The sequence below is a fragment of the Talpa europaea genome, assembly GCF_964194135.1.
Source record: "Talpa europaea genome assembly, chromosome: 1".
NCBI lineage: Eukaryota > Metazoa > Chordata > Mammalia > Eulipotyphla > Talpidae > Talpa > Talpa europaea.
Window position 1 is genome coordinate 75,151,016 of NC_140073.1, and position 72,089 is coordinate 75,223,104.

Genomic DNA, 72,089 nt, shown 5'->3' on the forward strand with positions numbered 1-72,089 from the left:
CAGTGAAATGCAACCTTTATACACTGAACACTGTTTTACAAAATGTCTCATGTGAACTTAAAAGAAGATTTTCATGCAAGACAACTTTAAAAATCATTTAAACATTTCAAACAACTCTATTGCTTTGTATTTTTTACAGTGCTTACAATTCCACCATTCCTATCTTAACCTGTACTCATTACTCAAAACACAGCATTAGAAAAGTAGATGGGCTAAACTTTTGATTTTTATAATTTATTCTTCATCACTATACATTAATGATAACTGTGTCCTTATTATACTTCTAGGATTCATTCATCTGCTTTATCTTCATGGCCCAGATCTTCTTGCTGTGTTCAAAATAGATTTAGGTATAAGTCAAAGTTTAGAAATCCAGTATAGAAGTAATTCAGTCAGTCATGATAGCCTCTCCCCTCTACCTCAACAAAGGCAGATATTAATAGAACTCATTTTATATGTGAGACTTTATTCTTAGTACTGTATAGAATTCAAATATGTAGGATTTATAACACCTGACGTTAAGAACTTTAGAGCAATATCTTGCATGTTTAATGTTGCCTTAATAATAATTGCAAAAGGAAAGATGAGAGGGATTCTGTGGACAGCAAAATTCTACTCTAAATAGGTATGAAATCCAACATTTAGAATCAACAATATAGATGCTTGGGGCCCAAGAATTCTGATATTTACATTTCTGATCTTTGAGTTTATTTCAATGAAATGGCTATTAAAAGTATAAAAATCATTATCCATGTCATTATAAAAAAATGTCATTAATCACTTGGCCCTAGAAAATCTTACACAAATGGTCATAAGCAATAATGAGAAATAATGATAGATTTAGTTACAGGATGCTTACAAAGAAAAACGGAGTGGAGGGCCTCCCCGGTGGCGCAGCGGTTGAGTGCTGGGTTGCGAAGCTGCCCGCAGCCTCTGCAGCGCCAGTTCAATCCCTGGCTGCTCCCCAGCCCGGCCACTGGAGGAGGGTCCCACATGGAGGGTCCCACATGACACGCAGACCTATCCTGCCACCCGCTGCTCCCCTCAGCAGTGTACTTCGGTCCTTCTGCCTGCTCTGCTCCCCTCTCTGGCTCTGGTGAATTCTCTCACCCTCCCGCACTTCTGACTGTACCCAGTGCTTGTATAAATAAATAAATAAATAAATAAATAAATAAATAAATAAATAAATCTTTAAAAAAAGAAAAAGAAAAAAAAAAGAAAAACGGAGTGGAAATGAGTCACAAACAAACATTTTCCTACATTTTTACATACATTGGAGTTTTGTCCCATTCTCTTTTCCCACAACTCAAAACTATGTTCATGGCATTTACATAAATGTTAAGACTGAGGAGTCTCAAACTTAGACACTATGTATGTGAGTAGTTTTCTCTAGCACCCTAACTTCAGGAAAGGTACCCCAAAGTTGTCATTTAGAGTGAGGTAAAGCTAAAGAAGTAGTCTTCAGTTTTCTTCTCCCCAGGTCTACCTCACACAGTTTCAATCAGAGGCACTCCATGTTTATATGATTGTTCTTTAAATAACTGCTGAGGGGCCTTCCTGATGGCACAAAAAGGTTAAGCATAGCACTAGGAAGCAATCCACAGACTCTGCAGCAGGAGTTCGATCCCAGGCCAGGGAGCTACCCTGGCCTGGGTCTACCCATGGCACAGTAGACCTCTCCTGTTGTGCCGGCTGTTCCCCTCAGCAGTATACTTCAGTCAGTCTGCCTGTTCTCTTCCCCTCTGTCTCTGGTGAATCCTCTCACTCTCTCTCACCTCTGGCCTGTACCCCAGCTCTTGTATGCATAAACATTTATTGATGTATTCCAATCCTCTCATTTTAAAAATGAATATATGAAAATTCATAGAGATGAAGGAACTTCACAAGGTCGCAGATAAAGATTTGTAAAAAAAAAAATCAGGATGGTGGGCCTCCCATGGTGGTGCAGCGGTAAAGCTCAGGGTTGCAAAGCTGCCCACAGGCTCTGCAGCGCTGGTCACCGGCGAGGGTCCCACATGGCGCACAGACCTCTCCTGCCATGCCCGCTGCTCCCCTCACCAATGTATTTTGTCAGTCTGCCTGTTCTGTTTCCCGCTCTGGCTCTGGTGAATTCTCTCACCCTCCCGCGCTTCTCTCACCTTCCCGTGCCTAGTGCTTATATAAATAAATAAATCTTAAAAAAAAAAAAAAGACTGAAAAAAAATCAGGATGGAATTAAATTTAATTTTCATGGTATAAAAGTCATTTTACATGTTTCCTGTTAGGTTTACATTTTATTTTTCTTCTTATTAATCCTCTGAACACTAATATTTAAATTCCTATTTAAACAAATTTGATACAATTCAGCAAACCATGGGACCCAATATATTTTACATTTCCCAAAGAAATGGTGTTTTTCCCTCAGATAAAACAGAGTGGAAGTTGTTCCAGAAGTTATTTAGAAGTGTACATGGGCATCTCCATGAATACATTCTCCAGCCTGACTTATTTTCTGTTGTATGGTTTCCAAATAACCTGTTTGTTACTGGAATAGCTGATTGCTTTTGCTTGAGATCAACAACCAGAACATCAAAAGAAGTATGAAAATAGTCTTCTTGCTTTGCAGCTCGATTATTCATAAGTACAATTTCACATATAAGAACAAGAATCCGAGATGGGTATAAGATGATACAAGAAACCCCAACTAAAACAAATTGTTATAATCAGCTATTTAGCTATTATCTAAGCCAAATATTTTTAGGAAACAAATTTATGAACTATTTCCAAAATAATATCTGCCAAAATAATTATGATGAGTATTCTGTTAAAATCTACAATGTGTGGAAAAACATGTTTCTTTTGTACTTTGATATAAGAGTGTTCTGCTTATCAGTAACCAGAATATTCAGGCAAGTTAAAATGTAACTCCACCTTACATTTTATTTTATATTTCTGTTGTGCAAAATTCCAGCAGCAAATACATTTTCAGTTTGATGTAGTGCAAGTAAAATACAAAAAGATAATGCCATTATGTAGACAGCACTAATAAGCATGGGGAAATCCTGGACCAAAAGATAACCTTCATTATTTTGCAAACGATGCCTTTTAGCATGCCACAAATCTGCAAACTAACAAAACTGAGAACAGAACTTGCTGGTAACTACAAAGTTGCTCTAGCATAATAGAACGACTAGACTATGTTCTTTGCAGTCAGATAAATTGAAGCGCAACTCCAAGCTCTGAAAGATATCCTTCTGAATCTCAATTTCCTCTTATGTTGAATGGAGAAAGTAATGCTTGTAAAGATGAGGTGACAATTAAATGAAATGATGAAATATATAAAACTCATAAGGTTCTTGCCACAAGAGATGGTAAAGAAATAACAGAGATCAATTACATGCCAGTTGTATTCAAACTAAAAGTAGTAGTAGTCACAATAGTGATGAAAAAGTTGTACATTTCTACAAGCAAACAGATAAAAGCCACCATATAATCTCTTCTCTCCCTCACTAGTCCATAAAAAGGTAATAAAGAAATTTATCAAATAGTATAATCTATAACAAGGAGAGTGGGAACAGAATGATCCATGAATAGAAACAATTATTAGAAGATAGAATAAAATCTTTAGGGAATCAGTGTCAAGCCTGACCATGTACTAAGCAGGCATAGTCTATTGGCAGAGCTTCAGAGGCATTTTAATTAAGAAATCAGGAAACAATGTGGGCCAGAGTGAGCCTTCAGGCTTAAATTATATACAGTCAAGTTGGTGGGAGTAGTTCATTCCATGTGTGGGCACAGAATACACCTTGTGGTCTGGTATCTATGACTAGAAAATGTTCGCACAGACATATATTTAATGTCTGGGGAAAGCAAAGTCTCCCAAGCAAAGCTCTCAAGCTGATGTTAAAAATCTCCCAGCATAGTAGTTAACTTTACCCTGACCCTACCTGGAAAGTCTATCTAGAAAGAATGAGAAAGAATCCCAAGTGAGGGGTCCGTGGATTTTGAATGACTCTAGAATATGAAAGAAAGCACTAAGTAAACAGAATGAATGAAATAGAGACACAGGCCTGAAATGGTATAAGATTCAGTTCACATTGTTGGTGAAGGTGTGGAGAATAAGGAATCCCAGCACACTGTAGAACTCTGACCTGTTTTTACCTTCAGGATTATGAGAGAAAAGTATTTTCAACCTAGAATAGAATGTTCTGGCATGCTGTAAAAAGGTGAGAAGACAGGATAAAGACACTTTTTGTCACAAAAAGATTCAAAAATTACCTTCTATGCACAATTAGGAAGTTACTGGAAGATAAATTATACTCACATAAGAAATCTAATTAAAAGGAAGACTTAGACTCAAGAGAGAAAGAAAAGTTAGTTCTATCTGACAGCTTTATAACAGGCTTAGAAAGTCTTAATTGGAGCATATGAGAGTTGGAATGGATTTCTCTTGAAAAAAGGGGGATTTAACAAATAGAAGTCTTGAAAGTTTTTAAAAGTCAGAGATATGGCATCTTAAGTTAATGTCTCCATGATAGATTTCCCATAGGAAACTCAGAGACATGTTTTCATGCACAAATGCTATGTAAAGAAGGGTTCTAGAAATAAACCACTAACAGTTATCCAAACCTGAGGAGGAAAAAGAGCCAAACAATGGGGTGATTTCAAGTGAAAATCTCAACCTCAGACTGATTCTTAAAATGCTGTCCTGACAATGAAATAAGACAAAACCACAGTGAGATACCACTTCATTCTGTTGAGAATGGTCCATATCAAATAAAAAAAAAAAACTAAAACCAAAACCAAAAACAGTAAATGCTGGTGAGTGAGAGTGTCAAGAAAAAGGATCCTTTATACACTGTTGGTGGCAATGTAGACTGATCCAGTCCCTTGGGAAAACAGTATGGATGGTCCTCAAAATATTAAAAATACATCCACTATATAACCCATCAACTCCACCCCTAGCTATCTATCTGTGCAAAAAATAATAATTTAAAATAATAATTTAAAAAGATAATAATAAAAATAATAATTTAAAAAGTGCAAAAAATAATAATTTAAAAAGATAGATAGATGCACTTACGTAGTGCTATTTACAATAGCTCAATCAATAAATAACCTAAGTATCCAATAACAGAGGAATGGATTAAGTGTACACAAAGGGATACTACTTGGCTATAAAAAGGTGCAGTCTTGCCATTTGCAACAATATGGATGGAACTGGAGGGGATTATGCTAAGTGAAATACATCAGAAGGAGAAGACAAATACTAGAAGATTTCACTCATATGTCCAAAATAACAAAAACAATGCAGAGGAAATAACAAAACTAAACCAAAACAACCCTAGAAATCTGACCATAGACTGACATTACTGTTGGGAGTGGGACAAAAGGGGAGATTAATGCCAATGACCTAGATAAAAGACTATGGGTGTTCTAGTGGTAGATCTGGTGCAGTGACATGCAAACGAGTCAGATTTCCCCTCTGCACAGCTCACCTACACTATTGTAAACCTCAACAATGAAAAAATAAATTAAATTAAATTAAATTAAATTAAATTAAAATAAAATAAAAATGTAAATGATTTCTGTACACTGATTTTTTTTTTGTTATTCAACCTTGCTTGACTTCCTTATTAAGGGTTTGCATATAGTTAAGAGAAATGTCTGCCAGCGATTAAAAGTTTATTTTTGTATTTTTTGTCAAACCATTTTACATTCTTTTAATTATTTTTTATATCATTGTTTATTTTTAAACAATATTTGCTTCCCCTCACCCCCTCAAGTGTAGTCCCCATAGAGTTTCCTTCACCAAGGCACCATGCGCATTATTGGCAATGACCTCAGTCCCCTGTGCTCCTCCCTCCCTCCCTCTGATCCCTCTCCCTCCCCCTCCCCTGCAGGATGGCTCTGATTTATAATTGTTCATTTTTGCTTTGTTGTGTTTTGTACTGTTATTATTATTTTTACACTGATGTCTTATTGGGTTCCCCTATATTCCTGCTATAAGTGAAACCATCTGTCAGTACCAGGCTTACACCAGCAGGGGGACCTGGGGTGGTGGTCGCTTCCGCCCAAAGATGAGGCTGATGCAACAGTAACCGGATGTTGCAAATCCACGTAAAGTGCATGCGCAGGCTTTCTGAGATATAGCCCCTCCCCTAAAATAAAGAGAGTTCCTGCAGCCATCCATGTGAGTGCACGTGTCTTTTCATCCCCAGCCCCTCCGCCGTGTTCCTGAACCCCGTCGGCCTGCAGGCAGGACCGGCAACCATCCAGTATTTTTCTTTTTCCTTCTGGCTTATTTCACTGAGCATAATTCCTTCTAGTTCCATCCACATTGCTGCGAATGGCATGAGTTTCTCTTTTTTGATTGCTGAGTAATACTCCATTATGTATATGTACCACATCTTCTAGATCCAGTCATCTATTTTTGGGCATTTGTGTTGTTTCTAGGTTTTACCTATTGTTTAATTGCACTCTATAAAAACATAGTAAATTTAAATAAAGACAGTGAGAACTAAAACAAAACAAAAGAAGACCTTGTCCTGACAAAAGGCAATGGTGTGGGCTTACCCACTCCACTCCAAGCTCCAGTCTTTCTCTACAAAGGGCAATACTAGAGGAAGATCCAGGCAATTGACCCACTGTGGACTTTTGCAGGCAGAGTGGACATAGCAACCCTTGGACAATCATCTGAAGAGGGATCACTAAATGCCTTTACAAACACAAGAACAGTAACCTGGGGTTGGGCGGGGTTTGGTGTGTATAATACAGAAATGGAAAACAGAGCTGAAGAGATCTGAGTAGAACACTGACAGTGTACTCCTGCTGGCTAGTCTTTGCCACTTTCAGTGGTAATTAATCATTCTCTCATCCTCCCCAAACACATTTTAATTAGCATCTATTGAGCTCCTACACCCCTGTCCTCTGACAGCACAATCTGTTAAATTATACATAATATATTAAAGCTATCATAAAAATATGCCTTGAGAAAAGCACTGGATCCAGTTAACATGATTATATGTTGGTTTGGGAAGTAGGGGTGGGGTGTTTCTAACAGGAGTTGATGCTGGTATTAAAGTATAAATATGTCTTGTTTAAACAAATAAGGAAGAAAAGTTTTTTCTAAGGAGAAGTCACAGATGGGAGCTGTGCAGAGAGGGAGATCTGACTGAGTTTGCACATTCTGGGAACTGCAAGTACTTCAGTGAAGAGAAGCGCATAATTGATGTCAGTTTGGAGAGGTGTTGGGTTCAGAGTAGGGTCCTTGGGTTACCTCTGATAAAAGATTCATCAGAGCTCCCCTTTAAGTGGCACATGGCTAGTTTCCCCAGGTGAGTTTCCCCATGAGGCAGACATTTAATTATATTCAAAGGGGCAGATTTATATTATAAAAGGGAAGGGAAGGAAAGGATGTTTTCACAGACTCAAGGGGACAGAAAGAGCTGACCCTGAAAGGGACAGGTTTGTTGAAAGAGAGGCCTGCATAGTCACAGGTGGGCAGGCTTGGGAGGAGAGCTGCCTCTGCTGCTCTGCAAAGGGAGAAGATTGGTGAAGAGAAGCAGCCCCATAGTCACAGGTAGGCAGGAGAGCTGCCTGTTGCCAGTGCAGAAATTGATATGGTCTTCTTTTGGCAGGGGTTTATTCCTTTGTGGGATATTTTTTTTTAAGATTTATTTATTCATGCATACAAGAATTGGGGTATAGGCCAGATGTGCGGGAGGGTGAGAGGATTCACCAGAGACAGAGCGGGAAACAGAACAGAATGATCTGTTCCACAGAACAGGCAAAGTGAACGAATTATACTGCTAGGAGAGCAGTGGGTGAGACAGGAGTGTGCAGCGCCATGTGGGATTCTCGCAGGCCGGCCAGGATCGAACCCCCACTGCAGAGGCTGCAGACAGCTTTACAGCACTGTGCTCAACCCACTGTGCCACCAGGGAGGCCCTTTTGTGGGATTTTTAACTGCTTTTTAATTATTTCTAGGTTTGGTGACTACAGACCTTTTTTTATTCCTACATTTGGTTTGACCAGGTCAATTTGGAAGGACTGGTGATTTTTTTTTTTTTTACAATGGCCCCAATTCCCATATCCCCACCCTCCAGTCTGTGCCTCCAGATACTTTACTTTTCCATAGCTTGATCATCAACTGTGTTAAACAATTCTGCCCCCACCTCCAGTTTCTCTGGTAGTGTTACAGGGCAGCAAGGGGCATAAAAACTGGCCAAGGTGACTGCCCAAATAGTTTACTGGTCACTGAGTTTTTCACCCATGTGCACAATTGCAAGACTACTCAGGCTCAGGGAACAGTAATGGGATTTATTTAACAAACCAGGGGGAAAACAAGAGTTACTGGGGCCAAAAATGGCCTTTGCCTTACCCGAAGAAGTGTCCAGTGTTTCAGTCCTAAACAGAAGCAGCTAAGATCACGTCTTTCCACCACGGAGATGCAGAGCTCCTCTCCTCTCCTGAACAATAGGCCACATGTCTAAGATGGCATCTTCCTGCCTCTGCTGACCTAGAGCACATGGCTGCCAGACTCTAGGCCAGGTTCCCACTAACGAAGACAGCAGAAGACTCAACAGGAGAGGCTCCCGGATATGCCAGGACACCCCAGTGCAGCACCAGATAAGCAATACTCAAGACAGCAGCTGCAGCGGCTGAAAGACCTGACAAATGGCCCCACTCATTCAGCTCAGTGAGGCACCCGCCTGTGGCTTGGGTGCTAGTGCTCTGCTACTACCACAGCCTCAAAACTTTTCCACTTTGAAGTTGGCTGATGGAGGCCCACATCTTCAGAGGCTTGCAACTGCCTTCTGGAAGATCTCTGCAGTTGGGGCTGCAATCCTGACCTCAAATGCAGAAACTGAAAACTCTGAAACCCAAAGACTGAATCACTGTGCACCCCCTTCTGCAGTCCCTTATCAGTTGCCCCACCCCAAAATGTGATACTTTTTAGCTTTTTCCCTGGGGCTATCTATTCTCACCAGCAACCCCTCCAGCACACACCACCTGTAACAGTCTTTAGGCTTCAGCCATGTGTTACAGTCTCATGATGCTTCTTTCCCAAATTTTCTATTCTTAGCCTCCACCACTGCCACCAACTTCTCAAAAGCTATTTGCTAAAAACAAAAGAGCTCATCATAAAAATGGATCCAGTACTATCTCCAAGAGTAACAGAGTAATCCCCAGGGTAACAGGAGGATCCAGGTTCCCTGCCCACCCTAAGTAAAGGTGAAGCTGAGCAAGAAGGATAAGCCAGAGAAATCAGAAGGAAGGGAAGGAGGGAGATCAAGGAGACCTGGCAGAGACAGGAGCAGATAGATATGTGGAAAAGCTGTACTTGCTTCTTGGCCTTGGTCTTGTACCAGGTACTTGGGGGACACTTGAAACAGACGTGAGTGAGACAACCATGGGGAGGCTGACAATGGCAGCTTTTCTCTTAATTTCCATTTTGTTCTTTTCCTTCCAGACTTACGAGTGCCTAAGACTTGTGCAAGCTTTGAGGCCTCAGTGGCGATGTTGCTCCAACCTTGTTTGGTTGGGCATTTACCCACAAGGGGATGGGTAACTTTGGGTGTTTCAATGGGAAACTATTTTATCTATTCTTTCCCCTTTCTTCTCTTTATTGCATGTTAATTATATATATGTATTTATAGAGGCATGTTTATTTATTTATTGTTTGTTTGTTTGTTTGTTTGTTCTGTTTACACATGCACTGGGTACAGTCAGAAGCACGGGAGGGTGAGAGAATTCACCAGAGCCAGAGTGGGGAGCAGAGCAGGCAGAAGGACCGAAGTACATTGCTGAGGGGAGCAGCGGGCGGCAGGAGAGGTCTGCTCGCCATGTGGGACCCTCCTCTGGTGGCCAGGAAGCAGCTGGGGATCGAACCAGTGCCGCAGAGGCCGCGGGCAGCTTCGCAACCCAGTGCTCAACCGCTGCGCCACCGGGGAGGCCCTGCATGTTAATTATATTAAAGTTATTTTCCATGAATGTCTTGTGCACCAGAGTGTGTTTTGTCTTGATGCGGTAGCTGGCAGAATCCACTTAGAACAGGGAGATTTGGGGTCCCAGGGTGCTCCTCACCCTGCCCTGCAACTCAATGATCTTTTCATGCTATTTTGATTTTTTGTATGTATTTAAAAGTAACATAATTTCATAAAAAATCAATCAATTGATCATCTTCTTAAACTCACAAGCAAGTTGCCCTTTGAAATCTCAGTCTTCTTATGGAAAACACACACTGCAAAAACAGTTCACCTTATACATTAGGGAAGAAAGAGATAAGAAAACACACGTCAACCTAGCATTTGACATTTAATTCTTAGGCATTTAATTCTTATTAATGATTTTGTCGCTAGTTCTATAATTTTCCCATTCTTGCTACTTATAAATCAAATCACACTGGGCAAGTTGTTATCTGAATTGAAAAAACAATGAAATGATACACACAATACAAATAACCAAGATCATGATTCATACTATGTGCTAAATAGATTAGTTTCTTTTCTTTTCCTAATTGTATTCCTTATTTACCTACTATAACCTCTGGAAAGTACCATTTATTTTATTTTATTTTATTTTATTTTTCTTGTGGGACCCTCACCGGTGGCCCAGGATCGAACTGGCGCTGCAGATGCTGCGGGCAGCCTTGCAACCCAGCGCTCAACCGCTGCGCCACAAGGGGAGGCCCTGGAAAGTGCCATTTATTAATTGAGTTCCAGACAGCCAAAAATCTGAAAGCCAGAAACTCTGGTTGCGTTATTTGCCTTACTCATTCACAGAGCAAAAATTTAAGGTAAATATTACAATAATTCCATTTAATTTTGAGGAAATTTAAAAAAAAACAACAAGAAAGTAAGTAAGTTTTCTAGCATCACATGCTGGGGGAAAAAATCATAGGGTTCTCAACCTTGGTGATACTGACTAAAAATCTGATGTCTACCTACTACAACAAAAGTTATCTTAGCATCTCAGGTAACTCAGAATGAACCATAAATAATGCTTGGATGTGCTAATTTATTTTAAATGTTCTCAAGAAGTATTTTCAAAGGATGGAGAAGAAAACATCAGCATCTATACAGCTATTGTCAGCTAGCAAATGTGATCCTTTTGTATTTTTATTAGGTAGTTAGCATACATAAACATTACACCCTGGACACTTAAAAGGAACTTAACATGTTTCTATGCTGATGCAACGGGAGTCATGCTAAACTGTAAAAGTTTTCAGGAGTATTTTACAGTTATGTTAAATTGTTGACAAGCTAAGCCAAGACATCAGGCATCATGTGTCATCTTCTAATAGGAACTACAATTTCCTGGGCTCCCACAGATGATCTTGACTGTCCCTGTCCTATAACAGATGCTCTACCTTCTGATCTAGACCTGCTGATCAGGTTTAAAGGTCTGCTAAGATGGTGAATCCTTTTCTGGCCTAATGGTCTCCAGATTTAGGAATCTACACTGCTATGTGGTTGTTATAACTATCAGTTCAATAGGATGCTTATTGAGCCCACTGGCAAGAGACATCTCCCTTCTGTGGATCAGGATCTTTAATCCAAAAGAATGAAGAGTTAAGGGGATGAGAAGTACAAGTGATATCATTATAACTGGAAATGGTAGTGATATGGGCCACTCCTGCTTCTACACCTTGACTCCAAGAACTTTGTATTCTTCCTTTTGGAATCACAATGCCAGATACAGCTTCTAATTCCTGGAATGTGTTGCCCTAGGCTAACAGGGTATGTTTCTCAGATGGTACCTTCAATAGGTCATTATGATGCCCCATTAGGTAGCTGCTTCTGATTGGTGGATCCAGAGTTCATGGAACCACTCATGACCCCCCTTTGCTGTGAAGAACCAGTAAAAAGCAGCTGCCTGATGGCATATTCTAACAATAAGTCTTTTTATGTATTTATTTGGGATTATCTCTGACAGATTCTTTCTGCTGGGCACTAATATGAGACAAAGATCTTCATACTTTGTGCCTATACCCATATGCTTGTCAATATGTCTCTGCCCTAGACCCATTTGTCTCTGATCTTACTATCATTCATACCAGGCCCCTAACCAGCCAATCAAGCAACTGGCAAATTTCCATGAGTCTGTATCTATTCTAAACCTGTGCGACTTCTTCCACATAAAGTGCTTGCCCAGGTATAACACCTAAAGCACTTGCAATTGGGAAGATGTTCCCTTGTAACTGATAGTTTTAGCCACTTCTGTGTGATTAATTCAAAAGCTAGACTAGAAATGATAATAGCTGGATACTGGTTGCCACCCATACCCTTCAGAGCTGGCCAAAGAACTCTTTCTTGAAGAAGCAGCTGCACATCTTCACATCCGCCTCAAGTGGCAATATATTATTAAGATTTGCTCAGCATTCCTTCCCCATGCATTTGCTAACAATGCCTCCTTTCCCTTTAATGAAGAACCCTTTCTTACAGTCCTGATAACACTTTTAATAAGCTGACCTTCTCTGCTGATCCATGAATCTGTTACAGGGCAGGGAGAGGGGCACCCCAGAGCCCCCAAACCTGCCTGCTCTAAATAGTTTCTGCCATCTGCCACATCAAAACAAAACATATAAGAGTTTTAATGGAAAAGAACTTCAATACAATTAGTGTGCAATACAGGAAAGACAAATATATAGTTTCCAAATCAAGCATCCAAAGTTACCCATCCTCTCATGGGTAAAAGTCCACCCAAACAGGATTGGCTCAAAGCAAGGCCCAAGAGTCTGCCACAAATCTAAAGCATCATCTGGTGGGGACCCGTAGAAAGGGGTCAGAATCAGTCAGACAAGTCTGGGAGGAAAAGAGCAAAATCAAGGTCCTCTCCTGGTGGTGCAGGCAGTTGAGCACAGCACTGTGAAGCTGTCTGCAGCCTCTGCAGCTCCAGTTTGATCCTGGCTGCCTGGCAAGGGTCCCACATGGGACGGCAGACCTCTCCTGTCTCTCCCGCTGCTCCCCTCAGCAGTGTGTTTCATCAGTCTGCCTGTTCTGTTCCCCGCTCTGTCTTGTGAATCCTCTCATCCTCCTGCTCCTCTGGCTTGCACCCTGGTTCTTGCATAAATAAATAAATAAATCCTAAAAAAAAAGCAAAATCAAACTCAAGATAAAGCTTCCATTGTTAACCTTCCTATGGGTCTCTCATTCACATCTTTTTTAACCAGTCTAGGATCAAGAAGCAAGTGCAGTTTCTTCACATCTCTCTGCTCCATGCGCCTCCTCCAGGTCTCTTTTTTGCTCTCCATCCTGCTTCCTTCCTATCCTAGTCTCCTCACCAGCTTTTCCCTGCTCAGCTCCACCCTCCCTTGGGTGGGGCAGGGAAACTGGAACCTCCCCTTTTCCTGGGGATCACCCTGGTGCAGTTTCAGGATGAACATGTGATCAAACTGGGCCAATCACACTCTCCCCAGAGAATTTGAAACTCAAGTTATGAGAAAAGACACATTTGCTAATTATGTTGTCCATTTTTCCCTGCTGATAATACAGTGGTAAAAAGCTGACTGTCCTGAAATCTTAGCTACAAACTGTTCCAATACATTTACAACAAATTTCTTTTCTACTCTGCAAGTTAACAAGAGAAAATATCTCTTGCTATAAAATCCCTAACTGAGGTGGAATGCTAATAAATTGTACAACTGGGCCTGAAACTCTCTGAAAAGGTATATTTCTGTGAATTGAAATGTGTTTCATTCTGGAAAGATGCCAATCTATGAATTATGGATGCACATCTTAGTAGCTAATGTCCCCTTTATGCTAATGAGGGAAGAGTACCTTGCAAGGGCCCTCTTGGTGGTGCTCTCATGCAGGATTCAAACTCATATACCTTTGCTTGAGTCAATACTTCGGAACATTCCTAACAGATAGCAGAGACAGAGGGAAACAACATAGACATATATTTGAAAGGTAGAAGGATAATGCTTATTATGGTATTGACTTAAGTGGGACAATGGATAATGACTCTGAGGGGAGTAGTAAAAATGAAGTTATTGATTTTCTTGGATATGGTAGAAAAGAGATTATTTCAAAATGAGGTAACAGGAAAAAAAATACTGAAGACAAGCTTTTCTTCAACAAAAAAAGGCAAAAAAATTCCAGTTGGCTCCAAATTAGAAGTGCAAAAGTTAACCAAAGGAATTATTTCAATTTTTGCACTGAGAGAATCACTAAAAAGTAAGACTCTATTTCAGAAGGACACAACATTAGCACAAAATTTCAAAGGTATTCATTCATATTTTTATTTAAAAAGCTTTCATAAATGTACAACCTTATAAAATTGAAAGATTTGCTCAATTCCTTAGAAGAATCTATTTGATAAAAGAAAGTGAAAGTGTTATGGTTTGAATGAAAGTGTTATGGTTAAATATGAAATGTTGTAATGGGAGACCACACAAGACATTTTTTCATGAATCAATAATATAGGTGGTAATATTCATGTCTCTAAAAGGACAGGGAAGAACTTAAAGTCATCTGCTTAATTTCCTCACAGAAGTACTTTTAGTCTAAGAAAATGGGATGTTTTTAACAAAAAGCATAAAGGAAAATCCTGTCACCCTCATGGAAGTCCCATCAATAGAGGACCACAGTGGTAGTACTGCCAGCACAACTTGATTCTGATAATTAAACACTGACAACAAAGGGTGAAAATTAGTGTTCCATGCCACTTAAAATGCCAATCAATTATGTTTAAGTTCTAAAAATGTGCTCTCTTCTTATTAGAAAAATATTTTTTATTGAGTACCTACTACATTAGATACTTACTGGTCACATGCACAAATTCTAGTGGAGATTCATGCGGTCCCCAAGTAGCAGAATTCACATAAAGTTCTGAAATGGATAAGGGGATTAATCCTAACAATCCATTCTTCCAAGCTCTTCACAATTATTACTTCAGAATGGGCATTTGACCTAAATTGCACTATTATTGTAAATCTGAGACTGTTTAATGGGAACATTGGGGGTGCAAATAAAGTGACTCTCTCTTGCTTTGGACAGTATAAGATCTAGTACCCCTATATTTCGGTCCATACAAAAGCAACCCTAAGGCAATGAAAGACCAGAAAATAGGAGAGAAATAGAACCAGGGTTCTGAAATGTTAGAAGCCCACCCTACCTGCTAATCTTTTACAACTACCTAAGTTCATAAAATTACATTTTAAATTCGTTTGAGTTGGTTTTTCTATACTTAAAAGCAAAACATTCCAACTTTATGGATTTAATATTAGAAATGTTGCAAGAAAACTCTCCTCAATAATATACAGAAGAGAGCGGTAAAGAATTTTCTGCTACCCTAAGTAAGAAAGTGATGATTGTTCTACGTTAGTGAAACTTGTTAACTTGTGGTCTGCCTAATTTGGACATGAACCTTTTACTTAGCAAAATTGCAGCATTAGGTGTCACGGCTCAGTATATCAAGATAGTAGTGCCTGATGACTATTTCCAGTAACTTCAATAACTCAGTCATCACAAAAATAAGCTGCTTTGAAACTGAAAAGGAAGAGCAACTTTTCTAGAAAGTGGATTTCCTTCTCATGAACTCCAACCCAAGTGATGACACTTCAATGTTCTGAAGGATTTGAAGATTGGAAGAATTAGGTTTTCTACCCCAAATTCCAATGCTAATTCTGGTAGACATGGTAAAATTAATATCTGGCACTTTTAAGACTGGAAAACAGGAATAGCTATATCCCTAAAAGTCGCCAAACAACTGCACTAGAGCTAGAGTCACTATTTGTCAAAGAGACAGCCACTGAAAGTAAAAGAGTCCACATGAAAATAAATGAAAGCAAAAAAGAACTGGGATACAGTCTGAGTTAGAAAGTGAAATTTACCTTGGCCTTGTTTCCTAGGTTTACCTTGGTCAAATTACCAAAGAAGAATTTTAAATGAAGGGTTTAGTAGCTATAAACACTTGTTAAGTATGGGCAGGAAAGTTCAGTTTCATTACTAGACACTAACATTGGCTTCATAAGCTTCCATATCTTTCACTAAATCAAATGAAATAGAGGCAGATATAGACCTTGCATGTAAAAAGTCTGATTCCATTGTTTTCACATTTGACTGCAGGCATCTGTCAAAAATTTTTCTCCTTCTACCCCTTCTGCCCCATCTCTGGGCAAGCTGTTACATCTGGGTGCTCCTTCCATTAAGTCAGTGCAGAATCAAGCCACACAAGCCTCACAAGCCACACAAGCCCTCACTTGTGGACACTTCAGTACACCTGCAACCCCAACCTTGATAAACAGTCCAAACCAGTATCTGTCTTTGATTTTTCAAGCCATCTACAGAAGGCCCAGCTTGGGAAGTCTGTCCTACTGTGCCCAGAAAAATCAGCCCTTTTATAACTTTTAGGTTTGTGGCATCATTAGTCTCAACACGCAAACCATATTTGAACGGATTTTTCCTGCCTGCCTTTGAAGAATGAACAAAACAGAGTTGAAGCTTAGCACCTTCTCTTAGTGATAATTTTCATTAGTTTATATTTTGAAGTGGATAATTTTTCATTTTACCATGAGTACTCAACTGTGAGGTGCTAAAACTGTGCTTGAGGCAGAGTACTGCACATCATCCATTAAGTTTAATACATGTAGGAAGATGGTGGAAATGAATGAGTTTTTTTTTTTAACTTCCCTTTGGATAGAAAGCAAGTGGAGTCCAGGTTGATAAAAGCACATTGGAAAAGGCATATTAAAGAGATGGCATAGATATTCATCAGCCACGGTAGATATTGGTTGGCACTTTGTGATAACACCCAGGGAAGTGAAGAAATCCCTGTGGCTTTGGAAAACTGATTGTGTCCTTAGTTCCTGGAGGGACAAATGTATTCTAAGACTATTAAGACAGTTAATCTTAGTACTCTTCTTAGAAACTTTATAACACCTCTTGCTTTGGATGACATGGTGAACACAAATAATCAAGCTTGAATGTGCTGCAGTAATTTTTCTTCCATGAGGAAGACCAGTGTGGTGGACAAGAACAAAAGTGTCCAGAAAATTTTAGGAAAATGGAGTTGAAGGACTGAGTAAAGATAATTGGAAATGATCCTATCTCTGAAACTTTTAATTTATATGAACCCAATAAAGCAACACATTTCCTCTTTGTTCAAATTTGAGTTGGGCTTTGGTTAATTGCAGTAAGAAGCATCCAGGGCATTGTGGGCTGGAAAAAAAAAAGTGAAAATACATTGTTTCTTACAAAAGGTAGTTTTCGTGGCTCTCCCTCCTATTCTATTGTTAAGAAAACAGCCATCACATGCTGGAAGGACCATGGTCATCATCTATTAATTCCAAGAAGATGTGTAAGGAAAAGCAAATCAAGCTCTGAGTCAGACCCAAATGTCTAATTTGCAACTAAACATCTAAGTTGGCTTTTTAAAATTAACACTTTTACTTATATAGCTGAATTAACTTTGTTTTCACTTGAGATTTGTGCTTATTCCATGATACTGTTGAATGTCACAACCAAGCTTTACTGACGTAAAGATTAACCCCTCCCTTATTTCATGTATGTCTATAATATATCCTATTTCATATATATGTGTCATCATTGCTTTACTCTTCCAGACAGTTCTCACATCTTCTCCATCACTAGTTCAAATTACAGTTGCCTTCTTCCAGACCCAACTTCAAGATCAAAGTTTGCGTCTCCAGAAAAGACTCCACCACAGAACTCTGCTATTACTTCTGCCTGATGTCCTTCATTTCTAGTCTTTTCTTACAGATTAAGACAAAGCTTCTTACCCTAGCAGACCATGACCAGATATAAAGTCAGACAATGCCGGGCCACTTGCTTACCTCGCCCATCTCATTTTGCATCGTGGTCCACTTGCAGGATGTAGCCAGCCACCCTGCCAGCTGGAGTTTCAGGACTAAACTTTGGTTCCTAGGAGATCTCAGTTTCTCATGTTGTGACCTCATCCTGGAAGGAAATTTCTGACTTGGCTTTCCTCTTGTACAAAACCCTTCCTGACCTTACTAACAAGGCCGAATCCTTCTGGTATTTTTCTCTGAAAGCATCATGTACCTCTTCTTCTTAATCTTTATTCTGTTCTACAAATATGCACTATTTTTACTCAACTACATGATTTCTTAAATTAGTAAAGATACACATCACTAGGCTTTAAGCTTCTGCTTAAAGCTGCTTTTTTATAATATGTTTGAAATAAAGGGGATATATGATAATTATTTTTGAGAAAATGAGTGACAATATTGCAGTGATGTTTAAAGAACATTTATTATTTCATGAATTATTAAATTTATACTTCATGCACCACAACTTCACTCTAAATTCAATTATAGACTTTAAGGACAAGTACCCAATGGATTAACTGTTGATTTCATTTTTGACAAAAGCATGATAAAACTGGCTGTAACTTAGAGGAAGAATCTGCTGCATTCTATGTGACAGAAGGAAGATTGCCAATTTAGATGTCAGAAAAGTAAAGCCCAAGACCTCTTCTGGTACCTTACCTCAGCTCAGTAGTGTCAAAGGAAAGTCAGAGTTTGAATAGTAGTTAGAGTCAAAAACAGATTTTACTTGAAAACTATGGCAGTAGGGCAAATTGACCTCCATACAGAACTGGACTCAGTTCCAAATATAGCTTGCTTAAGTGGTTAAGTGTTTAAGAATCCCAGTCAGAATTCTTGTTAAAGACAGGTTAGGGTGATCAGATATCACCAAGGGGTGATGAAAAATTTGGTCAGTTATCAAGAGAGGAAGGTTCATTCTATACTGAGCTAACAGGAATCCTGTTAAAGCTGGGTGATGCAGGCCTACCAGGAATGACAGGGCCCAAGATAGTCTGCCTGAAGTTTAGTTACAGGAAGAGTCTTGCATTAGCTTATGACAAACCACAACCCTGCAAAGCCTCAGCTTCTTTATATGGAAAGTGGTATAATAAACCCATCACGCTTACTCCATACAGTCATTTAGATGATATAATGTATTAGTTGTCACCAATTTCTGGCATTTTTCAAAATAGAGGTCAGATGCCTCATTCTCTCCTTTTTTGATTATTGAGGTAACAGTGGTTTACAATATAGTGTATTAGAGGCACAGGCTCACACCCAGTGAGAGGGAAGAAACCATACCACACCCACCACCAAGTCCTTCCCAGATGCCATAATCTGGGTAAACAGGTTCTTTTTTATCCCAGGGAGGCTGCTGCACTTACCACTGCAATGACATTTCTGTTTCTCTTGTTTTATCCACAAACTCTTTTCCTAGAAAACTCTTGTGAATTTAATTCATATGATCCCATAGAGAGTAACCAAATTGCAAGTCAACTATAATATCCTCAAATTGTATTATTGTAGAGTATGAAGGGATTTATAATCTCTTCTGTGTGGATATTAAAGAATTTTGCTACAAGGAGAGATTAGTTTTGGTGGAGAAAAGATCTGTTTAGATCTAGAAATAATTGATACAGAACTTGGTACAGCTCTTAGTACTAGTTCTTGGATAACCAGGTAACCATTAATGTTGCTATATCATTATCATGATTATTGTTGGAAAATATCCCTTTCATGGGATTCATGGAATGGAACAGAGAGTAGTAAGTCTGTCAGGTGTCCATATTGCATGAGTATTTATGAATAATTTCATATGTTATTTTCTAACTCATTCCAAATTTATGAAAGATTTTCACTTAATAGGGATTATAAATGTGCTCTTCCTAGCAATTTTCAGCAAAATATACTTTCTAATTTCTCTTTACTAATGAGGGTATATTTGCCCAATTGAATATAAAGTGTATAATGGAACTGGGCCAACACAATATATTGTCAACCATATTTAGCATATTAAAACTTTTAATACATATCCCCTTACAAAAATAAATTCTACTTTTAGTTAAGGATTCATCTGCCATGGTTCGTTACAGATCATGACATAAGTCCAGCTATCTGCTTTGTGCCACAGAGATACATATGACACAGTTCCTGTCACCAAAACTACATTAAACAAAATATGATAGGTTGTATTGTTTATTAGTTCGGTATGATAATTTATGTATATGGGATGCGTTAGAAATACCGATGAGTAAGCCCCTATTTTTTATCATTTATTATTTGAATATTTGCTTGGAGCACACCAGAGGTCTGGAATTATATCTGTAAATTGCTGCTTTAACAAGCTTTCTCAGTAACTTTTTAATCCAGAGCAGATCTCTGGGTAATAGCTTAACAAGCAGTGCACACTTTTCCTTGCATACATTAGGAGCTCTGTAAACAATATTTGAATTTGATTAAATAGTGTTATATAATGGAAGCTATTTTCACCTAAATGAACACACAAATAGGTTAAAACATTGAACAAGGTCAATTTAAGGTACAGTGGAAATACTCTATAATAAAATGAGGACCAGTTTAAATTGGATATTAATAAATGCAACAACCAGAATCACTAATGTTTAATGTTTTAAGTAGGTAACCTAAGGGACAAAATTCAAATTATCAATGTTTGAACTGTAGGAGTGGTGGTAAATGAACCTTGAAAAATTACCCTGACTCTGGTAGTTATAGGGAAAATTTAGCATGAGTAATCACCGATTTCCAAGAAGATAGCATTCTTTTGTGAAAAATATAAAAGAGAAAACAAGAGAATGAGAAAGAACAAGAGAGAAAAAGGTGAGAGTGTGCAATGAATTGAATTTTAACCCTCCAAAAGACATATCTGCCTTGAGTTTTTTGTGAATGTGATCTTATTTGGAAAAATATCTTCGTGGATGTAATTATATGAGGATCTTTATCTAAGATCATCCTGGGTTTAAGATGACTCCTAAATACAATGGCAGGCATCCTCATAGACCAAGAGAAACACAAAGGTGCACATAAGCAGCTACAAGGCCAGAAATCTGAAAGGTGTTATGGGAAATCCAGCTCAGGCTGATGTGCAGGCTGTCTGGAGACCCCTCTTGCAACTGGCTTCTGAAACAAGGGCAATCTTGTTGAGGACCTTGCCCTTTAACTTATGGGATCTGACACTAGCTCCAGGTAGTTAGTAATTGAAGGACTTTGCCCTTAACTTGTGGGGTTACTTAATGTCAGAATTGAATTGAATTGTAGGACACCCAGTTGGTATCAGAGAATTGGTGTCAGAACACTGTGGGCGATTCACTATTCAGAAAGTGTGCTCTAGAAAGGTCAATCATGTGACTAGGCTGAAAAACCAGGAATGTGACTCATGGATCCAATTAAGTATCTAAGGATAAACCAGAAATAGAGATGAGGTCACTCAGCAAAGGTTTTGCAGAGAACATGGTATGGACCGTGACAAATACACTGGCCACCAGCAAGATTTCTAAGAATATTATAGCAGCAGAAACACTACTGTCTTGGACTGAAAGGGTGTAGAAACAGGACTCAATGACAAAAGATCATTGGGCTTCTAATATTCTATAGGCAAGAATAAAATCACAGAATTACTTGGTTGCAAGAACATAACCCTAAAGAAAAAGGAAGAGTGATTGAAAAGACAGCACCGACACTACAGGGCCACCAAGAACTCAAAAGGAAAAAGCTTCAAGTTGCGGAAGATTATTCTCAGGCCTTGAAAATTAATAAAGCTTCATTGGTGGTATTTAAATTTGCTTCTAATGACCCATTTCTTTTTCCCTTTTCTCCCTCTTGGAATAAGAATAGTCATTTTATGCCTGTGCCATTATTGCTTATTGGAAGTAAATAATTTGTTTCCTAGTTGCACAGGTCTACAGATGGAGAAGAAATTTGTCCCATACCCAAAGTCTCAACTAACTGGTCTATATGATTTAGATGATGAGACTTGGGACTTTTGAACTTGAAGTTTAGATGAGATTTTTTTTAAATATTTATTTTATTTTATGCATACAAGAGCTGGGGCACAGGCCAGAGGTGCAGAAGGTGAGAGGATTTGCCAGAGACAGAGTGGGGAACAGAACAGGCAGACTGAGTGAAATACACTGCTGAGGGGAGCAGTGGGTGAGTCAGGAGATGTCTGCTGCACAATGTGGGTTGTTCTCTGGCCAGCTGGGGGATTGAACTTGTGCTGCAGAGGCTGCAGATAGCTTCATATGTTGCGTCTCAACCCCTTGCACTGCCAGGGAAGTCCTAGATGAGTTTTTAAACCTCGAGTTCATGCTATAATAGGCTTAAGTGTTCAAGGATATTGGAGTAGGTTAGATGTATTTTACAGGTAAAACAGAAATAAATTTTTAGGGACCAGAGGCAGATCACAATGGGTTGAATTTTGACACCCTTCTCCCAAACCACGATATCAACTGGAAGGTGTGAATGTGACCTTATTCCAAAAAAACAAAAAAACAAAAAAACAAAAAAAAGAAAGAACGAACGAAAAGAAAAGTCTTTATAGATGCAATTAAATAAAGAATCTCAAGGTGAAGTCATCTTGGACTCAGATAGGGCACTATATCCAAAAACAGCTGTCCTTCTAGAACAGCAGAAATGCAGTCATAGAGGAGAACGCCATGAGAAGAAGGAGGGAGGGATTGGTGTTACATAGCTACAGTCTCAGGAATGTCAAGGCTTGGCAGTAGTCACCAGAAACTAGGACAGAGTCATGGAATAGAGCTTCCTCCTCCTCCTTTAAAGCCTCTAGACGCTTCCAGTGTTGCTAAAAAAAACTTGATTTCAGACTTACAACCTCCAGAGTTGTGGAGAAAATACCTCTGATGTTTTTTTCAGCTACCCATTCCACAGGCATTTCTCTAGGCAGCTCTGAGAAGCTAATGCATGATTTCAAGAAGTAAACTGGATATGTTCATTAGCAGTGAACATACTCTACAAAGGCCAAATATGCACATTTTTCTTCTCAGCAAAGTGACCCAACATAAAGGTCCAGGTGAGTTCAATCTACCAGTTACACCTCTAAGATGATATTGCTTTTGCTCACAGAAGTAGATACTGTTCCGCTTATACCTTGGAAAAAATAGGACTTTTATATTTTTCTCTTCATTTTATACTAAATAATCAAGATACCGTAACCGAGCACTGAATTATTTTTTGGAAAAGGATGAAAATTGTTATTCCTGACACTGATATGACCAAATCTTGACAAAAAGAACCAATGAGTCAGAGGAAATTTTCAAAGGAAGTACATATGGAAGTTTTGAAAATCAAATGGGAATGTTAAAAATATGATTAATAAATTTATTGGGAAAAAAGCCCCTTTTCAACTAAAATGTACAATGTAGATAATTCAGAAAACAAAATATAAGAATCCTATTCTGACAAAATCATATTCTACATTCAAAAGTGACATCTTAATTCTCAATTACATGTACATTTTTGTTTATAAAACATATTTGGCACAGAAAAGAAAGAAATAGAATATAAAATGAACGAAGTGTAGGTAATTTTATAAAACATAACACATACCTCAAAACCCAGAGACCATTTGTTGTGAATATAATTAACACACACATATCCAGGAAGGGTAATAAATGTTGCAAATAGAATTGAATAATGGCTTCACTGTCTATATAGTTCTACATGAGAGATACACATGGGGTTTGAAAGCAAGTCAGTATTTATAAGGCAATATGGAGTATAAGTCTTAGTTCAAGATGGGGTTTCTGAATTGTCACTAACATACTGATTTAGTGCTATTTCCAGAAGAAAAATAACAGTATTGAATACAACCAATAAAGACTGAAGGTTAACAGAAAATTTCAATTTCAAACCATATTTTTCCCTTTAAACATTAGTGTGCTCTAAAGATAGCTTCAGAGATTTTGAAGGAAGAGGAGAAAAAAAAAGAAAGAAAGAATACTCACTATTTACTCAGAAGAAAGCCATTTGACATATTTATAACTGAATTAGAAATTGATGAGTTCAGATATGTTTCAATCAATAAAGTTCTTATTTTGTCAAAAATCCAATAATGGAATGCTGTTTTGTTAAACCCACAACTCTATCTTGTCAGTAAAAGAATTGCAGAAGATAGATGTCAGTCACTTTTATAAATACCAATCTACAAATCTAAGACACAAAGGAATTTCAAGGCTGTTGAGAATTAAATGGATTTCAAAGTTATGTCGAGAGATTTCTTTTCCGTGATTTGTGCTATTCTAAGAGGCTCCCGAATCAATGTGATGGGTCCATACTGGTTCCTTATGCTAATTTGTAGTGTCTTTGTTTTTTTTAATGCAACTGGCCATTAGTGGCTGCTCAGAGGGTAGAGATGCAGATATGTGAAAGAAAACAGGATTTGACAACATCAGATAATAATTCCTAGGCAACAAGAATCTTTTCATAAACAATGGGAAGAGACATTTGTTATTTGAGCAGATAGTATAAAAAGTTTTAGTTGGTTTCCCTATGATACAGAGGATTAAAGAAAATTGATCATAATATTGCTACATTACTTATTAAGTTTGAATGAGGAAAAAATAATTAAGCATATATGTAATTGTTTCTATGGAAGTTTCTAGTAACACACTGTTAATAAAAAATAAAATGCACAGGGCCTCCCCGGTGACACAGAGGTTGAGTGCTGGGTTACAAAGCTGCCCACAGCCTCTGCAGCACCCGTTCAATACCCGGCCACCTGGCAAGTGTCCCACATGGCGCACAGACCTCTCCTGCCGCCCGCTGCTCCCCTCAGCAGTGTACTTCGTCAGTTTGTCTGTTCTACTCTCTGCTCTGGCTCTGGTGAATTCTCTCACCCTCCCATGCCTCTGACTGTATCCAGTGCTTATATAAATAAATAAATAAATCTTTAAAAAATAAAAATAGGGCCTCCCAGGTGGTGCAGCGGTTGAGCGCTGGGTTGCGAAGCTGCCTGCAGCCTCTGCAGCGCCGGTTCGATCCCCGGCTGCTCCCGGCCACCGGAGGAGGGTCCCACATGGCGCGAAGACCTCTCCTGCCGCCCGCTGCTCCCTTCAGCAGTGTACTTCGGTCCTTCTGCCTGCTCTGCTCCCCGCTCTGGCTCTGGTGAATTCTCTCAACCTCCCGCGCTTCTGACTATACCCAGTGCTTGTATAAATAAACAAACAAACAAACAAATAAATAAATAAATCTTTAAAAAAATAAAATAAAAAAATAAAAAATAAAATGCACAAATTAAAATGACATCGGACTTCTGTCCACCCATTGCATTTGATAAAGCAAAATGGAACTAGGTAATATTCTTCTTAAACTGTAGAAGGGATGCCATAATATACCATTACATGGATTTGTGATTATGGAAATAGAGTGTGTGTGTTAAAATAGAGAATATATATATATATATAGTCAAATGCAAAAAACTATAATTATCATGAGGCTTTTTTAAAACGTGGTATGTGACTTTTACTTTTAATGTCAAATATGTTTTCTTTTGATCATCTTTAGATAGGTTGGGGAAAATGTTTATAAGAGAGTGTGATAGGGCCAGGGGAGGATGGTTTTAGAAAAGGAAATTTGATATACATGGCTCCTGTTATACAAATTGGCTTCAGAGCCCCAGCCTACTTTGTAATGGGTTAATTTTATATGTCATCTTGACTGATACACAAGATGTCCGTATATTTGGCGAAGATTGTTCCTGTTAGGATGATTTTAGATGACTTTATCATTTAAACTGATTAAAGCAAGTTGTCCCTACTCCTAATGGTAGTATGCAGACTGAGGAATACTCTGGGACCCCCAAACTTACATGCTCTAAAGGGGTTCTGATATCCAATTGCAAAAATACAAAGTGTACTCAGTGTGACCAAACTTTAATGGGCTTAGTTTACACAGAGAGAAGGACAATAGCTTTGCTATAAAGCACCCAAATGAGTCATAGGGCAAGCAGATAGCTTCTAGGGTCAGAAAAGAATGGAAAAGGCCTGGAGGAATAAGAAAGGCTCCAGAAATAAGGACAACAAATTCCAAAAGGGAGTAATCAAACACCTCAGGACTAGGGGTAGTGGGACATTCAGGAAGGGGGAACCATAAAGTAAAGGACTCTATGATCAGGGCTGAGCTGCAAGATGTAAATCTGGGCACAGACTTTAAGGCAGAGCGAGTGAGGCCACAAAGAACTAACCAATCACAAAGAGACTGACTGGGCTTTAGAATAATTAGGGAAAGATTGTATAGATTCCCCGGAGGTAGGACTTCACTTTGGCTTCCTTGCCCCTCCCTGACCTGGTTCCACCGGCCTGGCCTAGGAGTCCCACTTTATTTCTCTTCCTTTTCTCCTTAATAAACTTTTGCTTATATCTATTTCTCTGAATAAAGTTGCCTCTCTTTGCTTGCTTATCTGAGTGTCAGCAAAGTTCCTATTGTGTCTTCATGAGACATCAGTCCATGATGATCCAGTGGCTGCGACTCAGCACTCCTGATGCAGCCTGGGATCATTCCTGTCTGGGAGATTAAACCTGAAATTATGGTATCACAAAGTTACCCATCCACTCTAAGGCAAATGTCCAGTCAAATAGGGTTGGTCCTAATTGGGGCCACTAAATCCTGAAAATTTGCCAAAAGTCTAAGATACCTTAGATAGGAAACCATGGGACCATGAAGAAAAAGGACCTAAGATAAGGGTTGAGATGCAAGATGTAAATGTGGGCACAGAGGCATTAAGGCCGAGTGAATGAGATCACCAAGAACTAACCAATCACAAAGATACTGATGGGGCTTTAGGATAATTGGGGAAAGAAGGTAACCACAGGAAAGGGGCACAAAAGACAGGCAAGTCTGGGATGAAAGTATCAAAATCAAAGTACAAATCAAGTTAAAGTCTGCTAAAGCCAGGATCTTTCACCTATGTCTCTTTTAAGTGTCTCTGCAGATCTCAGTTCCATGTGTCTCTTTCCATGGTCTCCCAAGCCCCTGGTGGAAACCCCCTTTCTCTTCAAAATGTCTCCTCCCTGTCTCTCCAGGTCTTCCTTATCTTTTGCACCCCACTAGGCTCCACCCCTCATTAGGCAGGGCAGTGAACAAGGAACCTCCCATTTGTATGGAAAGCCCTTTCTGTAACAATAAGGGTGGGTTTCTCATTAACTGAAGACTTGAATAGAAAAACCTGACCACCCATGAATTAGAGGAAATTCCCTGCTGCCCTTCTGCCTTTCTGCCTTTGACCTAGAACATATCCCCCACCCCCCACCCCTCCGTCTGAACTACAGCTCAATCTGCATCTCAAACTCATTGACCTTTGGACTTACAGTCATCTATCTCCTGGTTCTGGTTCTCAAGTACTTGAGGTTGGACTGGAACTAAACCATCATCTCTCCTGAGTCTTTTACCTGCCAACTGCAGATTTATAGATTTATTGGCTTCCATAATCAGGTGACTTAATTTTCTATAGTACATTTCTTGATATATCTCTCTATGTACCTAGATAAAGCTTTCTATTTATAAGTAGATGACAGAAGATAGATGATAGACAGACAGACAGACAGATCGTGCTTCCAGTTGTCCAAAGAAATCTGACTAATATACTCCAGAATTCAATTCTGGTCATTAGCCATCTTTTACTTGTTTTCTAAGCTCCATCATGCAGGTTGCATAATGATCTATAAAGCTAGTATTATCATTCAACTCTTCCCAGAATGCCTCATTTGGTAATTTTCTGGAAATACCTGTTTAGTAATTATTGCCATCAGATATTCTTCCCTGCCTAACTTAGAATGCATTTTATTTCTCTAAATGCCTATATGACCAATATTTTATAGAATACCTTTGATTTCGTAGTCATTAAATCAGGAAAGGGCAAGATGTATTCCTCCCAAACTGTCATCTGTTTGTTTGTGTTTTTTAAATAAAATTTTACTGGAGCACAACTTGACATTCATGTACCTATGATTGCTTTTGCTCTGTAATGAGAGTTGCGCAGTTGATACAAAGACCACATGCTTCACAAAGTCAAACATATTTGCTATCTACCTATGTTTCTATCAAAAAGTTTGCTGATTCCTAATTAAATCAATCCCAAATTGGTTATTTAAGTCTCTTCAGATACAATGCACACTTACTGAGGAAAACCATCCTTTCTTCCATGTATTCTGTGTTTCCATTATTAATCAGTGGGGTTCATGGAATGATGGGCACTGAGGAAATGGGTGGTGACCTGAATTTTTGACTTTGATATGAGAAAATATAAGCAGAGGAAAATAAAAGTTGGGATATCAATGAAATGTAATACATTTTCCTAGAAGCTGCAGCAATTTTTATCCAAGAAGCTGCTTTTTTTTTTTTTTTAAAGATTTATTTATTCATGCATGCAAGAACCAGGGTACAGTTACCAGAGACAGAGCGGGGAAACAGAAGGGGCAGACAGACGAAATACACTGCTGAGGGGAGCAGTGGGCGAGACAGGAGAGGTCTGCTGCGCCATGTGGCATTCTTGCCTGCAGGCCAGGATCGAACCTCTGCTGCAGAGGCTGCAAACAGCTTCACAGTGCTGCGCTCAACTGCCTACACCACCAGGGGAGGCCCTGCTCTTTTTTTTTTTTTTTTAAGATTTATTTATTTATGCATACAAGAACTGGGGTACAGGCCAAGGTGTAGGGGGAGAGAAGATTCACCAGAGACAGAGTGGGAAACAGAATTGGCAGACTAGCTGAAAATACACTGCTGAGGTTGAGCAGCGGGCGGGACAGGAGAGGTCTGCTGCACCATGTTAGTTTCTCCCTGGCTTGGTATCGAACTTGTGTCAGAGTGGCTGCTGTGAGCTTCATAGGTTGCATCTCAACGCCTGCGCCACCAGAGAGGCCCAGCTGCTGCTCTATTATAGTGGGTTTCTTTTGTTGCTGTTCTTTGAAATGATTCCCCATTACCACATGATAAGCTTTTTTATAGCAGAAACAATATTTACATTTTTTTTCTAAATTGCCAAACAACAAGCACTGTGTCTCCCTCAAAGTAGATGCTCCAGTAAATGTGTTTAATGAATAAATGAAAATAAATAATCTAAGCAAATGACCAAAGGCCAGAGACACCCTGACTAAAGCTGAGTGTTGTTGGACCAGAAGCGGTGAGGAAGGAGATGGGTAAGATCAGGTCAGCAGACTGCAGGAACATCACATTATAAAAGCCCTAGTGAGATAAATTAAAGGCTTTGGTTTTATCATTGAAGAGATGGAGTGACCGCTGCAGAATAATAATTAGGGAAGTACTATAGATCAAGTTGTGTTTGAAAGGTTAATAGGAGAATATTAGAATAAATGTTAATGAATGAAAAATGGAGAGTCAAGGAAATACCGTGCGGTTCTTGATACAAATAAAAATATATTACCCATTCCGCAATACAAACCATAAAGTTTTAAAGTATAATTTATAATGTACATAAATTCATTTATAATTTTTTTATAAAACTAAATAAATAACTCACTCTTATAGAGAATACAGATAGAAAAAAAAAAACAATACTAGAAGATTTGGAAATGGTTATATGATCAGAACAATTACATCTTCTCTGTAACCTCTACCCAAACAGCACATTTTACTCCCAAATTACAATAATCTGAAATTATATCCCCATCTGAAACTTTATTAAATGTCATTCTATACAGCCGGCAGAAGTATAAATCTTCAAATTTGTAAGTGTATGTTGACTCGATTATTTTTTTATTTGAATTTTATTTTTATATTTCCCATACAATTGCAGCCCCCTTATTTTGACCCCAACCCTCTTTTCCCCACCCCCCACCCCCCATAGAGTGTCTCTGGTTCATAGTTGTTTGTTGATTTTGATTTTTACTTTCTTATAGTTATTCTTTTTCCTGGTCTCTTATTTAAGTTTTCTAGATTCCTGCTATGAGTGAGACCATCCGGTATTTTTCTTTTTCTTTCTGGCTTATTTCTCTGTGACTTGATTATGTTTTATGTTTGAAATTTCCTAAAGATCAGCCTTACCCACTTAACAATGGCAGCAAACAAGCAAAATACCAAATGACTGAAAATTGAAGTAGTGACTTTCTTTAGCTTAGCAAATTTTTACATAAAGGGGTTTTTACAGCTTTTTCAAAGTTTTTCCAATTTTACTTCTATGAATATACACTTTTTTGACAAAAGTCAAATTCATATGTGAGAAAAAATAATGTAGAAAATAAAGGTCTTTGGAATCAGAGTTGGGTGTAGTTTCCAACACCAACAATAGAGCTATGTATCTTGGAAATCACTAAATCTGTCTCAGTTTTTTCAACTGTAAAATGATAATATTGTGCCTCCTCAACTATATTTTTATGTAATTACAGATAATGCATTTAAAACCAGTGTTACTAAGCAATAAATATCTATATAAGTTATTTGAAAGCATATTTGCTAATCTTTTCAGTTAAAAACAATTGCACAACAAAATATAATTTAACAATACAAAATTCCTATCTATATAAAATATGGATGAATTAGTGTTTATAAAAGTTGCCCCGTATATATCTCAATAGAAAAATAATCTTAGTGCAGGCAGAAACATTTGTCTCTTCACTTTCAGACACCAATATTTACTAACTGCAATTATATGAAAGGGAAAGGAGAAAAATATTGAAAATGATGTTTCAAATACTGTTTTCCTACTTTTTCTTTGTATTCTCAAAGGAAGAAGATACATGGGTTGTCTGTAAATCATGGGCATATCCTAATTTTATTTTTATTCACCTGCCACCACAGCCTACAGACCAGCTACTATTTCCTATGTCATTTGCAGTGTAGACTATTAACTGTTGTAATACATCTACTAAAACCTACTAGAGTTATTTGGTTTTACTTTGATGCTTTTGGGCCTTCCTTTATGATGTAGATTTAAGTCACTGTTTACTTTTATTTTAATTTTCAGTTGTTTTTCTAATTACAGTGATAGTGGGTTATATATTACATTATCTATGTTTCACGTAGGCGTCCTTGAAAATCCACATGTATTCATTCTATATTAAGTTCATCACTAAAGGCTCAATGACATCCTTTGCCATACAATTGTCCCCTGCTGTCACTGTTTTCAGTAAACCACTGAGAAAAGTCTGTGACATTTTAAAAATAAAAATAAATGATTAAACTTTTGATGATAATCTCATTAGTAAAGTTCAAATGTTCATATAAGAATGAAAATATCCACAATGTTTATTCACTCCAACTGCCTTTAAAAGTCACTATGTCTATTTTATCTGTGTTCTGTTAGCCAAGTAGCTTGAATCAATGGATGAATAATGAAATCTGTTTCCCCTCTCAATCCTTGTATAGACTTCCTAAACTTAGTTCAGTATTGCATAGTTCACATCACTGTCCCCAGCCTACTGCTCTCCAAAGACATGCCAAATTTTATTTTTCCTCAATGGTGTAAAATTAAAAAAAAAAAATGAAAAAAATGGCATCATGGTAATTTGCATTATATTTGGGAAGAGTTGTTAAAACTATATCCACTTGCACGTATACATTACATTAATAACATAAACAAGCCTCAAGATGGCAAGCTTCATTTCTTCTCAAATTGCATTTACAAAAAGCAGTTGCCAGGTAAATTGTTAGTGGACTATTAAAAAATGTTATCATATGACATTTGTACATGTAAATATGTGATTTAAGAAAGTGGATAACTGTTTTGCGGTGAAAAGAGATTTGCAAGAAAGAAAAGAAGAAAAATCCATAATAACATAAACAGCAAAAGCTAAATGTATTTTTAAATATTGGTCTTAACTGATTTCTTCATTACAACTTTTTTTTTTTTTAATTTGCAAACACCGACTAGCTTTGGAACACATCAGATATTAGTATATGTTGGTGGAGTGATGGTGGGGCTGGTGTGTAAGGGGGTGTTCCACTTTCTTAGCTTGTGGTAGGCAAAGCTGATTTCAGAGCATGGTGGACACCCCTGCTACTTCTCTATATTGGACTCTATTTAAGGGCTACTCTGTCATTCACATAATTGTTTCTAAAGTCATATCTTGTTATTCCACTCTGGTATCATTTCTCCATCAAGCTGCTACATACAGCTTTTGTTTTTTTTTTTTTTTTTGCTTTTATTTATTTATTTGTTTGTTTGTTTTGTTTATACATGCATTGGGTACAGTCAGAAGCACGGGAGAGTGGGAGAATTCACCAGAGCTAGAGCGGGGAGCAGAGCAGGCAGAAGGACCGAAGTACACTGCTGAGGGGAGCAGCGGGCGGCAAGAGAGGTCTGCGCGCCATGTGGGACCCTCCTCCGGTGGCCGGGGAGCAGCCGGGGATCGAACCGGCGCTGCAGAGGCCGCGGGCAGCTTCGCAACCCAGCGCTCAACCGCTGCGCCACAGGGGAGGCCCTACATACAGCTTTTGGATGTATCTGTTCAGAGGTTAAAATTGTGTATTAGATAGGCTAAGTGGCAGTTTAATATCAAAATGAATATAAGAGTGACAACAAAGAAGCCAGGGAGACAATTAGAGCAGTGGTGTCAAGTTGAAATATATGCACCACATAGCATCAATTATTTTTCTAGTGATCATGTTAGAAACATAAAATGAAAGTAGTGAAATTAAATTTAATACATTTTATCTTACAGTCTATATTTGAAATATAGTCATTTCACATAAATTCATTATTATTTTTATAAAATAGTCTACATTCTTTTTTAAAATACTATCATAAACTGCAGTGTGATGATTATGTTTCAGATAGTCATTACATATATACCAGTCAGACATCATGTGTTAAAGAGTTACATGTGGCTGGTGACAACATATTTTGGATAGAGATACAAGTTTATTTGAATATTTTGAGAGAAAGATTATAGCCTCAGCAGATAAGCTGCAGCCAGATCAGGAAAAATGATGCAGTAGGTGAAATTAGCGGGTATTGATGACTTACTGAAGGTCACAAATGAACAGAAAGGAAGAATCAACACATTTTTCTATTTGTTGACTTAGAATAAATGCTATGGGGAAAGAAATGGAAAATGAGGAGTAAAACAGCACATGGCTCTTAGGAAAAGAAAAAATATATTAGATATTCCACAAGCAACTACCTGAGCATATAGGTGTGAAAAAAATCAATTACATAAGTGGAAGATATCTTGAAAATATAATCTTACAGATTGCAGGTTTGGAAATTATTTCTTAATCATTTCATTACAGAACAATGACTTATCTTTATAACCTTTATCTAAAGATTATTTTTCATGCATATAAATTAATATTTTTGAAAAACATCTCCTTGGAGTTTTGCAACTTAGTTCATGAGAGCAGTCTGAAATATAAATTTCCCAATTAGTAGTAAGCATTGGTGCAGTTTTCTACAGAACATTTCCTAAGGAAAATCAAATGAAAAAACACAAAATTCCAAATAAATAATTTAAAATGGGTTATTTTCTTTACTCACTGATTTTTATCTAATAGCTATTTTATATTTATGCATATTTTGCTTTCCTGTAAATATACTAATAAAATACTTGCAGGGAATGAATGTCGTGTCCAAATAGTGTAATAGTAAAAGGATCAGAATGAGTGGAATTTAATTTCCATCACTAATAGCCTACCTCAGAGGTTTTGGGCCTATTATTTAACTTTTCTTATCTCAATTTCTTTCTATCTGAAAAATAATATACTACTCTTTTTTGCGAAATTCTTGAGTAAATTAGATAAATACATAGAAAATATCTAATATATGTAATACTTTAGCACAACAGAAAATACCCAACATATATAAGTATCTCAAAATTTTGTAAGAATGACTCACATGCATAGTGAATTCTGATTTCGTACTTTTTATATAAGAAAATGCATGCCTAACATCAAAAGAAAAACTTGTTTAGTTTTCTTAGATAATATTTTTTCCTCTCTTCAGTTAAATTCAAAATTACATCAGCATTATTTTTTCCTGGCACTACAGAAATGTATCTCTGTATTAGTTGGAAGAATCAATTTCTATACATCACCACTAAATAATTTTAATGGAAAAGGAAAATATTTCTGGGTAGTTAGATAAATCTTTAACTTTTCTCAAAAACCAAGCTCTTTACCAACATTATTGGCAAAACCATTATCGAAAGTGACAGAATATTAAAGGTGCTCTTTTAAATCCTACTTAGTTCCTCATTTTTAGGTTCTCAAAGAAAGTAAGTCAAGTTTCTTTACATTTCATCACTATAACCTGAATTTTTTTTTTTCTTCTATATCTCCCATGGAAATATCCACAGAACTATTTCTATATTGAACTCTGAATCCATTACTGCTTTTTTTGGGGACCCAAATTGAAGAATCTGTAATAAACTTGTAATTAACTTATAAAAACCTGCTAGATCAGTCTTTTTCAGACCACATTTCATTTAAAAATTTTTCAAAATACTAACCCATTTCAGTCCAACATTTTAACAATAAAATCAAAGGGATTATTAGAAAAATAATATAAGTGACAAAGTTCTATAACAAACCCATGATTGTTCATCTCTAAAAGTCATAGGCATTTTAAATTTAATATAATCAGAGCAAACACAACATAATTGGTAAATATTATATTTGTATGTTGTAACTAATATAAAAATAATTAACATATGCATTGTTCATTGCCCATATGAGTAATCAATTAGTATAGAAAATAGTACATGCCATTTTGGTCATTCTAAATCATAATTAAATGAAAATTTATGAACAATACAACAAGTTACCATGTTAAATACCTGTATGTTTTAAATAAATACTATATATAAACAATCAGATAGTAATATGATAAATAAGCTTGCTTCTCTCACTTAGGAACTTATCTAATCTACATTTTATTGACAATAGAGCTACTCACACACTATATATATTATTTAAGATAATTTATATATATATATAATATATACAAAGCTTTGATGTCTTCATTTGATTGCATTCACAGTGGAATGTTGATGGAAAGAATAAAATTTAAAGGATATTTGAATGAAATCACAGTATTTTTCACTTTTTTAGCAGTAGCTACACTAGCAATTTATCTTATCAAATTAGAAATAAAAATGAATTTTCTTTTGACTAAAGAAGTAGATTTTGATCACAAACTTCAATGCTTGGAACTCTTCTTCATGGAAATGAGATTAAAAATATTTTACCAAATTTTTAAGTGTTTAGTGATATAACTTCACAGATATACATTAATAAGATCACCAAATTAAATGATACTTATTCTTGAATTGTGGAACATCATAATAATTTTAACTTTCTATTCTTACTCGTCTCTAACCATTGTTTTTGTCTTTTTATATAACATGTTATTGAAAAACACAATCTTTCCTTTATTTGGAAATTTTAAAAACATGAGATAGTGACATGTATCATATTATAGAAAAGATCCCTGAAGGAAGGATATATGGTACATTCAGTGGTGAACTTAATAAAGCATGTGCACATGTTGATTTTTAAAAATGCACACCTGAAATTAATATTATAATGCAGTTATTCAATAAAAATATGATTAAAATAATGATGATAAACAATCAAATGCTATTATTCAAAGCATATATTTATATTTAGTACACAGTATCAAGTGTTAGTCCATAAATCAAACATCAATGAAAAAATTAGTTCCCTTATTAACTATCATATATCAGCATGCAATTAATTTGTTATGATACTTTGACAACATAGTAAAAGAATAATCTTAAATGCAATGCACATGCTTTAGGTAATTTATAGTTTTAGTAAATGACTAACACACATTAGTACAACTGAGGTTTTGGGGTTTTTTGTTGTTTTGAGGTGTTTTGGTGCATTTTGTAGCAATGCTTCCTCATTGATAGTATTTAAATTAACATTTACCATTTAGCATAAACATTTTAATCTTGGTGTGCTAGCCAGTCTCCAAGATGACCCCCAACAAACCATACCTCCAGGTATCATTACTGTCATGTGACAAAGTTGACATTTGTGACCAGTAGCAGGTTGTAGAGATGATATTTAACTATCTAGTTAAATTTTAAGAATGTAGTATAGGCTTTTATTAATAGTGATGTAGCCCCATTAGTTTAGTTTTGCTTTTGTTTCCTTCATCTTGAACTCAAAGACATCACTGAAATCAGTGTTGTAGTGTTTTGCCTGTTTTCTTCTGTGTATTTTTTGATCAGTTCTTACATCTAAGACATTAATCCATTTTGAGTTAATATGTGTATGGTTGTTTTGTTTTTCAAACACTATTTTTGAAGAGACTTTCCTTTCTCCATTGTACACTTTTGGCTCCTACATCACAGATAACTGTCCATATAAGTGTGTGTTTATTTCTGGACTTTTCATTCTATTACATTGGTTTATATATCTATTTTAATTCCAATACCATACACCTTTGATTTCAATAGCTTTGAAGTATAGTTTGAGTTTTAAAAGTGTAATGCCTCTGCTTTTTTTCTCTTTTTTTCTTTTGGAATTGATTGATTACTCATCAAATAGTTTGATGGTTTTAGCTGTTTAAGAAATTTTATTCCATACCAATGATCTTTTCCTAAATATGGAAAGAAATGTTACAGCAACCAACCAGTAATTGGCCTGTCTTTGTCACAGGTTTACCCATCATTTAAAGGCATACATCTTTAATGTAATCTTTCACTATGTATTACCAATTACATATATTAATTCAGTCTTCAAACTGATAAACTATTTATAAGAAGTCATTAAAGAATCAATGTTAACATTTTAATTACTGAATATTAGCTTCCTTTGAGTTTTTAATTCAATATTTTTTCTTTCCAATTTCCTTTTGTTTGAAGGTTTTTTTTTTATTTTTATATATAGATACTACTTAAATTATAGTTCATTAGTTGCTTCATTAGCCAGTATATTCCTCACAAACCACATACCATTATCAAAGTATATTATTATTAATCATGCTTACAAATGTAAACTCATTTCTGAAGGATCATAACTTTGAGTAAAATTAGTATCAATTATTTTGGTTTTCATTTGCTTAAAATCACCTACATGATTCTCACAAGACTTACCACTGTTATAAAAGAATTTAGTTATCTTAATCCTTGACAAAAAGCAATATACACTTATTTTATCTTACACAAACTGGGTCAAAAGATAATACAAATTGTACTTTCCTAATTTAGCTAATGTGACAAACCTATAAATTCAAAGTGAGAATGTAAATGGTGTGCTAATCATTATGGAAAACAGTGAAGAGATTTCTTAAAATATTAATAACAAATTTCCTCTTGACACAGCTATTCACTTCTGGATTTTTACCCAGAGAATATGAAAAACTAATTTAAAAAAAAATATATATATATATATGATGTTCATTACAACATTATTTACAATAGTCAAGTGTTGAAAACAATCTAAGTATCCAATGTGGAATGGAATGCTACTCAGCTATAAAAATAAGATGAAATTTCACAATTTCCAACAACATAGATGAAACTTGAGGATATTATGCTAAGTGAAATAACTCAGAAGGAGATAAATAGCTTACGTTTTTACTCATGTGAGATATAAAGACATGAAGCAAATGAGCAAACAAAACAAAACAAAACTCAGATACAGAGAATAGATTGAATTTATAAGAGGAGAAGTGGGTGGGGGGTGGTGAAAATTGGCAAAATTGTTCAAGTGTATGGTGGTGGATAGAAATTAGGTTTTTGATTGTAATATTGTAATATATAAGGATATTGGAATATAAAGCTGTATATTTAACACTTATATAATGTTATAAACTATGGCTACTGTAATACATTTTTAATAAAATGATATTTATACAAACAAGTTATAGAGATAATAAATCCTTAAGTTTTGTCATGTTTTTAATACTTTTGGGTTTCATTTAACACCTTAACCTTAAAAGTCACATAAATAGTACTTAGTTTATATCAGATACAACACATTATGCAAGATTAACAACCTTGTATGACCCTAACATACAGTTCGTGAACTAGCACTAATCCATAGACAATCCACAATCTTCTTGAAATCCTATGTCATCTTTCATATCTCTTTTAAATTTGGCTTCATTTATGTGAAAGATAAAGAAAGGAAAGAAAGGTAAGGTTTGGTGAAAAAACTTTTGTAATCAGATTTTCTACATTTAGATAAATTCAATATTGCATTGAAATAAAAAGATATGGAAAAGTGTCACTTTACCACTTTTTTTTTAAAATTCTTTTAGCATGTCACTGCTTATCCCAGTTAGTTTGATGATTCTATGAAGGATCACTTTTTTTAATAAATCTGGTAAATTTAATCAGACACAACACTAATCTGTCAAATGACAAAAATGAAACTAGTCTGATGTCTTTAATTCAAGAGAAGATAATCCATGGGTTGGGGTAATAGAATGTCTCATAATTAATGGAGCACTTTTCCCAAGTGATTTGGCCAGAACAAGTTTTATGAAGATTAGGAGCAGGCACATAGAGATAGGACATGATTGACTGTGATGATATATCAAATCTTATTCAGAAAGATCAAATAACAAAGAAATAAATATAGAGTCCAGATCTAACTTGGCATTTGACAATTGATTGAGACAATATACTGCATTTCTGTTCAAGCAGAGAATTAACAGGAAAAGAAATGTTGGCTGCTGATCTGGTACCCTGAACAAGAGTAGTTTCATCTTGGATCCACAATTTTTTTCAACAAATCTTTATTTTTAACTTCAATCAACTTTTGTCCAACTCTTCCTTCAAAAAATGGAATCATCGCCCCATCCTTGGTGATATGGATGTTACTGTGTGTTTGTGAGTATAAAGCATTGAAGGTAATATTTGCCTATGTACACATAAAATAAAACTCTACTTGAATTTTCTAAGACTATACAAATCATTGAAATTCAAGCCTCAAACACCATATGAAGGCAAAATTTTTTTAGCACGTTTCATGTAGATTAGGTATCTAGCTTTGAAAAGAGGTCCGTCCAATTTAAACTTCTCTTCTGGTATAAACTCAATTACTTGTCTCTGTCTCTTACACAGGCCTTAAAACCCAAGACACTAAATTTATGGTATAAGCAAACATGTGCAAGAAAGCCTTTATCTCATTTTTTTGTTTGTTTATTTTGCTGGTTTCAGCTCCTCTGTCACTTTGGGTCTTTAGATTTTCTTGCCATTTCAGCTATAAAACATTCATGAGGTATTTGTTGTATTTTATCCTGGATTTCCAGTTATTTTTGTAGCAAGTTTTTCCCCCAGAAGGTTCAACCTACTATAGTCTTAAAAAGAATAGTCCATTCTCCATCTATATTTGAAAATTTAAAGACTTTTCACTCCTCTTTCAGTAAATATCTCCTCAAATGATTTCTGTTTGTTTTTAGGTGATTCTTGCCACTCTGATCAATTAACTACTAATTAAAACCCATGTGTCCTAACTCATAGTGAACAGTTATTTGAGAAGTATAAGTCAATATTAGAGAGATCAAGTGGTTAATACAATTAATGTATATTTGGATTGCTTTAGATATTTGAACTAAAGATAGGAATACAGAGGGTAAATAGGCAAACCTACATTTTTTGTTAAGTTTCAAACACTAGCTTAAATCTCTGTAGATGGGATGTGTGATGAACTTTATGTACAGTGATTACTTTATTTGACATTTGCAATAACTTTACAGAGGAAGACTTGTTCTAGATTTTAGACATGAGTAAGCTCAGACTCAGAAAAATAAAAATCTTAAATTTTTAAGAAATGTGAGTGGAACATTTAAGAACAACACTAATATTGCCAAGATGAGAAGAAAACAATAACCTATTACTTGAAAGGAAAAAAAAAATCAGTAGTGGAACATGGACCTTTTTCAGACTGAGCCTAATTTCTTTCGAGTATTCCTTCTTGGGTTTAAATTTATTCAAACTGGCAATTTGCAATTGACTTTGGGTACTGTATAGAATTCTGCTGAAAGATCACTTATGCAGTGAGATAGTCTTATATGCTGCCAGTTGAAAAGCCATTTGGGGAAAATTATTTTTGGAAATAAAATGGCAGGAGCAAAAATATATTACTCATGTAAGTGTGAGTAAATAATCACTTGTTTGATATATACATAAACACATAGAAAAACATATATGTGCCAACACACTCTAGTTCTGGTTGTAACTATTATATATTAATGGTTCATGAATTCTGTACCAAAATTCCTCAAGATACTCTATTTCTCATTCCTCTAAAGAATCTTATATTTTCTACCTTTTTATCAATTTCAACAATTACTTCATTGAGAAGTAATTTCAACAATATCAATTTCAACAATTACTTCATTCAATTACTTCATTTAAGTTATCAAGCATGAAATATTTTGATTTCTCCTGTCCAAGATAATTTATCACATACTTTGTACATCCAAAACCATCTTTGTTCCTCCCATCACAAGGGATCAAATATTGCCTTCACTTCAAAGCCAATTCCTTGACATGCTTTAACTTCCAACCCTTTTGTCACCCAGATCTTGACTCTTACTGATTTTTATTACATCTCTTTTATCTCTAATTTTTCCTTCCAAATAATTTTCCATTTGTACATGTTTGACTCCCTCACTGTAAAAGCTAAATCCTCCCTTACCTTCCATCATGCATCTTCCAAGATATAATTTCTTTCTTTTTTTTATATTCAAAATAACCAATTTAGGGCCCCCCTGGTGGTGCAGGAATTAAAGTCTCAGCACTATATAGCTATCACAGCTGCTGTGGAATAAGTTCAAACACCAGCCAAGAAGCTACCCACATGGGGCAGCAGACCTCTCCTGTCACTCCTGCTGCTCCCCTTTGCAGTGCATTTCAGTAGATCTGCCTGTTCTCCCCACTCTGTCTCTGGTGAATCCTCTCACCCCCTGTACCTCTGGTCTACAACCCAGTTCTTGTATGCATAAATAAATAAAATGAACCTTAAAGATATATTTAAAAGGAAAGAATAGTAAAGGACACTTGCACAGACACAAATGTGCAGAAAGGGACAGGTTTGCTATAAGGGACAGGTTTCTTAAAAGAGAGGTCTGCACAGTCACAGGTGGACATGCTGGGAAGGAGAGCTGCCTCTGCTGCTTTGCAAAGGGAGAAGAGTGGTGGCAAGGAGCACCTGCCTAGGCACAGATGGGCAGAAGGGCTGCTGATTCATCTCTTTTTTTTTTCCACTTAAATTTCACAAAGTGAAAAAAAAAATGTATTTTCTTAATACTACAACTAAATGACCCTAACCAGAAATTCTAAATAGCTCTTCAAAAGTCTTCAAAAATACTAATTATTTCATAAATAAACTCAAAACTTAAAAATTTAATAAATAAGCTGCTTTATTTTTCTGTCCATAGCTCCTAAAATTATTGGGTTTTGTTTTTTAGTTAGTGCTTAATAAAAAATAAAATAAAATCTTAGTGGCATCCAATGTTAAGGATTGTTTTTCTCTCAAGTGTTGTGAAATATCTGGTGGTGTTTGAGCTACGATGGAGATAGTTCGATGGCTGTAAGTAGCTGTCTGGGGACAATTCTACTCCAATTTTTTTTTCCCTTTAAACAGCAGGTTAGTGACAGTGCATTGTCCTTCTTATAATAAGGACAGACATGCAAAAGAGAATGTCAAACTGTAAAAACATATTTTTTAGTCACTGTGTCTGTCTATAACATCTTTGACCTAAGCAAGTTATAAGACAAATGTAAACTCAAAGAGTACAGGAGAATAAACCTCCCATAAATGTGGCAGCGGGAGAGAGAAAATATTTTTGAAAAGCCTAATCTAATCTATGACACTAACTTTTACATTATTCCCCACCATCACCAATCTGTTAGAATGATATTCTGATTAGTAACACATAAGACACATTGTCAAGCTATATTACTATAATTCTAAAAACATTGTGTATGTATACCTAATGTATACAAACTTGTCATAGCTAAATGTATGATTTGTTAGGGTTTTTGAAGTGGTGGAAATAAGTTACAGTTTTCAATGATTTCATGTTACCTATTGATGTCAGTTCAAGAACTTCTGTTACAGAAAGTATCAATCAAATTTATTATTTCATGGTATTTGTTGTACTTGTTGTCTTTTGAAGATAGCATTTATTTTTTAAGACTCTCATGTTTGTTTGCATGCTTGTCACATGCATCACTCTAACCATAGCAGCCGTTCACCCTTTTTCTGTTTCCTCTGTATGTGTCCATGTAAAGACTCTGGAGAAATGATCAGAATCTGATGTTTACTTTGCAGTCCTTTGTCACTCTCTTTGCTCCATTTGCCCTCTGTTAGCAGTAGGTCCATATGTTTCATATCTGAACCTCACCCATTTTTGAATGCTTATATATTCATGTTGTAAAAGGATCAAAGACACAATATTCATACTAATTGTGCTACTTTCTAATTAGTGCTCACTAATAGCCATTGAAAAGAATTGTCCTTCCTAGAAGAACAGACTCTTAAAAAATTGAACAGGACTTGAAATGCTGGATTAAATATTAATTGGCCATTTTGCACAAAATATAATTTAGCCAGAAAAGATGAAGATCAAGTGAAAATAAAGATAAAGTATTTGAAGGAAATCAAATAAAGAACCTCTTATTCTAGCATTAAGCAGAAAGTCCTGATGAAAGATGTTAGAAAAATACTTCTGAACAAAGGGTTTAGAAAGGTTAAAGACAAGTACTTTTTACTAGACAAATGTCCATATGACAGTAATCCTCTTTGATGATAGAAATCTATAAATTTTGTCTTTTGGTGCTACAATCTATCCTAAGTAGCTCTCACTCCATATTCTCACCCATCTCCAAAACAAGGATCTTTAGTTCAATTTTGGCCTCATTCCAATAAAACTGCAATAGTGCTAAATAGTGTCCCCTGAAAAAATGGAAAGGAGACTACTTCAAATTGTAGTTTCTACAGCCAGAACAGACATATAATAAACAGGAACAATGAAGATTTGCAATCTTTTGATCAATTATTGTTGGGGCTCAAACAGGTGCTTTCCAGATAGAATCTAAACTGGACCCCAAATGCAGAGGGCAGAGACCAAAGAAAGTGTGAGTCACTCCAGATTGGTAGGTAGCAATATTAATTAATATGAGAACTTACTTAAGAGGCTTTGTATTGAGTGGTCTCAAAATGAGTACTTCTCACCACCTGCCAAATCTCAAAAGTTTATGTGGCTGTATTCAGTCATATATGCAGTCCAGATAGTCACAAAGCATATTAAACACTATACATTTTTTGAGGCTGTGTCCTGGGAACAGCTTCTGGGAATGCACATTTCCAGGGAGAAGAACACAAAACTTCCAAGTGCCCAGATCCGGATAGTGGGAAAAAGATGGTCATGTTCTTTTGATTGTTCCCCAAATAATTATATTTCTAGGCACCTATTGTGTAAAGAACAATGGAAAAGGATGTGAAGTTAACAACTTCCTATAAAATATTTGGATTCTCTTTTAATGTAAAACAAAGGGGGTTTCAATGGGTCTCCACAAATTCTTGAAACATGTCAGTTTTTTGGACTTACTCAAGCAATAAAAATGCTACAAAGTTGTAGTTGCAGAACAAGAAGGACCCACTCCCTCTCCCCCTCAGCTGACACTCTTATAAATTAAACTTTATCATATGGATGTAAAGGGGAAAATATGGTTTATATAGGATTAGGTTCCACTGCATGGTTTTAGGCAACCACTGGGATTCTTGGAATCATCTGCCCCAGGGGTAAGGGTGACTACTGTATTTTGTGGTCTTTCCTTCTGCCTTTTTTTTTTTTTTTTAAGCAAAACTCATATTATGAAGCACAGGTTCAGGCAGGCTACTGCTGAGTACTAGAATTTTTAAAATCAGCATTTTTACTCCCACCTAAGGCCTTAAGAAATGAGTATGATTAATTCCATATTATAAGTAGACATAGAAAGGTAATGACATTGGAGCTGAAACTTGGTCACGTTTGCCCAACAGACCATTTGATTACAAAACAATGAGGATCTTTGCCTCATTGCTGTCCATCTGAGTCAGAAAGGCTCTCAGGAACCTCTTTTGCACCCCACAATGTACCTAGAAACAGAATAAATTATATGCCATATTTTTGTGACAAAATGAATATTGTTTAGGTTGCTAAATTAAAAGCAACTTTATTATTATTATTATACAGATTCTCAATTAACAGAATCTGCTTTCTATTTTGTGAGATTCAATGAATGCTTGAAAATTGGTTTCCTAACCCAGGTCATTGGAGACTCCATTTCTTCATCTTATAGCTCCTCATTCATCGCAAAGAAAATTCTACAAAGGGAGTGGCCTAGATAAGTTCATTTGTATAACAAAGATTTATTGTGGGATCATATGACAGGCCTTTGATTCAGACCCTGGAAACTCAAAAGTAAACAAAAGACTGAACACAGCAGTAGATAAATAATGATGATGATGAGAGAAAGAGAGAGGGAAAGAGAAGTTTTTCTTTTAATATATAACAACAGAGTTTTCACTGTATACAAAAAGCCATAACTGAGTAAGAGGAAACAGAAAAAAAATCATCAAATGACACATTAAAAAGTAAAGTAGATAAGAAGGGTAAACAGTTGTGAAGTGTTTTTAATTTTGTGTTGAGCTTTAAATGTTGTTAAGCAATTCTTGGGAAGGGAATTAACCCATTAGATATATAGGAGAAAAACATAAAAGACATAGAGAAGACTAGTGCCAGACCCCCAAAAATGTTTTTGAGAAACAGTAAGGAGGACAATGCAACTAAAGAAGAAATGGTTCAAGACCCCTAAAAAGGTCTTTAAGAAACAACAAGTATAGCAGTGCAGCTACAAGTCAAGTGAGCAAGAAAAAGAAATGGAGTGTAAGAATAGAAGGCTAATAGGATTCTTATATGGCTTCTGATACAATGATGACTTTAACAGGGACTAGGCACCCATTGCCAGTCTTTGAAGGGAATTTTGACATGATATGACCTACTTTGTCATTTGAATAGTTCTAAAAGGCAAGTGGGTGTCTTCCAAATATTGCTTCATACTGTTCTGTTAATGCTATCATTTTTAGGCTTTCAGGAAACCAACTAGAATAGAATAAAGAAACATGATGATTAAAAAAGCAAAAGAAATGAATTTATCTAAGTTCATCAAGAAATCTACTAGTGAGCAAGTAAGAAGAGTATCTAACAGGCAGTTCTGGTGGTACTAGAAGGGAATTCTATATTAGCTTTGGCATAAAAATAGAACAGGAATGCCACAGTGGATGTGTTGTTTTTAATATATAAGCTCATAAAAATCAGCAGGCTTTCATATGTATTAACACAGCACACAAATGATAGCTTAACTTTAAAAGCATGAATGCAGAAGTGAAGCGAGACAGAAGAGAAAGGACAGCCATACATGAAGTTCTGCCCCTGTCAGGAGTCTGCAAATACTCGATTTGAGGGACAGCTCCAGAGAAACCAAGGGGACATCTCAGTTGCACATCTGAGAGAATTGAACTAGTAAGATATTAATTAAGTGCAAAAATACATTGGAACACATTTAACTTTATCACTTCAGATAATTATTGCCCATATGGGTTTGGGTTTGCTCTACAGGTAATTTTCAACCCACCAGTTTCACACAGAAGGCTTAGAAAAATCATCAGCAACTAGTTTGTCGGAAGTGCCCCTGCTAGATCTCTTACTAACACAGGTATGTATTATGGTCAATATGTGGTTGTTGTTTGCTACCAGCACTCATATTTATGTTTAGTCGACCCATTTTAAACTTTCCCCAGCTCTATTGCTAGAGTGGGACTTTCCAGGATGTGAGCAGAATTGAATATAAACCGAAATGGTTGCAGATAGGATAACTAACTTAGAATCCTATTAACAACCTTCATGATCATAAATAAAGACCTCAAATATCTGAGATTTATTCTTTTTGTTGTTAAAGTGAGTGCAATTCTTTCCATTTCCCTTGTCTGTTAGGAAGTTAATTGTAATAAACAAATAATTGTGGTCTGTAATTTACATTTGTATGGCATTTGCAATGAGTGATAACAATATTAATAACAATAACTATTATTCTTAAGTATGCAGTAACTCACTCATGTTCCTCTTAATAAATCAAAATAAAATTCCAGTGGAGTGCTCACTTCAGCAGCACATATACTAAAATTGGAACGATACAGAGAAGATTAGTATGGCCCCTGTGCAAGGATGACACGCAAATTCGTGAAGTGTTCCATATTTTTGAATCACCAAAAACCCCGAATAGCCAAAGCTCTCCTGAAAAAAAAAGAAGGGAATGGAGGCATCACACGCCCAGACTTCAAACTATACTAGAAAGCCATAATCATCAAAACTGCATGGTATTAGAACAAGAACATACACACAGACCAATGGAATCGAATAGAAAATTCAGAAATAAACCCACAGATTTATGGTCAACTAATCTTTGATAAAGGAGCAAAGAATATGCATTGGAGCAAAGAAAGATTGTTCAATAAATGGTGCTGGGAAAACTGGGTCGCTGCATGCAGAAGAATGAAGCGCAACCACTACCTCACACCATACACAAAAACCAACTCAAAATGGATTAAAGAACTAGACATAAGACCTGAAACCATAAAATACATAGAAGGAAATATAGGCGAAACACTACGTGATATTCACATCAAAGACATCTTTACAGACACATCACCCAAAGCAGTGATAGTGAAGGCAAAGATAAACAGCTGGGACTACATCCAAGCAAAGAGCTTCTGCACAGCAAAAGAGACAATAACAAAAACAAAGAGAAACCCCACCAACTGGGAGAACATTTTTGCACCCAACACTAATGATAAAGGACTGATCACAAAAATCTGCAAAGAGCTGATGAGACTCAACAACAAAGAAAATAATCCTGTCAAAAAATGGACAGAAGAGCTAAAAAGAAACTTCTCTGAAGAAGAAATGCAAATGGCCAACAGGCATATGAAAAAATGTTCAACATCACTTGTCATCAGGGAAATGCAAATCAAAATTACCATGAGATACCATCTCACACCAGTGAGAATGGCACATATTAAAAATACTAGCAACAACAAATGTTGGCGAGGATGTGGAGAAAAAGGAACACTCCTGCACTGTTGGTGGGAGTGCAAACTGGTCCAACCACTATGGAGAGCTGTGTGGAGATTTCTGGACCTACTAAGCATAGAGCTTCCATACGATCCAGCAATTCCACTCCTAGGTATTTACCCAAAGGACACAGAAACATCAATTCCAAAGAACACCTGCACCCCTATGTTTATAGCAGCACTGTTTACAATAGCTAAGCTTTGGAAACAACCCAAATGCCCAAAAATAGATGACTGGATCAAGAAGATGTGGTACATATACACCATGGAATATTACTCAGCATTCAAAAAAGATAAACTCATGCAATTTGCAGCAACATGGATGGAGGTGGAAGGGATCATGCTCAGCAAAATAAGCCAGAAAGAAAAGGAAAAATACCGGATGGTCTCACTCATAGCAGGAATCTAGAAAACTTAAATAAGGGACCAGGAAAATGAATTATTATAAGAAAGTGAAAATCAAAATCAACAAAAACTATGAACCAGAGACACTCTATGGGGGGAGGGGGTGGGGAGGGGAGGGATTGGGGTCAAAATAAGGGGGTTGCAACTGTATGGGGAATATAAAAATAAAATTTATTATAAAAAAATTCCAGTGGAAATCCTAAACATCTAGTAAATTTATTTTTTGCCATCACTTGCCTATTTTTTGTAACTAAAGCCAACCCATACCCACACTTGAAATCATTGTCCTTTGCATTTTATAAACTAGACATATGAGTGTGTGTTTTAAAGACAAGGGTAAAGTTAAAATATACCACTTTGCATTAAAACATGCAAAGTCTTAACAGGATGGCAGGTATGCACTTGCTTTTTATGAGAAAAATCACAATGAACAAAATTGCATTACTCTCCACAGCCTCTCCGCATCTTGCACATTGCCCACAGAATGGCCTGTCAGCAATATTAATCACTTTGAAAAATGCATATCTCAAAGAGCTCTGTTAGAGTACACTAAATTCATTTTTTAGAGTAAATGAGGGAGCCATTTTTCCGCCTGCTTAAGCTGAAACATTTGCATTTCAATTGAGATTATCCTTTTGAATTTCAGGTTTCTCACATAGCTCTCACAAGGAAGTGGCTCCTTAACCAAATTCTCTTCTTTTTAAATTTACTTAACAGTAGAGGGGATAGTGCAAAAGCATAGCACTGAAAGTTACTAGTGGATCATTTTAGATAGCTATAATGAGAAGGGTTTATGTAATGAAGCACATGATATTGACTCATAAAGAGACATGCACAATCAGGTCAGTCTAAGAACACCAGAGTTGGATTTTACAGAACTAGATCTAAAAATTTCTTGATTGCCTCCCTTTCTCCTCTTAATCACCTTCCAGGAGAAATACGAAAATTATCAGCAACAAACCCATTTCAGAAACTTATCTCAGAGACTGACCCTTAGAAGTCATCCCGCATGACTATATATTCAGGCCTGTCTCCTAACACTCCAGGTTTGGGAACTGAAAGTCATCTCAAATGACTGCAGCCAGTGTCCTCATTTCACACATGGAGGCACTGAGACTCAGGAGGTGGAACAATTTGCCCAGGATCAATGGAGAATAATGGTGGAATAGTGGCTCCTGATTTCTAGTTTATGATCTTTTCAGTGTGTTTCCTGTGATCACTAACATCTGGCTGATAATGTAAGTTTCTTCAAGATTCCAGTCAGCAAGGGTAATTGAACTATAGGAAGGGAAGAAGAAAAGGAGCTGTTTTGTCTTGGCACCCTCGCCCTATGCAGATGTTTCTCGTGGTGCCGATCATCTGGTACCGTGGTCATCACTTTTCTGTACCTGTCTTGTCCACTAAACTATCCACTCTAACACTGGCTGCTTATTGCAGTCATTTGTGACACCAATTAAAATTACAGATGCCAGAGTTCTGTCTGGACCATATGAATAAGAATCCCCCTGGGAAAGGTCATTAATTCCAACAAAACGATTTTGGTGTATGGTAAAGTTAGAGATTTCCTGCATAAGGTATATTTCCTGGTAAGAAAGGATTTTTTTTTTTTTAATCATACATGCCAATGCCCAGTATGAAGTTGTCCTCAGTAAGTGTTTTATGGATTAATGAATAAATGAATTGTTCTCAAATCTGGCAGTAGCAAGAAACCAAAGGAATGATTTAGACTTATGGAACAAAACTTTAAATATCATTATATAATTTTTTTAAAGTTCTAAACAAAGAAAATATATAAAATGACAAAAAAATTATCTATTAAGGTGGAAGGAATATTAATGGCCATTTAGTCTATACCCACATTTTAGATATAAAGAAAATTATACCAAGGGAGATTAAGCAAGTTTTTCACAGTGGCACAGGTAGTTAGGGGACTCTAACTAGGAATCAACTTTTGATTTCTAGTGCTTGAGAGAGGATTATGATGAAAATGATCTAGGGTAAGCCAGTAGTTCTCACAGTGGGTGATAGGACCAGGGGCATCATCCTTTTAGGAAAGGCACACTTTTTATTATACTATTATTCTTTATTTCAACAAAGAAGTTCTATGCCACTCCTCCACTATACAATTGGACTTACTCCTGAGTTGTTTCAGTCATGTGTACCTTAGTTATCAAACATATCCATCAATGAAAACATGTATCTTTAAATTCTAATACAATTGTATTTTACATTTAATTGCACTTTGTTGAATATTGTTTGGGTGCAGGGGAAAACCCTCCACTGTTCTTGGTTGTTCTCAAGATAAAAGAGTAATAGAAACATATCAGGTGAATTAGCAAAAGAAGGATCAATTTAATAACATATATAGAGAGAATTTACATGGTGGTAAAATACAGTAGACCAGGGTATTTATCCTATGTTTAAGGTCCTGAAATATCAAAGAGAAAGAGGATAAGACTTCACACTGCAAAGAAGTGACCCCATCTTTTAACTATTAGAGCAAAAATATAAATTTCTTAGATAGGGTAGATATATTCACTGATAAATATACACCTGATTGGTACCCACAAAATCACATTCTTACAGGCCATTTAAAGGAGAACAGTGATAGTGTCTTCAATTAGGGTAAGGACAGGCAATGCAAACAAGGACAAAGAGTCTCTTAGCCTCTGGGGCTCCATAACTTAAAATAATCTGCATCATTTAAATAACAGTAAAGGGCTTTCCAAGGCTCACAGGGTATCTATTTTCAGTTTCCCATAGCATGGCATCAGATGTGATCCTTAGAGGGAAACCAACCTTATAATATCTAGTGATTTATTTTATTTTAAATATCCAATGGTGCTTGGAACAAAGATCTCCTTAAGTCTTATTTGAAAGCTAAATTTATACCTCTCAAATGGTTAATGACTCTAACACCAGTAGAATATTAGGTGAAAATGATAATATTTAAAATACTATTTCTAAAATAGAATATATTAAATGGCACTCTGTTTTTTCACACTAAAATGTTTAATCTTATGAATGAATTTCAGTTTTTTTATAATTGTTGTCTTTCCCTCTAATATTTTTGGAATGATTTTCTCCCTGACTTTGGTGATTTCTGTACTTGCATGCACTGATTGGTTCTCTGATGAAGATTCAACATTGATCCTCTAGATCTTTCTTCTCTTGTAGTATTGTACAATTCTACCTGTGAACTCTATTGTAACTCTACCTCCCTTGATCCTCACCCTCTCCTATTCTCAATATAGCTCTTTAAATCAAGGATACCTCTAACTCCACCTGGTTTCTTGGTATCTAAGTTTCAGCTTACAAACTCCCTAGATAGTGATCTGGAATAATCTGAGGTTTATTTATTTCTTCTGTCTCAATTATCACATTCTTGTATGGTCAATATTCAATGTCTGAAAACAAGTGTTGTATGTATGTTGTCTAGTGTTTAACATGATAAATCTAGTGTTTATTTTCTATTGTATCCAGAAACAGAAGTCAACATTTACATTTTACAGAGCTGTTTTTCATCCTAGGTTTTATGTACCTATTATCAGATGATTATTTTATAAGCAGATGTACATACAGTTATATGCACACACACCTTTAGAAGATATATACTATTTAAATGTGAGAAACACTGATCTAAATCTTCCCAAATTCAGAGAAGCATACATGCATATGCTCACTATGACACTTCAAATTGTATTTTATTCACTGTAGCAGCAAGAATTTTTAGTACCGTAAGGCTCTTATCTCAGTAAGTACCATGGTGAAGCACTTCCTAGAGCTCAAAAGATGTTCTCTAATTACATTCTGCCAAGAGTGGAAGAAAATAGAAAGTACACCTGTCTGTGTATGATCCATTAATAACATTTACCCTTCAATTCTAATGGGTAGAGGAAATCTATAGGTTCTTTGGATTCTGAAAAGACTAGACTGCCTAGAACAAACATCTAAAAATATGTCATGACTAGGAACAGCTACGAATAGTAAAGGAAATGCACATATTAAGGAAAAGGACACCAATTTAAACAGTATGTTCAGGGCTTCCCCGGTGGCGCAGCGGTTGAGCACTGGGTTGCAAAGCTGCCCGCAGCCTCTGTAGCACCGGTTCCATTCCCGGCCGCCTGCAAGGGTCCCACATAGCGCGCAGACCTCTCCAGTCCCGCCTGCTGCTCCCCTCAGCAGTGTGTTTCATCATTCTTCCTATTCTGTTCCTGACTCTGGTGAATTCTCTCACCCTCCCGCACTTCTGACTGTACCCAGTGCTTGTATAAATAAATAAATAAATAAATAAATCTTAAAAAAAAAAGTGACGTTCACCAGGAAATTGTAAATTTGATTAGCTTCCCAATGGTAGAGTGAATAGAGTCATCTTTCTCAATTAAAGGGCCATATAAACATCTATTCTAACTTTTTAGTATTGGTCATTAAACAATTTTTAAGCTTTTTATATTTTTTTCTTGATTTTACTTTTTTTTTTTAATTGAGATAACATTGGTTTACAACACATTGTGATTCAGAGGTATGGAATCACACTCATCAGAACAATAGTAAGTCACCCCTGAGAATATGTTTTCTGTCCCCTATCTTTTGAGCTTCTGGAAATTTTGTTTGTTTTTTTTTTTTTTTTTTAATAGAGGCATGCTTTATTTACTTGTTTTACTGGTTTGTTTGTTTGTTTTTTGTTTATACATGCACTGGGTACAGTCAGAAGTGCGGGAGGGTGAGAGAATTCACCAGAGCCAGAGCGGGGAGCAGAGCAGGCAGAAGGACCGAAGTACACTGCTGAGGGGAGCAGCGGGTGGCAGGAGAGGTCTGCGCGCCATGTGGGACCCTTCTCTGGTGGCCGGGGAGCAGCCGGGGATCGAACCGGCACCGCAGAGGCCGCGCGCAGCTTCGCAACCCAGCGCTCAACCGCTGCGCCACCGGGGAGGCCCAGCTTCTGGAAATTTTGAATCACGTTTATTTTAGAACATATTTGGATATTCAGTTCCCAGTCTACAATAAATATTTGAGAAGTAATTGATGAAACAAAGAAAAGGAGTCATTTCAGAGCATTCAGAACTTTAAATAGAAGAGGAAATCCTGACATGAGAAATGTGGTAATGATTTTAAAACAATATTATGAAACCTGAATATATAGAATTTACATAAAAATCTTTACTATATGAATATTAGCCAAAAGAAGAGAAAGACTAATAATATCTTACAACCTGTCCATTGATTATTATTTATGTTGGCTGAATGAATTATTAAATAAAATACATTCTCTCAATTCTGTTTCATTGATCCTTGTATCTGTTTTCATTCCAATACCACACTCTTGATCCTTACCACTTTGAAATATAATTTGAAGTCAGGGAATGTGATGCATCTGTTTTTGTTCATTTGTGTAAGGATTATTTTGCCTATCCTGGATGTTTTGAAGTTAAAAATAAGTTTCATGATTTTTTTGTTCTATTTCTATGAATACTTTTGCATTTTTTATAGATTGCATTGTAACCATAACATACATAGAATACATATATAATACACTCCTTGATATGGCCTTAGATATGTGTTTGAGTAATTAATTCAACAACAAAGTAAAAGAAACTTGTAAACATGTATCAAAACAAAAGATATTTTACTAAATGAGAGGAGATATTTATATATCATATATCTGACATGGAGTTTATATACAAAATGTATAAATAATTCATAGCACTCAAAAACAACCACTCTAGGGCCTCCCTGGTGATGCAGGTGGTTGAGTGCAGCATTGCAGGGCTGTCTGCAGCCTCTGCAGCATGGGTTCTATCCCAGCTGGCCCGGGAGATACCCGCATGGTGTAATAGACGTCTCCTGTCTCGCCCACTGCTCCCCTTGGCAGTATGTTTCAGTCAGTCTGCCTGTTCTGTTCTTGACTCTGTCTCTGGTGAATCCTCTTGCCCTCCCACGCATCTGGCCTATGCCCCAGTTTTTGTGTAAATGAATAAATCTTAAAAAAAAAAAAACACAAACACACACAAGTAAGCTAAAAATTACAAACAACAGATTTAAAAATGTGCAGAATATCTATAAAGACACTTCTTCAAAGAAGATATATAAATGACCAACAGGCAAATTAAAAGATATTTATCATCTCTAATTGTTAGGGAAATGCAAATCAAAATAAGATATCACCTCATAGATGTAAGAGTATCTATTATCCAAAAGACAAGAAACAACAAGTGTTGGAGAGGAAATGAAGAAAAGGAAACTCTTTTTACTTGTTCGTGGAAATGTAAACTTGTGTTGTCATTATGTGAAACAGTATTGAGATTCCTCAAAAAAAAAATAGAAATTCCATATAATTGTCATCCTACTTGTGGATACTCTTCCAAACACAAAAATCCTAGTACAAAGAAATAAAAGTACCTCTGTGTTCATCACAGAATTACTTACAATAATTGGAAACAACCTAAGTTCCCATTAACAGATGATTGACTAAAGAAAATAAGATATAAATAAACAATGCAATACAACCTAGCCATAAAAAAAAAAACATGAAATTCTGCCATTTACAATGACCTAGGGGGTATTATGTTTAATGAAATAAATCGGATGGAGAAAAGATCCATGACTTCATTCTTATGTGGTACATAAAGAACAAACAAAAATAATTCAAATAAATTCAGAAAACAGAAATAAACTTTTAAACTATAAGAACAAATTAATCATCACAGGAAAGAGGGGAACATAGACTGGGTAAAGGAGGTCAATGGTATGGGAAAGATGGCATTGGAATTTTAGTAGTGCACATAATTTAGCATATAAATATGCAAATACATAATAATGTACACTTTGAAACCTATATAATGTTATAAACCAATGTTACTTCAATTAAAAAATTACAAAATCTCTAACTAGATATCAAAGAGAAGATCTGAAGATGATAGAAGACACTAATTAGTTTACAATGTAGTGGAGGTGAAGAAATATAGTCTTAATTTTTTTTAATGAATTTCTAGTGTGATGTAGAAAATAAAACTATTTCCAGTCTCAGAGCAGTCACTTCTGATTTGTGAACCATGAGGAAATAATCCACCTCTCAGTATTCACTGACAAAATAGAAAGGTAAGTTCCCACCAACTAGCCTATTGATGCATAAGCAAATATTATCGTGCTGGAAATCAAATGCAAAACTATTAAGAAAATGTTAGCAAAAAAAGAAATTAACTTATGGAGGTTAAATTAATAAAGAAACCCTGGAGGGTTAGATGGCATACAGTAACACTACACAAGGTCATAGTTATGACCATGCACGAAAAACTAACCTTTGGCAGGCATGGCAGGATTTTTTCACAAAAAATTAAAAAAAAAAGCTTGTGTAGTGAACAGAGACTGCCAGACTATACATAAATATGGAAAAAAGTTTCCATGTACCCAAAAATAAGTTATCAGATGGTGACTATCTCTGTATTTTTAAATTAAATTACATCTGAAGTTAATGGTCAAATTAATTTTGTTACAGCTTTGCCTTCAAAACTTTGTGCATTTTAAGAAATGTTTAAACATGATAATATTTCTCAAAGCAGTCTTAATCTACATCTGGATGTTGTAATAAGTTATTGCCCTTAATTGCTGTTCTCATTTTCTTTTAAAAAATACTGGACATCCAAGATCAATGATGACTTATTGAGATACAGTCATGGATGGACTAGTTTGGCTTAAAAGAAAATTATATCTAATGTTAATCTCACAAAACATTAAGTTATTTCAAAGTGCACACATTAAATAATCTATATCTGATAAATTTCTATAATTGAACATCATTGAACATGGTAACTGGAATGATTTAACTTAATATTTTGAGTTCAACTTGCCACCAAGTTGCATATTTTTCAAGCAGTAATGTTTTTCTTGGCCTAATAACAAAAGAAAATCTGGAAATGCAGATTTCAAAACTTATATAACAATTAGATTTAAAACAGTTGGCATTGAAGCACAAACTCATTTGTGCATCTGTTGCTCACAAGGTAACTATATTTACTCAATTTAAATTGAGCATTTGCTGGTAAAATCCTACTATAATTGAATCTCTTCCTTTTCCCCACCCACATCCTTTTTCAAGTATTTTCATTTCTGAGAAAAATGCATTTTATTAAATCCTTATCTTTTCTGAATTTTTAAAAAAAATAAGAAGACTCATTTCAGGAAATTACCAAAGGCTTTTTTTAACCTTTTATTCTATGACAGAATAATAGCATACTACAGGTGATAACACCTAAAGAAAGAAATCATAGCAATTATCTGAATCTTTTTTTGAAAATTAACAAAACTATGCAATGGTAATCTTTGAATACTCATATGTTTCAAGGAAAGTGTTAAATAGTTTTTCCCTAACAACTTCTGTAGATGTTCCTTATAGTATAATTTAATGCGTTTTTCTATACTAAGCATCAGAAAGTTTTTGTTAAAAGTAAGAATTCATTTTTTATCAAATTCTACATAGTCTGTAAATAGGTTCAGAACAAAAATAAAAATTACTGTGACAATTTGAAAAGGAATGCTCAAATCTAGAAAATATTTTTTCTCTAGATTAACTTATTACTGAAAATGGGAATCATTATAGTCTAGTTATAGGGTGAAGGAATATGACGTTCAGGGATGTGTTTGTGGATCTGACATAAGCATTTTATTTTATTTTACAGTTATTTTCTGATCAGTCTGTTCAATCTATGGTGAAATTGTGATCTCTGTAGTGGTACATCCAACTATATTCCGAGAAGTTCAGAAATTTCTGAACTGTCAGATTTTTAAGCTACTTTAATAGCAATTTCTTGAAAAAACACTGTGAGTCAATTGGTGAGAAACTTTCCTGAACAGTCTCATGCCTAATAATGGCTTATGCATCTGAAGGTGAGTACATCATTTTTTTTGTCAATAATACTAATTTCCCAACATAGGTGCCATAAATTTATACCTACTAGGTGAGCAGGGCCTTTTTCATTAAACTTTGTCTTACATTTAAGACCTGCTTTGGTGTCTCTCTGATGGACTGTGATACACAGAAGAAAAGATTCAATCTCTCCTATTTTTCTTTTGTAAAAGTTTGAAATTCCAGCTGTTTGGGGATATCAACAACTCATAGATTTTTTTTAAAGATTTATTTATGTATGCATACTAGAACAGGGGTACAGGCCAGAGGTGGGGTGGGGGGTGATAGGATTCACCAGAGACAGAGTGGGGAACAGAACAGGCAGATTGACTGAAACATACTTCTGAGGGGAGCAGGTGGCGAGACACAAGAGGTCTGCTGTGCCATGTGGGTAGCTCCTTGGCCAGGGATTGAACTCCTGCTGCAGAGGCTATGGATAGCTTCATAGTTAATACTTTGTGCCACCAGGGAGACACCTCATAGATATTTTTTAAGGGAAAATAACTCCCTCATAAACACTTGTAGAACATTTTTGAAATTTGCTATATCTGGAAATGCAGTGACAATCATAAGGCAGGAAATTGTCAGAACTTTTCTTATAGAACATGGAAGAGAATCTTTAAAAGACATGTGATACCAGGGCTAATAATATATCACCAATACAAGGACTGTCATTCCTGTTGAGATGTAGTCGGTGGTGACCCTGGGGTTTATGGGAAACTACCATTTGAAACACCCTAAATTCTTAAAACAAAAGAGGACCTATCAAAGGGCTGGAGTTCCTATTAGAGCACATGGAATCAAAAGAAAGGTTCCATTGCACTTTTTTTTTTAAGATTTATGTATTTATTATTTATACAAGCACTGGGCACAGTCAGAAGCGCGGGAGGGCGAGAGGATTCACCAGAGCCAGAGCGAGGAGCAGAGCAGGCAGAAGGACTGAAGTACACTGCTGAGGGGAGCAGCGGGCGGCAGGAGAGGTCTGTGCACCATGTGGGACCCTCCTCCGGTGGCCGGGGAGCAGCCAGGGATCGAACCGGCACTGCAGAGGTTGCAGACAGCTTCGCAACCCAGCGCTCAACCACTGCGCCACCAGGAAGACCCTCCATTGCACTTTAAATAGCTGCTGTTTCCCATAACATTTTCATCCTGCGTTTCAGAAATCTTTCCTCACGGAGTTCACTTTGGTATTTTCAAATTCCTGAAGGTAGATCCAAAGATGTAGGGTAAAATAAAGCTCTTGGGTTGTGTTAATAATTTTTTCAATACAGCAAAAGGGGAATGAGACTAAGTTTGACACAAAGTACCTGTTCATCTTTAACTGTGTCAAAAATTTCTCATCACCCTAGTAAATTTCTGTACATCATTTTCTTTCTTCTCTATGGCACACGGAACTACTTATTGTACAGTGTCACTGTAAAATGCTTCTGCACTACTAGTGAATGAAAATAACTGTAAACATTATAAGATTTCATAAAATGAATGTCATTTTCTATTTAGAAGCTTCACCTGTCAACCACTAGTCTGGATATTATGATACATTGACTTATGTCAGCATATTTGTCACATAAGTAATGCACAAGGTAATAGTGTTAAAATTCATGTAAAAGAAGTTACTAGCCATTTTTATTTCCACACTATTCTATACGACACCAGCTACCGTGGGTTCCATCAATAGCTACTCCTTCAAACAAAGCTCTTCCCATTCTTTTAATGGAATATTTACTAAGTCAGTATTATAAGAGTACTCTCAAGTTTGTATTCCATTATAAGCTGGGATTTTTGGCCTCTTAATTTTCCTCTTCAACATGAGCTGATCAAAATTGAACCATGGAAGTTAAACTTAACTCAGATCTGAAGGGTACTAAGAAAAAAGCTTAGATCAAAAAATTTTAAAACTAAAATATTAATTCCTGGTGCACAAAAGCCTTGCCCTGTGACAATAAGAAATGCTGACTAATCTTTTTTTTTTCACTTACCAAATCAACACTATAAAGTTTAGCATGCTTTAAAAAAATGTGCTTGCTCACTTTCAACAGTAATGGAACATTTAAGAGATTAATCCGACCACCTGGGAGAAATTATAGAGAATGTGTAAAATTCATAAACAACTGTTTAAAGACATAGAAGAGCAACCAAGGCAGAGAAGGGAACTGCACTAAGGTGAGCCCCATTCACTGTAGTGTTGTTAAAGAAAATAAATCACATTTTAGGGAGATGAAAGTGATGATAGTTTGAATATTTTGGGCAATCAAACTGAAGGAGAGAGAAAAAGTCTGTATTTGGGGCTACGTGGTGACAACAGTATAAGAGGCAAAGGCAGCAGATACAAGGGAGCAGAAATAAGGGAGGCTGGAATTTGTTCGTAATTTTCCCCCTAAGGTATGGTCCCATTACTACATTTGGCGTGAGCAAGCAGGGACTCCTATAAAACAAGTGAACTGCAATGTCCAAGGGACTAAAGAGCTAAAAAAATACTTTGGCAGCCTTATTGCTAAGAAGTTAGCATTCAAATGGGCTATGTAGGTAAAAGAAAATCAGAAAGGTGGAGGGAAGAAGTAATGGAATGTCAGATAAGATACTAAAAGTCTAAAAAGTCCCACTTATTGCATAAGTGGGACCTGCATTCTAGGAGTAAGATCAAACTAAAATAGAGTATGTCTATAAAATTAGAAACAAAGATTCCATGAATATATGCCTGTACTAAGTGTCAGTAAATTTAAAGTCATTGTGGAAAAAATAGCAATATCCAAAATATAGGCTATCCAATACAGAGTGAAAATTGATAGGTATGTCAGAAACAGAACAAAAAAAAAGAAAAAGAAAAAGAAATTTTATACACACACACATATACACACACTTAGGAGCGATCTTAATATTGGAGCTATCAGGAACTAACCTTAAAATAACTACATTTATATGTTCAGAAATACAGAAAAAGAGAATTTTGCCAGGAAATGAAGAAACATTCTGGAAATTGTAATTATAGAATTAATAGAATTTAAGAGCTAAATTTAATAGAACAAAGATATGGAAAGATATTCATATAGCATATTAGGGAGATTGAAACACAATGTATATTTTATGCACATATTCAAATTGAAAAGATTAATTAAAAAGCAGTGCTAGCTAAGACACAAATATGATTTTACTCCACTATGGAAACCATATTTTCCAAAATTTAAAAATATGAGTGCTGGAAGGAGCATTGTTCATAATAGTCCCAAACTGGCAATCATCCAATTTCTTATTAATGTTAAAAGAGATAAATTGTGGCATATATTCCAGTGGAATATAATACATCAATAAAAAAAAACTAATCTGTACAACAACATGGATAAATCAGAGGAAAATAAGGTTGAACTAAATAAGTTAAGTGAAAAATTATTGCATATTACATAATTCTTTATATGGAATGCAAACACAAACATAATGAAGTTCTGTGTTGAAAGGGATGGGTTTTGACTGAGAGAAGAAACAAGGATGCTTCTGATATGCACAAGTTTTCACTTATATCTGCATGATCTTTATAAATGTTTATACTTAATAAAAAAAAAGCATGTAAGATTTGCACTGTTTATATATTTCACTTAAAATGTCTGCCAAAAAATGAAATTTAGTCATATGGAAGTTTTTGAAAAAAATAAAAAATATAAGCATATTATTAGTTTTGTCAACTTACTATTTCTGGTGCCCAATTTCACATTCGGTGTTTCCCAAAGAAGTAAATAAATATTTTTCTGGATAGAGAAAAGGATTTCTCCAAGGAAGCACCAATCTCTGATCTTTCAAGTGTCAGGTGTCCCCAAGTAGTACACTGTCAATATTGGATTTACTAAAACTAATTTTAAATTTTAAAATGTCATTTCAATTTACCTTCTCTCAACTCAAAATTATGTGCAGAAAATGACATTTCGTTTGCCTAAGAAACAGGTCACTGGCACCTTGCAAAGTCCCTTTGAAAGGTGAAAAATCTTTTTATATCTGGGGAATCCAATATTTATTTGAGCCAGCAGAGTATTCTGGGGCATAACAATGAAATATTTGGCTCAAATGGTATTAAATAAAGAGAAATAAACATAAATGGGAATCCAGTTAAACTTTTTATTTAAGTATATAGCTTTTCACAGCAATTTCTTCATTTATTATAGGCCTTTTTTCCCCCTTATATCAAGTAACTAATCAATATTCTAGTTGAATAACACAACCTCTTTGCACATTAAACCACACAGACCCAAGCTCCCCAGTGAATATTTTTGTTGACATTTTCTCTCAAACCTTTGATGCAGAAAACCATTTTTGATGTGTCAAGATTGACATTACCAATATAATAGATTAGTTCACACTAAATAATTTTATGACTGGAAAAGACCTTAAAAGGGGTGCCCAGTGGCCTATGGTGGAGGACTGTAGGTGTCTTATAGGTGGGTGTGGTAAACCACATCTGAGGAGGAGGTGTGATTCTATACCTCTGAATCATAAACCAGTGTCACCTCAATTGAAAAAAAAGAGACTTATTTTATTATACAAAAAAAAAAAAAACTTCTTTTATGCCCTTGTTTTGTACATTAGAAAAATTATGTAAGATAGGTGAGCTGAGTTAATGGAACTCACACAACCTTTTCATGCTGTAATTAGAACCTGATTTTCTGTTACCCATTTTTTTCTATCTGCAATGGGCTATTGAAGAACTTGGAGAAAAAAAAAAAAAAAAAAGGACCAAAACAGGCCTATCCAGTAGGGAATCACACCAATTAACTCTTGATCCATTCTTTCAGGCTACTCTACAATATTAAGTTCCACATTAAAATGCTCATGAAGAACTACAACAGCAATGATTAGTTCCTTTGCTAACAGAAAATACAAATGCCACTGATTTAAGTAATAACTATTTTTGTCGGGAGAGTTAGCCATGTCTTATGAAAATTAAGGATGATTTGATGAAATACAAATTAGAGAAATGGTGAAATTTCAGATAGAAAACTCAGTTTAGGAAATCTGTAATGCAGGGTCAACTCACATGCAAATTTTTGTATAAGTACAGGGACTTAGTATTGATAAATGATAGTGAAAGAGAATACATCTTGGAGTATCTCCCACACTTTGGCTGGGCTCAGAAAGAGTGGCTGGAACAATTTGTTACCCGTTGCACAGTCCAGAGTCCTAAGTAAAATCCCTAACTGAAAGCTATTTCAGTAGAACTGAAAAACTTTGTCTTCCTTGATTCTTAGGCTGTGCTGCTTTTTTTTTTTTTTTGACTTTTTAAAAATTATTATTTTATTTTATATATTTTTCATCATTTTTCATTTTTGTACAACGTATGCATTTTCATCTTGGTTATAGTCCCTGTGAAATTTCCACCACCCATTCACCCATGAGTCATCGCAATGGTCCCTTGTGCTCTTTCCACCCGTTTTGATCCTACTCCCTTCTTTCCCCCTGCATAATGTCTCTGGTTTATAGTTGTCTGTTGATTTTGATTTTTACTTTATTATAGTTACTTTTCCCCCCAATCCTTTATTTGGATCCTCTACATTCCTCCTATAGGTGAGACCAACCACTATTACTCTTTCTGGCTTATTTCACTGAGCATGATCCCTTCCAGATCCATCCATGTTGCTAAAAATGGCATGAGTGTCTCTTTTTTGATTGCCAAGTAATATTCTATCGTGTATATGCACCATATCTTCTTGATTTAGTCATCTATTTTGGGCATTTGGATTGTTTCCATAGCTTACCTGTTATAAATAGTGCTGCAATAAACATAGGGGTGCAGGTGTCCTTTTGTTTTTTGTTTGTTTTTACTTTTTTTACTTTTTAATTTTTTTTTACATCATTGTTCATTTTTAAACAATATTTTCTTCCCCCCACTCCCTCAGGTTTAGTCCCTATAGAGTTTCCTTCCCCAATGTACCCGTGCACCATCACCTCAGTCCCCTGTGCTCCTCCCTCCCTCCCTCTGATCCCTCTCCCACCGCCTCCCCTGCAGGATGTCTCTGATTTATAATTGTCCATTTTTTCTTTGTTGTGTTTTATATTGTTATTTTTTTTACACTGATGTCTTATTTGGTTCCCCTATATTCCTGCTCTAAGTGAAACCATCTGATATTTTTCTTTTTTCTTCTGGCTTATTTTGCTGAGCATAATTCCTTCTAGCTCCATCCACGTTGCTGCGAATGGCTGTGCTGCTTTTTAGTTTATCACCACAGATATTGGAAAGTCAAAAATATGCCCTACTTTGGAGGTCATATTTGGGATCTGTGGTTTCAAAAATCACACTTTATTATATTCCTATTTCATTTCTCTATCACTTTCCTCTTTCCCAACCTACCTCCATCCCCACCCATAAACTGTGAGCATACTAAGTCACTGATTAGAAAGTCTGTGTTAATGAAGAATATCCCCTCTTTATTTTATGATTGCCTTTTTGCAACCCTAATTCATTACTCTGCTCCTTATCACAGATTTCATTTTACCTGCAGAATTTGTCATGTAAGTGTGACCTGAATTATAGAGTTGAACAGGGGAATCAGTATGAATGAATCAAGGCTAAATCATTTTTTTCATTCCTTCCTTTCTTGCTTGCTTTCTTTTTTGTGCATTGAAGTCACTTTTGAGCACCTCTGCTGTACTATGTGACTGTGCTAAATTCTGGGCATAGAAAGAAAGACTAGATAGTCTTTCCAGTCTTTCTTTTCTTAGTCTTTCTGCTAGAACTGCAAGCGCCCTTGGGATACACAGTAGCGAATGCAAAGGCAGGAAATACATGTGAACCCCTTGTGCTCAAGGAAGCTGCAAACAAGGAAGCTGCATGAACACTGTCACCAGCAACCATTACTACAACCTCAAATTCCTAGACTTGTCCTTTTTTGTTATGACCTTATGTTCCTAAATTTTTTGACTTGAAAACCAAGAAACAAAAAATATGCTGCACTTTACACTTTAAGTTCATATACATTGCTTTTCATTTGTTAGGCAACATTTCCTCAAATGATGGTTCCAATCCACACAAAGATAAATCTAGAGACACTTCAACTGAAGGTAGGAGCGACAACTTCCCTGCACCACCCCCATATTATTTATCTGTTCTCTGTGGAGTCCCTGGGATTTGATAATCCCAGTGAAAAAGTACAGTGTGAGTTTTATATACTTGCCGTCATTTTACAGGTGAGGGCACTGCAGCCTAACTTGCCCAAGACTCTACAAGAGAAAATGATGGGGATTGGGGGTAGTAGCAGATAAGACTTGAACATTGGATTTCAGGTTTTATATTCTTATCATTACACCACAAATGGTATAATGACATATTTGCCTTGACATATTTTCAGTCTTTGTTTCTAGCCAGCTCTCATGTTGCAAAATGTCCTTCAAAACCTGTCTAACTGGGGGAGTAGGCTGGGAGAGGTGGAGCGATCTTGAACTCTGGATGTCCATTAGGAGATTCAGAGTGCTGGAAAGAGCACTGCTTTCAACTGACAGAAATAACCAGGCAAAAGGCAAATTCACAATTTTTTTTGAATCCCTAAGCAAGTTTCAGGGTGACCAACCAATTCAAATTAAGAAGACAGCTGCTTTCAAGAGCCAAGGAAACAGCAGCATTAGCTTACCTGGGAAAGGCACAGCTCCACAAGTAAGAAAAGTCCATCTGGGCATTGGGGACTTCAGGAAAGACAACTGTTGATCAAGAGAGGTTGAAGTCCTTGGAGCCTCTGAAAGAGCGAAAGTCACCACCCTCTGGCGGAAGTCACCACCGACCCCAAAAAAACCCCATAAGATAGTCACCAGCAAGTCTCTCTCATAATTGAGAGCAAAAACAGGGAGAGACAATCCCACTGCTTCAGGAGTGGAAGGAAACTAGAATGGGCCTTCAGCTCCTGTCCCCTGGGTGGGAAAAGCTCTTCACTCATGGAGCGAAGGCAATAAACACTGCCAAGGTGGAGACACTAGTGATAACCCAGTGCAGCTGAGAAGAAGAGGAAAACTCTCTAAACCTGGGGTGGGGGAGATCAAAAATAATTTCTGGGGTCAGAATTATGGGTGTGAGGGGATCACTGAAAGAATACATCCTCGGGATCCAGGGCCATGGTGTTTGTTAAGGTAAAACTTTGGTCAGAACAACAGAAAATGTTCCCACAATGTTCTTGCCACCCCCAGCCAGCCTAACCTATGTCTTGCCACAACTAACTTGCAACAGAGACACTTTGCTGAAGGACAGCGCAAAGGAAAATCCTGAATATGAGAGTAAAGACACTTAGGAAAAAATTTTCTGACAAGACAGTCCCCACACAAAACATAAAGTATCGGGCCTCCCCGGTGGTGCAGTGATTGAGCGCTGGGTTGTGAAGCTGCCTGCAGCCTCTGCAGCACCAGTTCAATCCCAGGCCACCGGGTGAGGGTCCCACATGGCGCGCAGACCTCTCCTGCCACCCGCTGCTCCCCTCAGCAGTGTATTTCGTCCGTCTGACTGTTCTGCTCCCCGCTCTGGCTCTGGTGAATTCTCTCACCCTCTCGTGCTTCTGACTGTACCCAGTGCTTTCATAAATAAATAAATAAATCTGCAAAAAAGAAAAAGATATTAAAAAAATAAAATAAACATAAAGTATCTCTGAGATGATTTAACACTGTGACCACAGAGAAATCACAGCAACAATTGTCAAACCCAATACATTTTCTAATTAGATAAACTCAACCCCCTGCTTGAAGACCTGGTAAAAGAAAAGTGCTCCCATTTGGTGGTTGTAAAACTATTTATTTCAAAAGGACCTATACAAAGAAAACTATAAAACACTGTTAAAAGAAATAGAAGTAGACACAAAGAAATGGAAAGACATCCCCTGCTCATGGATCAGAAGAATTAACATTATCAAAATGGCCACCCTACCAAAAGCAATCTACAGATTCAATGCTGTTCCAATTAAAATTTCAATGTCATTCTTCAAAGAAATATAAAAAATATTGATGAAGTCATAAGGAGCCACCAAAAACCCCAAATAGCCAAAACCCTCCTGAAAAAAAAAAAAGGGAATGGAGGCATTACTCTCCCAGATTTCAAACTATACTACAAAGCATAATAATCAAAACTGCATGGTATTGGAACCAGAACAGATGCATGGACCAATGGAACCAAATAGAAAACCCAGAAATAAACCCACAGATCTATCGTCAACTAATCTTTGACAAAGGAGCAAAGAATATGCACTGGAGCAAAGAAAGTTTGTTCAATAAATGGTGCTGGGAAAACTGGGTTGCTACATGCAAAAGAATGAAGCTTGACTACTACCTCACACCATGCACATAAACCAACTCACAATGGATTAAAGAAATAGACACAAGACCTAAAACCATAAAATATATAGAAGGAAATATAGGCGAAACACTACATGACATGCACCTCAAAGACATCTTTATAGGCGCATCATCCAAAGCAGTGAGAGTGAAGGCAAAGATAAACAGCTAGGACTACATCAAAGCAAAAAGTTTCTGCACAGCAAAAGAGACAATAACCAAAACAAAGAGAAACTCCACCGACTGGGAGAACATTTTTGCACCCAACACAAATGATAAAGAACTGATCACAAAAACCTACAAAGAGCTGATGAGACTCAACAAAAACAAAGAAAATAATCCAGTCAAAAAATGGGCAGAAGAGCTAAAAATAAACTTCTCCAAAGAGGAAATACAAATGGCCACCAGGCATATGAAAAAATGTTCAAAATCACTTGCAATCAGGGAAATGCAAATCAAAACTACAATGAGATACCATCTTACACCAGTGAGAATGGCACATATTAAAACAACTAGCAACAACAAATGTTGGCGAGGATGTGAAGAAAAAGGAACTCTCTTGCACTGTTGGTGGGAGTGCAAACTGGTCCAACCACTATGGAAAGCTGTGTGGAGATTCCTCAACCTACTAAAGATAGAGAGCTTCCATATGATCCAGCAATTCCACTCCTAGGTATTTACCCAAAGGACACAGAAACATCAATTCCAAAGAGTACCTGCACCCCTATGTTTATAGCAGCACTGTTTACAATAGCTAAGCTTTGGAAACAACCCAAATGCCCAAAAATAGATGACTGGATCAAGAAGATGTGGTACATATACACAATGGAATATTACTCAGCATTCAAAAAAGATAAACACATGCAATTTGCAGCAACGTGGATGGAGCTGGAAGGGATCATGCTCATCGAAATAAGCCAGAAAGAAAAAGAAAAATACCAGATGGTCTCACTCATAACAGGAATCTAGAAAACCTAAATATAGAATAACTATAAGGAAGAAAAAAATCAAAATCAACAAACAACTATGAACCAGAGACATTCTCTGGGTAAGAGGGAAAGGAGGGATTGGGGTCAAAATCGGAATGTATGGGGAATAAAAAATTAAAAAAATATTTATTTATTTCAGTCTCGAGTCTGCTACACAAGATATCTGGGCTAAAATTTTGTTTAATTGTTTAAGCATATAAAAAGGCATGAAAAAAATTCTCAGAATTTATTTCAACCAGTTATTAAATTTTGTTTTAAACCAGTCACTAAATAGTATGACACAGATGTGGAAACTGACAGGTGCTCTATTAATATATTAAAGAATAACAAATAGAAGCAAGACTTTGGTATCACGTGCTATCTAATATGGTACAAAAGAAATGTCACATAAACAAGAATGTGTAATCTCAGTCAGAAGATGAAAAGACATCAGCACACACAAATCTAGGCTTCATGTACAAAATACCTTAAAAGTATCAAGGTTATGAAATGACAGGGAATATTCAGGTGTCATCACCATTCCTTGGTAGACGAAGAAATAGACAAAAACTAATGCAATTTGGGATTCCTGAATTCAGAATGGAAATGGAAAACATTAGTGGAAATATGGTGAAATAGGAGTAAAGTCTGAGGTTTAGTTAATAGTATAATAATGCTTAGTTCCTGTGTAATTTTGATAATTCTCTTGTGTAATATCTTTTCGTTAGGGAAAGCCAGATGAATTCTATTTTGGAACCCTATGTGCTATTTCCACAACTCTTCTTTAAATCACTATATTTCAAAATAAAAGGAAGTTCTAGATTGTCTTCATCTTGTGTGTTCATCTTGAAGAAACATTTATTGAGGGGTTGGTATATGAAGAGAATTATAGGAGGCATTCATGTTTTCATGTTATTTACCAGATGTTAGGAAGAGAGATGCTTTGCAAACAAGCAGTTGCAACACAATTAGAATAAACCCTGACTATAGCTTGAGAATCTGTTGTTTTACCCCTTAGCTGGAGCAGTGGTAGTCTACAAGTACATTGCTATGAAAGCAATCCCACAGGTCAAAGAACAGAACCACTCCCAGGCCAAATAAAAATGATTAAATTACATGGTTTATTAAAATCAATTTGAAGCACAGAGGGATAAACAATGGGAAAGAGATGGAGTATGTTCGTACACTCAAAACAGGTTACAAGCACATTGGAGGGGCCCCATCATCCACATTACCTAAATCCTATGTGTACACCGTTCCCAGGTCCTCTCTGCCATGCAATACATCATTTTTTCCATTGAAGACACTTTTGTGAAGATCAGATTTGAGATTCAAGTAAAGGAATCCACAGATAAAAGACATTGATCAGAGAAAAAGATACTCGTGTTCTGTTGAGAGACACAGAGTCAAGTATGCTTGGCCACTTCAACTGTAGCTCAATAATCAACTTAATGAATAGCCATGGTTTTATTTTTGTGCTTGGGCAAAGGACATAAGGAACCAGAATAGGTGTCACCCATAGGTGGCCAAATTAAGACTTCATGAATATGGAACACTTCATATGTCTCATTTATATTTAGAGTATTTTGGATGAACACCTCTTGGATATGTAGTAGCAACTATGTATGTATTATGCATATTTAGAATATAATGAATATTTACTATCCAGGTGCCTCATGAATTTTAAGGTATCTTTCAGTCCTTCCATCTCTTCCTATCTATGTGCCCATCTCTTAAACCTCTCCTCATTACATTTGGCTTCTTCTAAATTTGTTTAGAGTAGAGAGGGAAGGGTAGTTTAGAAATATTTTCATAAGTCAGAAGAAAAAAGACAAACACCTTGTGATTTCATCCAAGTGTGGAAGGTACAGACGGAAAATTAATAAATTAAAAAAAAAACTCAGACTGTAAGGTCAAACAGTGGTTTTCAGAAGGGAAGGGGGACAAAGAAGGGTGGGTAAATCAGGTAAAAGGGGTCAATGATGTGGACATGAATGGAAACCAGATGTTTGGTAGTGAATATAATGTCATATAGACAGATGTTGAATTATAATGCTAGACATCTGAAACCTATATAATATTAAACCAATGTTATTTCAACAAATATATAGAAAAGAAAAAAATATAGGTGTCAATTTAAAAAATTAAAATAGGAATCTATAAAGGAGAAAATATTTATGATTTCATAATATTTGTTAGACAATCCTGGTCTAAATCAATCTTTCAAAGGATGCATTGGGAAACATAGCTTTCACTGTGACATTAAGTCTCTACCCAGTTGGTGAGGAAAAATAAAGTATTTCATTGGTAGAGTTATGTGTGGTACTGGTATATTCAGAATAACAAGTGATTTGAATGTTTTTTTTCTGATGGAATACTTATGTTGGTTCTTCCAAGGATCTCCCTTCATTACCAGGTCTGTATTATCTGCACTTGCCTGACATGAGCTATGATTCATTTCGGTGATTGTGAAGGAAGAATTTAGGAAATGGGTATACACAGTCAGTTAGGAATAAAGTACCCCAAGTCCATTCCTGATTGAGGAATAATCATAGATTGGAAGGGTGCCCTCCACTCTCCCCACACCCCCCATTTCAAAATGGAATGTTTATCAACATTATAGCACAATAGCAACAGAGCAAAGCAGGTTTCAAAAAAGTAGGCTGAAATGTGGGAAAACTCAGTGGGCCTCAGTAATCTAGGAGATCCCCCTTGGGACCAGCCAATCAGCCAGAAAAACAAGGAGACACCCAAAGGCCAAATCCCCACTCATTGCCCACTGTACCCATATAAGCACCTATTTCCTGCCACCTCAGAGGCTGCCCATTTGGGACCCCTTTCCACCTGGAGAGCTTTTTATCCTTCTTCCTTTCTATCAAAAAATCTCTTTCTTTTCTGTAACTTTGATTTCAACATTAAATTCTTCCCTCATCAAAGACAAGAACCAAGAAATAGCCTGCCTGGAGTCCTTGGACACCTGCCTCATTCCCCAAAATCCCAGTTCAATTGCTTTAACAACCCTTTTCAGTAAGCTCAGGGAACTCGTACTTGGAGGACATGTCACTCTTCTATCTCTTTCTTTTGAGTAAGGATTCTTCCAAGATGGGGTCTTTTCATAAGATGAGTGCCTGAAGCAGAAGAAATGGATATTAGATCATTTCTGGGTAGAAGAACAGATTGTTTCCACTTTGGTCCATTTTTTCTCCTCTGTAATCAGAGGGTATTTCAAGAGTGAGCCAGATCCATATATTAAAATCCAAATTCAACTAACTAGCTGGAAGTAAAACAATTCATTCCCATCCTCCTTGGAAACCAAATACTAACTGTACTTTCCAAGGAATCTCACACTGCTATAATCTATGCAGGAGCAGAATGAAATTAGGGTTGCAACACTTGCTTAGCAATCTCTTGACCTCTCCTTAACTGATGGTATGGCCTCTGCTAATGCTCTTAACTTAAGAAAGATAAAGGCAATATTTTCTTCCTTTTTAAATACATCAACAACTATTACAATTTTTAATTACTGTTAGTCTGCACATGGATTAATTTATCACTTTTATTATTGATAAATAACTGGTTCACCAGGTTTCCAGTTAAAAAGAAAAGTGCACCCTAATGGAAATATTTCCCCAAATATTCTACTTATGGTTATGTAAACTATATTGCAATGATTTCCATATACTTCTAGATCATTCTTAATACGGAATCTCTAAATCTACTTATAATTCCCATTCTTAGAGAAATATATCCTGAAACTCAGTAGTGATATTGAGACTAAACAATTTTTTGTTTTTGTTGTGATTTTCACATTAGAGTCAACTTGGGATATTAGGCACGATAAGTTGCCAATGATGATGAGGTCTGGAAGTGATTGAGACAGAACCAGGAAGTAATAGGATAGCATAATTTTACCCAACTATGTATGGTCCAAGAGTTAATATAACCCATAGATTATAAAGGTGACAAAAGTTCTACTTAATGTCCTTAATTGATTTTTTTTTTGAGTATTTTCTAACTTAACACTGAACAGATTATGTTTTACAAGCAGGGCATGGGCAAGTGAACAAGTCCTTTGAAAATGTCTGCAGATTGACAGCTTTCCTGTCATTCTTTTTTCAGCCTTCTTGATGATAGAGTGTAGAACACTCTATCAAGTTGTAAAAGGTTGATCTGATTTAGTCATAGCCAGCTGGGGGAAAATTCGACTGAATAATGGCCAATTTAAAGGCACTGTAAAGACCCAACAAGCTCACTTCCCCAGGGGCCAACAGATGGGGAAAAGCAATGAAGTGGGGAACAGTGAAAGATGAACAAAGAATTGGCTGTGTCACTACAACACTGGGGCCAGCCATGGATGGCTTCAGCACTAACAGAATGAAAACATCGAAGTTGATGTCATGTCTGACTTTGCCTACGTGGGGTGCGTGGGCGCCAGCAGACTCTTTTTCACTGTCTCCCTCACTTTCCTGATTGTGATATCTCTGACCTTTAGATCATAAAAGTGACATATTTCTGTTTAAGGTAACATTAAAAGTTATATGCGAAGGTTCTTCCTCCTTTCTAAAGATATTAGAATACATAAAAGAAATGTTTTTAACGCAGTCATGCGTATAAAATAAAATTAATGTCTGAAAATCAGAAAACAAAGTAGAAAGCAGATCTGAAGTCACAAGCACTCCTCACTCCAGATCCAGAAGTCAGAAAAGTAGCTGAACATTTGACTCATGTGCGGCCATAAGGAATAAATGTTCCCCACAAAAAGTAAGGAAATGGAGACAGGAGAAGTGTGTTGAAAGAAGGACATGATAAAGGACCTTCAGTAAAAAAGTTGAAAAATGTTTCTGCCAACCACTGCTTGGCATAGGCTCATACACATCCACTTTCTTCAGAAGCAAAATACAGACACAGCTACCACTGCTCCAGGTCAGCAATATCTGCAGTCACTGCAGAACTGAGTTACACACAGGCGGTCCAGTTAACTGGGAACCCTGGGAGGCTGCAAGCTAGTTACTGCAAAAACCAGAGAATGCTAGAATCTAATGGAAGGCAAGAGAGCAGGGAATAGAAGCTCTGAATACAAAGTGCATTAGAACTATAGAAGTTACCAATAATATAAGCATTAGTAAATGAATTCCCTCCACGTAAAACGAAAACTAGCATAGCAACCAGAAACAAATGAAATTCAACACACTTATATTGAGTCCTTAAATGATTAGTGAAAAGAAGATTAAAGACATGTATACTCTACAACTCAGCATTGTCTCTGCTGTATGTATAAGTGAGAGAAGTTGAAAATTAACAAGATATTAACTGTCCAAGAATCATAAGACTTCTTATACACTGTTTTGCATAACAGTAAGTCAAATTGCTAAAAGTCTTTGAAATTTTTGTAGAAATCGCACATCATTTTTGAATTTAGTATATAAAACATGTCCTAGGACAGATATATTTTGCATTTTATTAAAAACACTGAGGCAGAAATTTTTATCACTGATGTATATCTACTGACAAGGGTATGATGCAAATCTAGGTATTCTGACACAAAAGTCTGTGAATACAGCCCCAAAGGCAATTCAGTCAAAATTTCTTTGCAATTGCAATTTCCTCACTTGTAATTTCTTGAGATGTTGGAAAAATTAAATGCCATATGTAAAGCACCAAATGGGTC